The sequence below is a fragment of the Manacus candei genome, unplaced genomic scaffold (assembly GCF_025592945.1).
Source record: "Manacus candei isolate 608988 ecotype Guabito, Panama unplaced genomic scaffold, ASM2559294v1 h1tg000008l, whole genome shotgun sequence".
In the NCBI taxonomy this organism is placed as follows: domain Eukaryota; kingdom Metazoa; phylum Chordata; class Aves; order Passeriformes; family Pipridae; genus Manacus; species Manacus candei.
This window is the reverse complement of record NW_026138056.1, coordinates 18,275,555-18,347,643: the sequence shown is the minus strand read 5'-3', so window position 1 is coordinate 18,347,643 and position 72,089 is coordinate 18,275,555. Positions and strand designations below refer to the sequence as shown.

The 72,089-nt window shown below is 38.1% G+C and overlaps 1 protein-coding gene across 1 annotated transcript; it reads left to right on the top strand.

The window, feature by feature from the left end:
* The first annotated feature begins 15,277 nt into the window (after positions 1 to 15,277).
* OPRK1 (opioid receptor kappa 1) lies at positions 15,278 to 36,845 on the top strand. The gene is made up of 4 exons (XM_051771996.1): positions 15,278 to 15,659; positions 16,152 to 16,478; positions 30,305 to 30,657; positions 35,077 to 36,845. The coding sequence occupies exons 2-4, from the start codon at positions 16,219 to 16,221 to the stop codon at positions 35,607 to 35,609; spliced, it is 1,146 nt and encodes a 381-aa protein (XP_051627956.1). The 5' UTR covers positions 15,278 to 15,659; positions 16,152 to 16,218; the 3' UTR covers positions 35,610 to 36,845.
* Positions 36,846 to 72,089: the final 35,244 nt, after the last annotated feature.

The following is a 72,089-nucleotide window of genomic DNA, read 5'->3' as shown; positions in this document are numbered from 1 at the left end:
CCTGAGGCAGTGTGCTACTATGGCTGTAGAAGGTTCTCCATATCAGACTAGGGAACACCAGGTAACAAAGGAAGGTAACAAATGGAGCAACAAAATGACTTCACCAAGTAACAAGAACAGTACCAGTTGCAGTGCTGAGTACCTGCAGATATCAGGCAGTGAAATCACTGAGAAGCACAGGACTTCACAGGATCCTTTTTTCTTTTTTTTCCCTAGTTTACTGTCAATTTATTTGGGTGATTTACTTTAAAGCATTTTTTTAAAAATAAACTTATTAAATGCGATTTTAAAGGAGGTTAATTTTCTCATCCACCGTGCAATGAGATAGAAAATAAGTAATTTTGTGGTATTTCCCATGGACTCCTGAAGTAAAAAGGCAACGTTTGGGAAAGCATGAACATAATGATTGAATATTTTTGCTTGGGAGATGTCCTGCTGGGCATGGCTTGTAGAAGAAAAGATAGACTGTAAAATGGTGGTAGTAGTAGTAGTAATTCTCGTTGCTAGCAATTCCCTATAGTCTCACTGGGAGAGCCTTGAGCCTTATGTTTGCTGCAGGCCAGATGAATCAAAGCTTATGAAAGTTACTGTCCTGTGGCTGGATTTTGGAAAAACATGGAAAGATAATCAATGTTATTCAATTCTTTGTGTGCTGATGGGATATGCTGTGAAAGAAATGTTAAAGTGGAACAGGTAGAAAAAAGAATTCAAGTGCTCAGAACTATAATGTTTACTGTCTCTGTTCAGAAGCTAAAAAATAATCACAGGCTATTTTCCTAGACTAGACTCTCTATGGAGCTTATAATAAAAAATAAGTTTTCCCATGTAGTTTCTACAGTTATTATGTCTTAGTCCAAGTAAAGGCAGCAGGCAAACAGCCAGCTACTTTTGTTCTCCTCTTCCTCTTTCTTTGTCCAGTCTCCCCAACCTTATAATCGTCTTCTCCTTCTTTTCCATCCCTACACCTCTTTCTTTTGTTCTTTACCAATTTCTCTCAAAGTCACTATATGATTAAGGCCGAAAATTTGCATGAAGGAAAAAAAATATACAAACAGATGCAGTATAAAAAATTTGCCTAAATGCTGAAAAATAGTGTCTCACAGAGAACATCAGCTGAGCAACTCTACCTGCTGCAGCAGTAACTTAAAAGCCTGATTCTAAACCCTCTGGGAATAGTCCTCCACTGGGAGCTATGGGAACAGACAAGGTGAGTCTTTCTTTGCTGGTTGTAGAAGGAGGTCACTCATTTTTCTCCAGGGACTGCTGAAGATGCTTGTCTGTTTGCTACTGTGGGGCAAGACAAGTGGGGCCACAAACTTGTGCTTATTTTGCTGAACTTAGTGATTTGACAAAGTGGCTTAATACCAACAACTAATTGTAGCTATCAAAGCCATTGGGAACATTTTTTAAAGGAAGAACATTTTCTCAATGTTTATTCTGTTTTTTTCAGTTTTCAGGGGAAGCATATTTAGGAGAGGGTAGGTTAAGCACGCTTTTCAAATATTATTCATTCTGGAAGTTTTCTCCTTGCTAGTCAGGCATTACCTTTCTCTTTTGAGTCTGATGATTTTTGACTGCTGACAATTTGACTTTACATGAAAAGGGGAATGATGGTGTTGGTAAAACTATACAACTCCCAGAAGATGTTTAATATCACATACCAACTTCTTTTTTTTTATATATATATATATATATATATAACTGTATTTATACTGCTTAAATGAAATACTTGATGGGTGTAGAGCAAATATTTTTAATGAGGAAGAATCGTTACACTCATCAGATTAGGACAAATTTGGCACTTCAGAAAGTAAAAAAAAATCAACCAGGAATTTGAACCAGGAAAACTATCCTACCTTATCTCATATTACATCTTCTAAGCATGTCTATGTCCATACCTCAAAAGACAAATAGGTATATAGTGGAAATTAAGTTTGGATCTCATGGTGAAGAGATTAGTAGTTATACATTCAGAATCTAGTTGCAGCAGAATTGATTGAAAAGGAAATGTAGCTTTCCTGTTAAGTGAAAAATGATGAAAGACTAAAGAAAAAATTTTGTTAAAAACAAACACAGAAAAGGTTTAATACCTTAATGATGTGTCTGGGGGGATGTCCATGCATAGTGTTTTAGGAGCAAAAACATGTGTATCTTCTATGGTAGAAGGATAGTTATGGAGCCACTTATTTAACTGAATAAATTACTTCAGAGACATTTTTAAATTCTGTTTTAATATCTAATAGAATTTTAACCCCCCCAAAATTGAATCCCCCTCAAGAGGAGAAAAATTAAAATTTGGCAGATGTATTTCATATTTATGGTGGTTGCACTTGATAGATATATCCGTGTCAGAATTAAATGTGTCATTGGAACAAGCTGCCCAGGGAAGTGGTAGAGTCACCATCCCTGCAAGTGTTCAAAAAATGCATAGATGTGGTTCTTAGGGACATGGTTTAGTTTTGGACCTGACAGTGTTAGGTTAATGATTGGATTCAAAGGTCTTAGAGGTTTTTTCCAGTCTTAATGATATTATGATGCTATGATTCTATCCTTTCTTATTTTTTGTTTTTCTGATTTCTTGGTTGCACTGAAAAGATCATAACACTAAGCAAATTTGAAGATCCATATATCAACTCACACTTCCTAAGAGATCTTTTTCAAACCTCAAAGATGTACAAAATCTTACCCAAATGAAGGTTTGATAAAATCAAACCTTTATTTTACCTTCTGTAAAATAAAATGAAAACCAGAAAGGCAACTGGCTCTTTTTTTTTTTTTTAAGGTTGTAATTAATTGTTGCTTGTATTTTTCAAAGGAAAGTAGCAATGCAAGTGCTAGTTATCAATTTTATATGTATTGAGTATACTTTTATTTGTGGAAACATTTCTTTTTTAAGGTTGGTGGCTGAGGCATTATTTAGCTACTAGTACTGCTGTTGCTCATTATTCCTGTGCATATAGTGAGTAATTCTTTCTGTCATAAAGTTACAGCACCAATAGGATATGGATTTTATACCAGTAAAATTTCTGTTTGTCTAGAGCTGAATGTCTCACATAATCCCTTTCTTTTCCTGCATTGTAAAGAGCTGTATTCAGATTAAGAAAGCAACAGATTTCCTGAATTTCACCTGGTGATGTGAAATACTAAGGATAGAGGTTTCCACGGATCATGTTGTTAGGTGCACTTTAATTTTCTATTCTTCTTATTGATCTGGAATCGTAGAAAGGCCATGGAACTGTTAGAGCAAGTCCAGAGGAGGGCCATGAAGTTGGTAAGAGGACTGGAGCACCTCCCCTACGAAGACAGGCAGAGAAAGTTGGGGTTGTTCAGCCTGAAGAAAAGAAGGTGCCTACAGGGAAGCCATAGAGGAACTGTTCATCAGGAACTGTAGTGATAGGACAAGGACTAATGCATACAAACTGAAAGCAGGGAAATTTAGGCAGGATATTAGGAAGAAATTCTTTACTCTGAAGGAGGTGAGATGCTGGAACAGGTTTCTGAGGGATGCTGTGGATGCCCCTACCAGATGCCCCCATGCTGGCAATGTTCAAGGCCAGGCTGGATTAGGCCTTGAGCAACCTGGTCCAGTGGAAGGTGTCCCTGCCCATGGCAGGGGAGATGGGACTAGATGATCTTTAAGGTCCCTTCCAACCCTTAACATTCTGTGATTCTATGGAAAATAATCCATTGTTTCAAAAGGCATGTAGGATCTATCAGGATCCTGTAGGATCTTAAAAACAGGGCTTATTCAACCAAGTCCTGCCATACTGTAGTGCATAGTTTTTGATGCAGGTGGACTATTTGACTCAGAGAGGTCTGATGCATAATTAGGCAGTGATGTTAACACTGTGAAAAAGCTTTAGAAAGAGGAACGACAGGAAAGCTTAGAGAAAGGGCAGACGTATGATCTGGTATAGGAGAGAATAAGTAAAGGAAAAAAGAAGGCACTTTTGATTCTGCTTCTGGTCCTTTTATTGTCTTCCATATGTCTGGATGCACAGCACAATCTTTAAGTGTTTTCTCCATCATACAGGCGGTGAGCCTCTGTATTTGTCTCGCAGCAGTATTGTGGTTCTTAAGAAGTTTGTAAAATTTCTAGAATTAATTCAGAGGTAATGTTAGAATTAATCAGAATGTATAAAATGCAGAAAGTTCCAATCTACATTTTCCTTCTTTCACACAGGGCTGGTTCAGATAATTTGCTGGTAGAATTTATTTAATCATGTCCAGTTATGCACAAAATGAGGCCCACAGGGAAATAAAAGAAGGGTTGGGTAATTTAAAAATCTTCTGCCTGCCTGGACATATAATTATGATGAAAATTGTTTTAGTGGACTGTACCCCAAAAATCCATTGCTCTAAAGCAACATGGGGCAACCATAGAGAGAAAGCAATAGCTCTATGTATATATGGTACATAGGTTCAAAAATGCTGAACTTGGATCCTTTCCCAGAAGCACCTTCTCTCCAAGAGGAATTATTAATCTGGAAATGGTAAAGTCTTATTTATACTTTCAACTGACAAAATCTGTAAAAGAACAATATTCATGAACGTAGTCTGCAAAATAATAAATAAAACTGCCCTTCAATTTGTTGAAACAAGTTGCTGCAGAATGGTGTAGAAAGCTCACATGACATAGATATGGTTAGTACTTCACCTGATTATCGTTATCTTATTACCTTAGACATGCAGAAATGCTTGAATTACAACAGCTTATAGTTAAATATTTATTGTATTTCTTTACAATTTTTTTCCTTAAAATACAGTTTTTTTATTATAACGTACTAAGTCACGGGGTAAACTAGCAGCTACGAAGTAGGAATTAAAGGGGGAAAGGGTGACCAGAAAAACCAGCAGTTTGAATGGAGGGTTAACAAGCTAAGGTAAAACACAGGCACGTAATACCAGTGTCAGTTGAAACACAGCATGGATCTTCAGATCAATCACAGTGCCGAAGAACTGTAGGCTTTTTGAGCCAAACCACCAGCCGGTAGTTGCTCAGCAAATGCTTATCGGAGCTGAGTTTCTAAAAAGCTTCCATGGCAACACCCGTTAAAGAGGACCTTCACCTAAAACCTGGCATGCCTGCATGAAGCACTTTCAGGAATGATGGGACTGATCTTGTTCATGAGGGTTGGCTGAACAGCAGGGATGCCCATGAACTCTGAAGATCCCTCAGTTTGTTGCCATAGACATTCCAAAGAAGACAAAATTTAATTATAAGAACAGCTTATCAGCTTTTTTCCCCAAAAACATTTAAAGAGACACATGTGACTCTTTGCAGCGGCCTTGGGATTATTCCATTTACTTTTTTTTGGAGACAACAAAGGTACAAGAGCAAAGGCCTCAAATGGTTCATTCTTGCATTGTCCGGGCTACATACAAAATTTGGAGTGGCACTTTTGCTGTAAAAGAATAGCTCTTCTCTCTTCTTTCATTCTGTTCACTTCCTAGGAGCTGGTCCTGTATTTTTAATATTTCTAATAATCGAGGGAGACTTAATTGCAAGAAGTGTCCTTCATTGTTCCGAAAAGCATAAAGAAGAACATCTCATCATGATCCTTTTTACTCAGTGGACCTGTCTATATAACCAGAGCCTCATTTTCTTGGAATGAGGATTCATCCCTTAAAATGTCTAAGGTGACTTCTGAAACTCTCTACTGAAATTACATGTACTGTGTGATTTCTGAAACAAAATTGTGTGGGTCACGGACATGCAGCATGAGAAGGATTCAGAATTTGCAATTATGAAATAAATATTTTAATCCTGTTACATTCACTTGACTATTCCAGAACAGTAGGACATAATTTATCTTGAATGAGTTTTTCTTTATGACTCTTAGCCTCACACACAACAATTTTAACATCATAATTAATAGACTTGTCTTGCTAGAGGACCCATAATTGTGTCTGAATTTATTGCTGACTAGCTGACACAATAAATCTTATCTGAATAGTTTTTGATACTTTCCTAACTCTTCATTAATTTAAGGGGTGGATCAAGCATTCTACAATCATCATGTAACTTTAAACTATACAACATCCCATAAACACTTGGTAAAAACCAAGGTAAATAAAAATTTACTGTCAAAAGTTCAGATTTGAATGACTGAAGTGAGACACTCAGATTTACACCTAAAATATAGTGAGTTGATTTTGTAATTTACATTGAAATATTTAATTTTTTAACTAGAATTTACAGATTAAATTGTGATTGGCAATTTAAATGTGAATGTTCTGGATGACACCAAAGACATACTAGTGGAACAGGCTCAGTTGGTCCGCATGAGGGAGATTAAGACAATTACTGTATCTGGTTTGGAGTAAGGAGGTGAGCCTGGGCTATCCACATGTCTAGAAAGAGTTTTGGTTGTTAGACTAGAGCAGCAATCTGTCTTTGAGTATATTTTTCATCTACAATGTACCAGCTCCAAGAAGAAAGGTTACAGCCTAAAAACGCGTTGTTTCAGTAACCCTAGCCACCAACTCATTTGCCGGACTCAACTGCTGGAGCTCCCTCTTTTTCTCAATCTCCCTGTATGTGTGCATATGCATTCATTTTCCATCTTTGGTAGTAACAAAGCCATTGAAATAAATAGTTATTTTATTCCAGAAAGAGGTATTTGCAGATGTTAGAATCATAGAATACTTTGATACCAGTGTCTTCACTTAAAGCATGTTATTGAAACAATGGGCACTAAAGTACTTTCCATTCTTGATATTTCAAAGGATCTTTGCATTTACTAAAAAAATCTTTTGGTATGTAGAGCAATTAGCAACCTAAAGCAATTAGTAATCTTTTACCACAATTGAAAAGTACTTAGGAAAATTATCTGGTATGGGATTCTAATTCATTCAAATAAAAAGGAAGTGCCTTGGTGCCATTTACTTTATGAATATGTTGATAATTTGTAATAATAGGCAGTTATACTAACAGTAAAAGAGGTGAAATCAGAAAAAAGGTCAAGACAACCCAGTCATGGGGTATACTTCTGTTTAATGCCTAAGTCTTTGATGAGTTTCTTTGTTCCCCTGACAAATTCTTAATTCTCATTTGATATTCTTCTTGATGCCACTACATTGCAGAGATACTTTCCCCTTCTGTAGGTTTTTTGAACTTGGATTGCTCTTGCAATTTTCTCTTATGCTTCTATTGATTTTCTTTTCTTTCCCCTCCTCCTTGTCTTTTAGAAATGAAATTTTTAGCCTGGTATTTTTACTCCATTAGCAGCATTACTGAATTTAGTGGTTCTACACATAGTAAGTGATGGAAATAAAATTGGACTTTGGTATTTTATGTGTCCCACTAAATTCCTTTCTAAGAGAAGCATGAATTTATCAGTTTGATACTGAAATCGGATGTAAGCAATCGACAAATTGATCCCATATTCATTTTCTTCTTGAATTGCTTATTTAAACACCTCTCAAAAGGCTCACTTCCATATGCTGCAAAACATTGGTACAATTTTTCAGATTCATTTTCACACTTAGTAATCTATGGTTTAGTAACAGCATCAAACAAGACAGTGTAAAATGGTCGTTTGTCCTCTTTGCGACATTCTATATATGAGCTTAAATGTCTTTTTTCATGTCATCGTCTAACATGCTGAAGCAAATGACTTCAAAAGCCTTAAAATATGTGGCTTGCTGTTGCTTGACACTATCAAGTAGTTCTGGCTGGTCATTGCTTGGATGAGTGGACTCTTTGCTGGGTAAAATCTGGCTGGATGGCCAGGCTTAGGGTGGTGGTACATGGAGTTAAATCCAGCTGTTAACTGGTCACAGGGTTCAGTGTTGGGGACAGTCCTGTTTAATATCTTTATTGATGATCTGGACAAGGATATCGAGTCCACCCTCAGTCAGTTCACAACCAAGATGGACAAGAGTGTTGATCTGCTGGAGACCAGGAATGCTCTGCAGAGGGATCTGGACAGGCTGGATTGATGGGCCAAGGCCAATTGCATGATGTTCAACAAGGCAATCTGCCAGGTCCTGCACTTTGGACACAGTAACCCCATGGGGCACTACAGGTTTGAGGAAGAGCGTCTGGGAAGTTGTTCAGTGGAAAAGGAGCTGGTACTGCATGACAGCTGGCTGAACATGAGCCAGCAGTGTGCCCAGGTGGCCAAGAGGGTCAATGGCATCTGGGCTTGTATCAAAAATAGTGTGATCAGCAGGACCAGAGCAGTGATTGTTCCTCTCTACTTGGCTCTGGTGAGGCCACACCTCAAATCCTGTGTTCAGTTTTGGGCCCCTCACTCCAGGAAAGACATTGATGTGCTAGAGTATGTCCAGAGAAGGTCAATTAAGCTGGTGAAGGGTCTGGAGTACAAGTCTGATGAGGAGCATCTGAGGGAGCTGGGGTTGTTTAGCCTGGAGAAAACAAGGCTCAGGGAAGACCTTAACACTCTCTACAACTGCCTGAAGGGAGGTTTTAGCGAGATGAGTGTCAGTCTACTCCCATGTAACAAATGACAGGACCAGAGGAAACGGCCTCAAGTTGCACAAGGGGAGGTTTAGGGATGTTAGGAAAAATTTCTAAACGGTGGTCAAGCATTGGAACAGGCTGCCCAGGGAAGTGGTGGAGTCACCATCCCTGGAGGTATTTATAAGATGTGTAGATGTGGCACTTGGGGACACTGTTTAATGGTGGGCTTGACAGAACTGAGTTGACTGTTGGAATCGATGATCTCAGAGGCCTTTTTCGACCTTAGCAATTTTGTGATTCTATGAAATATAAGCAGGGAGAAAACCAAGCACGGCTACGCAAAAGTGCAGGTAGAGGGGTGAGGGAGGGGGCTGTGAAGGGGCTCACCCCCGCTGCCTGCTCCCCGCTCCCGGGCGGAGCTGGGGGGTCCCGGGCACTTCGACCCCGCAGCTGGGATGGGCGAGCGGTGCCGGTCCCGGCGGCTCCCGGGGCTTCGGCACCCTCTGCTGTTCCCGCTCGGCGGGACCGGCTGCTGTTCCCATGGGAGTTCGGCTCCCCTCGCGTAGGGGACACGTGTGTTCTTTCCGTGTGTGCCCCGGCTAAATGCTCTCTTTGTGCAGTTTGACAAATTTTGGGCTTCACCCTGACTCTTGTTCTCGAGTATTTGCTTGCCAGTTCTTAACCCTTTGTTCAGTGGGACTTAAATAAACTCAAATAACCTCAAACAATTGAGGGTTTATTTTTTGAGCATTACTGGTACACATGTGTTTAAGTAATCCCTCATTCACTTCCCTCCTGCTCCTCCACTGAGGAAAGCCATGTCCTCGCCACCTCGCTTTTCTTGATACTCCCCTCTCTTAGCATCGCTATTAATGCACTGTTCACTCCTGTAGCTTTAGGTTCTCTGTGGCGCTGACTGAATGACTAATAGGACTCGATTAGCTGGGAAAAGGAAAGGGGAAACAGCTAAGGGGGCTTTAGCCTTCCCCACTTCATCCTGGAGTCAGCAACCACTCTGTTCCGGAGAGACTGGTTTAGTCATCTGGTGCAGGCACAACCCCTTATTCAGAGAACTAAAGTCACCGCTCTTTTATCACAACACTGTTGTCTTTAAGCCATTCATTATGTATGAATGAAGGTGGGAAAAAGAGGAGGCAGAGAAGCTATAAGGGACAAGGTTTAGGGGTTGTGTGTGTAAAATTTTCTTTTCTGTAGCTTCAGCTGCATCATTTTTCTCTTACTTCTACCAGGCACTAGAATAAGTCAACAAGCATTCTAAATCTAAAGCAAAGACTAAGATTTAGGTATCATTGGCATATAATCAACACAGTTCTTACCCCTCCTGGAAATGAATCATCTTTCTTTTGGTGTCAAAAAGGTAAAGAGAAGTCTCTGCAGGAGCTTGAGCTCTTTGGGGAAAAGTCAGTACTTACCCCACACAATCCACTGGGATCACCCTAAAGTGAAACGACCAGGCTAATCTTAACGTGGCTTTTATTTATTCCCATAAAACTTATCAATGACATCAACATCATCTCCTGTCTCAGAACCAAAGTTGAGTGGACACTTGGGTGTGTTAGCAGATTCAAATTCCCTCCCTGGAGTACAACCACTTACCAGCAGAACTGTTCTTCCACATGCTGGGAAGTCAACTTGCTGTGAAAGATGATTAACTGATAATGCCCAGAGGAAAAGTAATTGTAAATAATAATTAGAGAGACTTAATTGTTTTGTTTTGTTGTTGGTTCTTTTTGTTTGTTTGTTTGTGTGATTAGTTTAGTTGAGTTTTTTTGGTAAAAAAAATGTCTGTATCAGAAGAACTGCTCTGTAGACCAGATACCTGTATGTGTTACAGATATCTGAGGAATACTACATTTTTCTCTTTTAAAGAGAAGTCTTAAAAGTTGGTCTTTAGCTCACATTCAGCTGCTCTAGGCATCTCCTCTGGAGTCACAGCTCTAGCCTGCTTCAGAAAAGTGAGAAATTCTAAAACTTCCAGCTGAGGACCTTGATGAGGTGAAATGAAATGCTGGGAAAATGGCAAAGTGGCGATGTGCTTTGATAATTCTACCTCTGCTTCAAGGTGCTGGCATGTGTGCCATGGCCTACTGCCGGGGAAGTGCTGCTGGGAGGAAGCAGGGTGACAGTGGAGCAAAGCATATGGCTTCCTGTTGGGATCTTCTGAACTCCTTAATCCCAACCACTGACTTCCTTGCTGCCAGTTCGCTCTTCTCTGTATGACACCCCGCATTTTTAAAGTCCTAAAGTCAGAAACTTTCCAACACTTGCCCCAGTCCCTCTCTGCAGTTGACAGCTTGAGGGTGACTGGTCTCTCCATACCCTCTCAAGGACTTTTCCGTGGAAGGTGGACATGTCTTGGGACAGGCCACAGAGGCTGTCCCAGTGTTCAGCATTTTATTGCGTTGGTTTCTGAAGGTGAAAATGGAGTTCTGTACCAGTACTTTTTTTTTAAATGTAGCACATTTTTTTTAAGTGTAACTTCTGCCATCTACAAGTAAAAAAAAAAAAAAGCACAAGTCTTATGCTGAATATTTAGTCTACTGTGACCAAAATATGTGTACAAAAGCTGTTTAGGTAGTATTACATATACTTTCCCATCTCTCTTTTCCCCCTCTCTCTCCCTTGCTGGTCTTTGAAGAGGACAAAAAACACACCATTTCCCAAAAGCTGTGTTCACACAGAGAGCTAACATTTCTAGATGCAGAGAGACAGGAGAACTTTGTTGCCCTGGCAACTGGAACCACCAGAAAGTATTTCTATTATCTCCTACCTTTACTCAGGTTCACTATTGTTGTAGCCCTTGGTCAATCAGGTAGTAAAACCAATTATGAGCTGAAAAAGGATCTTGATGGTGTGCTCCACTTAATTCATCTGGTCTTCCTCCCAGCCTCTAGAATAGGAGGTGACCTCTGCTAATGGTCCTGTATTGAAGTATTCTGTGTTACAGTTCATGGCTGAACTTCAAGATCTGCCCTATGCTGCATATTTGACTTAAACCCATAAAGTGTTGTGGTCTTTTGGGAAATGATGTTACCACCGTAGCAGCTTTCACTCAAAACCTGCATGTACTGAAGTGATGGAGCTGAGTCTCTGCTGCAGCACAGTGAGCGGGTGCTGCACAGAGTCGTGCCAGTGATTCAATGTGGTTCATTCTTACCCCTGAGTCAGGGCTGAATTAATGTCCCAGCACATTGTTCAAGTTTTGAAGCAGTGTGCTGATGCAGGCAGCTCTTTAGCTTTTGGTAAAAAAAAAGAAAAAAAAAGACAATGCTGAAGCCCTTCCTATCTGCTACTGTTAAATAACACATATCTCCCTTCCCCCATGTTCCTTATTCATTCAAAGAATTTCACTAGGATTGCAAAAGAAAACACTTTACAGATACAAAATTCCAAGTTTATGGTTGACCTTCCACCTAAATGTAACAATATTGTGTAGCTGATTTTTGACTGAGGTACAGAGCCCGGGGAAAATAAAGCCGTGTGTAAATGCATGTGTTGTAGTTCCCAGGTATCGGACAGCTGAATGTGTTTTTTTTTTTTACTTTTGAGGGCTGAAATTCACAACTTAAACAATCTTCCCTAAACATAGAATTTGGTATATAGTTTTGTTTTCTAAATTTGAAAAGTCCAAGCGATTTCTGTTGTGTTTTCCAAAGTCCAGTGAGGTCAACACTGGGTCTAAACTGTCATAGCAAAAAATTGGGGGGCATTCAAAGCCACATGTTTGTAAGAACAGTACTGGGGGGAAATTTCAGCTGAGTGGTGAGACTATGTTTTTATGATGTCTTCCTTCTCTAAATATTTCATTGCTTTCCTTTGAAATAACAAGACCTTCTGTTTGATGTCAGCCCTCAGAAGGAACAGGGACTTCTGGCATCAGTGTGTGGAAACAATCTGGATTAGGTCACCTGCAAACACTGCCTTTCTCTCCCCTTGTGACTTCAGGGGACTCCTGCCCTTTTCCACAGAACTGTTGGGAAGGACACAGAGGCACTTAGCTGCTGCTTGTTGAAGGAGAAGAAAATGGTGATGGAAAGCAGTTCTTCCTCTGCCCTTAGTTTTTCTTTCTATGTCATTGCAGGTGTTTCCAGTATCCCACTGATAATCCAGATATTCAGGTTTTCATCAAGAAAGCAATCACAAGAAAGGAAAAGATTTTTTTTACCGATGCATACAATTTTGATTTCACTTTCTGAAGAAACACATTTCCCTAGGCCAAGTACTTGTTTTCTACTGTATTGCAAAGACATACAGTAACCAAGAGCCAAAGCTGAGCCTCCAACATGGAACACACACACACAGTTGCACTAGGTAGCTTACATAATGCCTCTGGCTCACCTATAATTTGCAGTGCTGTTGTCAAACTCCACCTCATTCCAGTCTCATGTAGTTGCAATGCAAACTCCATTAAGGGTCAGTGACTGCAGTTGTGATCATATCTTTTTTGTGCTAACTTTAAGATTGGTGGACGGTTTCAGCACAGAATTTAGCTAGAGAATGAGCAGCTTACTCTCCAACCACTGGTGCTTGTAAAAACTTTAAGTCTACTGTTTATCTTGCTATTTTACATCATCTGTGCTGCTGATTTATGCAGAGTGATAATAGGTTTTTCTTACCCATATAAAAGTTTCTGATCCACCTGTAGCAATTGCAGAATGACAAAATGATTGCTCATAAGAGCTAAGTTATTAATGAGTGCTAACATATTGCTGTCTTAAAGCTCTTCTGTACATTTTAATTCCAGAATATGGAGAAGTCTGGGGAAGATGTTAACAAGAAGTTGAAAATTGTCAAGTAAATTATGTATGAGAGGATACAGCAGTAGTAGTTCCTTTCAGTACATGGTGTTATGAGCCACCCCAGAAAGTTGGGGGGTAACCCACATTGATAAATCCCTTAGGGTGGATTAGAATGAAATGACACTGAATAATTGATGTTTGAAAACATATATATGTAGATTTTATTTTAGAAAAATTTTGTTTCAAAGATAAACAGGTATGTTGCCATTTTGAGTGTTATCATCTGTATCTATCATCTATAGCAATATGATATAAAGATGACCTTTAGGGAATATGCATAAGGGAGAGAAAGTGAAAGACAGGATAAGGGAGAGTAAGGAAAAGATGAGAATGGAAAAATGTATATAGTCACCACCCATGGGGTCCAGAGATGAAACTTGGTAGCTGCAGCTTCCATGTCTGTTAGTTGAAGCGGTGGTCTTGATCTGTTAGGGGTGGGGAAGCCCCCACACTCAAAGAAATTACGAGTTATTATATCCATGGATAGTGTCATGGGCCATGCCACGAGCCTCCAAGTCTCCTGGGCCTGCTCAGAGTTTTTCCCTTTCAGAGTTAGTGGGGTATGGGCTTTGATGGACCATGCCATGAACCTCCAACCTCTCTGACAGCCCAGCAGAGAGTTCATGTGAAAGGCATGGTAAACACAGCTCTTCTTTCCTTTTCAGGACTCAGCACCTTCAGTAGCACTTGTGGTGGGGATGGGTCCAGCTGCCTCTTCCCAGCCTGCAATAGTCCCCTGGCAATCCCAGAATGTGTAAATCATTAACTGCTTCAGTCTCTGACACATAGGCAGGAACCAATGAATTGCAGAGGATAAAAACAGGATTGGAGTACATTTTCTGTTAGGATCTCGCTTCATGTTCAAAAAAATTACTATCCCAAGTCTGTGTCCCTGGCTCAGGGATGTTTTTGTCATATGCTTATTTTGCGTTTTTATCCATCTTCGTTAAGTGTGAAGCTTTTAGACAGCTCTATACAGATGATAGTGAGCAGTTGCTGATGTTCTGGAGAAAACAGTGACCATAGTCAAAAACATAATCACATTTGAACAAGTCTCTTCCTCTAACAGAGGGAATTCTGTACCTTTTAAACCTTCCACGTGACTTTTGACTCTGAGATGACATAATTTCTCATCTTAATTATAGGTTTAGAAAAAAATTGTTTTAGAATAGAAAACTCAGCCTGATCATAGACACTCAACATAGGAGCATGAAGTAAAGTTTCACGATTGGGAAAGGATGAAGAAAACCCAAAGCCCCTTTCCTAACTGTCTAGGCTTCATCAAATACCCACAGAAGCACATCAGTCTGCTATTCTCTTCAGAGACTGGTTTTCCTGCTGCATGCTTTGAGATGTAGCCAATCTGGCTGTTCTCAGCCTTTTCCAAAGGAGTAGGAACAACTCCGGGTCTTGCCTTTCTTTCCCCAGTTTGCCATTTAGAGAGACTCCTGGTGGGGATTTCAAGGTCTGTGTGCAAATTAAGGGATATCTTGAACACATATTAGTGCCTTACCAACTCCTGCTTGAGGGAGTATATTAGGGATAAGCTCTGAGGGATGTGATTTCTGCACATGCCTTCTCTCCATTTCTGGCTGCAGTTGGAGCCTAAGGAGAATGGAGCTCTGGCAATGCTACAGGGAATTCTTGGCTTCTCACATGGTGTGGGACAGCTTGAATAAATTAAGGACGGTAATCGCGATCCCCGTTTTTTCTGTCGTAGACAGCTTCTGACTTTCTTTCCAGTTGCAGGTGCAAAGGAACAGGGGCACAGACACCCAGTGAGAAATGTTTTGGATGCAGAATTGTGGAGCTGGGGCATGAAAAAGCAGATGGATCAGTCAAGGCATCTAAACTGAATATTCCTCTTTCAGTCAGCATCTACTAGTCTGAAATCCTTTGGGGTTCAATAGGACAGAAACGATCATTGCTTGAGGCCTGGGAATGCAGGGGGAATGAGGAAAGGCAACTTGGAAAAGTGTGTTAAAAATAAGCATTTATTCATTGCAGAACTTATTGCTTGCTTTTATTTTAATTTATCTGCCTCACTGTCTAGAAAGAAGTCATGTGAGCTTCTGAGCTGCAGGGACAGAGACAGAGGAGAACGTGTGCATCAGTGCAGAGTGCTACTGGAGCCCCGGCAGAGCGGGAGGGAGGCAGAGGGAGCGTGAGAGAGAAAAGGCGAAGTGGTAGGAGCTGGAACAGCAGCAATTGCTGCTGCTACACGTTTCAGCTCATGCCCGGCAACCAGCTCTGCTGCCAGCACGCCTCTCCGAGGGCACAGGTGCTTCAGGTTCAAAAGTCCTAGAAGGGCGGTGGTACTTTTAGGAGCCAAGCGCAGCTGCTTTATTCTTTTCTTTTCCTGCAAAGAACATCTGTTTGAGGACTCCGCTCCTTTTCCTGGACTGAAAGAGGTATTTTTTGTCATTAATGTGTCTCTTCTTTGAAAGCAGTTATGGGATCAGGAAAAAAAATAACCCAGGGCAGGATGTTAAAGCAGATGTACAGAGAGATGGTGGGTTTCTCTGTCTCCTTCCCCTTTATAGCAGAGCTTAGGCATTCAGGAGCCCTTGTTAGGATACACTTTGACATAAATATGGAGGATGGAAAAGACAGGGTTAAAGAGTGGGGGTGGATCTGAAGTGTTCCCATCTGGTTTGCTTCTCTGTGAAATCTCTGAAAGTGGAGGAAAACTTTCCTCGTGCACTTGGAGGAGCAGCATTACATAGCAAGATGTAAAACTTGCAATTATTCAATATGAATGTGATTTGCTTAAATCTCTGCTCGGCAAATTACAGTTCCCATCACAGCAGAGCTTCCCTTAACACATACAAGTCTCAGAGGTCTTAATGTTTGGTGGCTGTGATAGCACTTCTGTTTCTTTCTTTCTCTTCTCTCTTTTCCAGCTTAATTGCCTCCTGCTGTCTGCACACTCCTCCTGGTCTCCCCCTAGCCTGTGGGGACTGTACCCCTATGGATGCCCCTGTACAGATTTTCCGTGAAGAGCTGGACTCCACCTGCTCCCCGGGGCCCTGTCGACCCCCCAGCACCAGCAGCAGCTGGCTCCTCGGCTGGGCAGACTACGACAGCAATGCCACTGGGGCCCTTGGGGATGGCCAGCACAACCACACCAGCATCTCCCCCGCCATTCCCATCATCATCACTGCTGTCTACTCGGTGGTCTTCGTTGTTGGATTGGTGGGAAACTCCCTGGTCATGTTTGTCATCGTAAGGTAAGGGGCTTTGGGTACTGGTTAGAAGAGGTGCAGAAGACTGTCCCTAAATTTGGCAGGGTGGAGGAGGGGAGGTTTATGGCAGCTCTCTGGGTGAACATCCATGAAGAGCTGGAAAAAAGCAAGGGAAATGACCCAAACATTTCAGTCAAAGTGTTTTGCCTGGATGTGCAGTTAGAAACAGAAGACACAAGCTGGTTAAAAGTGATAAGTCGTGCAGCATGAGGGAAGGTGCTGTGTGTCCCGGAGCTGTGTTCATCGGCTGCCCTCTAGGGACGACAGGCTGCTGGCATACGAGGGAAAAAAGCTTGAGTGGAAGAAAGAAACTTCTACAAGGTACCTTTTTTTCCACTGTGAGGAGACCCCAAGGGACAGCTTATGCGTCCAGTCGTGCGGACACTGATACATTCCTGCCTTGGCGCCCAGTGGTTTGTTTAACAGGGTAGGGAAAAAAAGAAATTATAAAGATAGGAGGAAAAGCAAGGGTTGTTTTTTCTCTGTTTAGCAGTGTTTAAATTCAGTTATTGATGTTGGATTGAAGAAAAAAGAGACAGTACTAAAATACCTTTCCCACTGTTTTTCAGGAAAGAGGAGAAAGCTCTGTACCTGTGTCAGTGGGTTTTTCATATTAAACCACTTAGTGAAATGCACCACCACTTAACACTTTTGTATTGGTGTATATTTTAGCTTTCACTATGCTCTCTTCCCTCTTTTTGTCTCTTTCATTTACTATTTATAGGCATGTTTGGACAGTGCAGATCAGCAGGGCAAAAATGAACAACGAAGGGGAATGAAATCATGCAACTTTTTTGGGCTCTTGCTTCACAGTCTGTTTGAATCCTACTAAAAATTCTGAAAAAAAACCCCAAAAACTTCGGAGTATTCATTGCTCAGATGAAATCAGCTTGTTCACAGAAAAAATGGAGGTATTGGAAGGGATGTTGTCAGTAAAGCCTGCACAAAAAGGGTCAAATATTTGCAGGATGTTGAAATAACTGTCAGATGATATAAGGGGAAATTATTAGAGCAGTGAAGTTGTTGATAAGGTACTGTACAAAAGATGAGTTATAACCAGGTGAGTACTCCTGAGTAATGAAAATAAAATTTCCTTTAATAATGCAATAAAGAAATATACCTGTGATCAGTTCGAAAAAACTGGTTGACCCCAGCTTTGTGATGCTGTAATTTTTATAGTCCTGCATGCCCTTTTACCCTTCTTTCAGTGTAGAAATTTAATTTTTTTCTGTATTTCTGCAAGAAGAGAGGCTTCATCTTGACAGTCACACAGCTGCAAAGGCAGAGATTTTCTAAGCCATCAGTCACTAACAATGAGAGTTTATTAACTGGCCTAGGCAGTGGAAATACCCCCAAATTTAGCCCTTAAAGTTAGCATGTATGTATTATAATGGTGTATATGTGTTTGCTTTTTTCTTTCCTTTTGTTACCCTCCTAAGACTATTTTTGTGAGGTTCTAGATAGCTGCGGCTCACTTTCCTACTATTTCCTACATTAACCTGTCCTTCAATTTTCTCTTGGTCCATCTCTTGATTACATAATAAAAAAAAAAGAGCATGACAAAACACTTGTTGTTTTTTTTTCTTCTTTTTATTTATTTTCAGTATCTTTCTTTCCTATGTTTTCTCTGTGGCAAATATTTTAACCAATTCTAGAATCATTACCTAGAATGCAGGTTTACAGTTTTCAAACATTCCTTATGATTTTAAAATATTTCAAATGTTCGTGCAAGAGGTATATTTTTGTCCTTACCTCTCATCTTTCTCCCTTTTCCCTTCACATCCATTCTCTTCATGATTTTCTCTTAGGATGGATTTTAATGGCACATGAACAATGTAGCCAGTAGTGATGTCCTTTTGTGAGGAAAATCAAGGTCTATGGGAAGCTTTTGAGAGAAGATGGTAAGGGATAGGCAAATCATGTCCCCAAGACATCCCACATTACCTCTCCTCCTTTAGGTACCACAACTCTAAAGGAGAATGGGGACAGACTGTGTCTCTTCTTTACCTCCCAGCTGAATGTAGGGTTTGTGTGAGGCCCCTTGTTGAAATTTCTCAACTCTGAATTCCAGATCTGCTCTCCTCCTCCTCCTAAGCCCTGGACTGGCAGCCATGGCAAGCACTGCTCCTTCTCCCTTTGCTCTTTTAAACACAATCTAATATTATTAGAATAGCTCAGTTGTATCTACACTACAATGATCATCTAGTCCAACTATCCGGCCCCTTCAGGCCTGATATTGAAGTCACTTTTGAGTGACAAAAAAAGACCTCTTGTGTCCTGAGACTGTCAGTGACACTGTTGCAATGTCAATGCTGTGGTAGATTTAGGAGATTCCAGAGTCTTGAGGTGCCTCAGGAACAGGCTCAAATTCAGCCATAGCCTGTGGTATAGGCAGGCCTTGGCCAATTTGTTGCTTTGCTAGCACTACAGGACTGGTTTTACTACTTCTGCACAAGTGCTGCTAGAGAAGCTCATGGAGACCAGTGAGTCAGCATCTCAGCTGCTTGTACATAGAATGGTGGCTGTCCAAAATCTTTTATAGCTGTGGTGGGGTGTATTTCTGGTGAGAGGAAAAACCCTCTCAGAGTTTTCTCAGAGGGAAAAACAACGAGAATGACATTTCAACCACATGTACAAACTCCTGAACTCTGAAAAGTAGCAGAATTTGACACAGCTCCTGTGAGGAGAGATTTGTGTTGAAGTCTGAGTGGGAATGTTATTTTAATGTGGTGACAGCATGGTCTGTTAAACTATTTAGCAGGAGACCTAGATTCTTCTCTTGGTTTTGCTACTGGGCTTCAACACTTTTTCCTGTTTTGCAAGGTCACTTAATGGCCCTGTGAATTGGTTTCCTCACATGTAAAATGGAGATCTGGTAATCACTGTCTTTAAGCAAACAGCAACAGTTAGGTTTAAAAGCCAAAGTCTGATCATTAAGAACACTAATGAAGAAGATCAGGACTACTGTAAACACCCTGAACTCCTCAGACGCAGGAAGAGCGGTTATGTTTACTGTGCAGAAAAAGCTCTGTGTTGAGTATGCAGTGGTCTGGCAGCCTGGTCATGCCCATGGCAGTCAGCTCTCACTGTGGTGTGGGTGGGTGGTTTGCAGGAACTCTCCCTGTGTTTGGACCAGCTGTGTGCCACGTGTATCATCCCCAGGGGTCTGCTGTCAGCCAGCAGCCAGCTGGGTGGATGGACAGCGCCTCGTTCATGCCGAGCCATGGCCTGTGGGATGTAGTGTTCTCCTATTGCTACTGCTTTTCCTGGAGGGACAATAAGAGAGAAAGAGATCATTACGTTGCCTCTTACGCTGGTGGGAAATGCAGATACTGTGTGGGAAGAACAGTCGTCTCCTGTGGAGGAGAAGGGGAACCATGGAATGGGTTTCCAGGTACCAGGTGAAGTTATCAGACCTCACCTAAGTAAAGCCTTATAGCTACGTGGCTCTTGGCATAACTAGAGAGTCTAACTCAACCCCAAATGTCTTCAAAGGTCTTTGAAGATATTTCTGGTGGTGAAATAGTTGGCTGAAGATGATAAATAAAACTACTTGTCCTCAGAAGCAAAAAGTCTTTTCCCTGCATTTCTCCTCCCTCATGACTTTATTTTTCTAAAGTTCAGTGCTACCTTTAAACAAAATGGTAGTTTCTTGTGACAGCTGAAGGGGAAGAAAAATCTGCTGACTAAAGTTAAAACTTTAACTGTAGATTTGCCCTTATCAGAACCATAAACATACTCGATAAAAACTCTGGGAGGTGCTGTCTCCTACCCACTCCAGATGCGCTTTTTCTACATATGTGTTTAACCTTCATTATTCCTGAAGTTATCAACTGAGACCAACTGATATCAACAAGATCCTAAACAGCCAATCCTGTATTTCTTCTAAATCTATATTTCAAGCTTCCAGTGAACTGAATAATTTTCTACATTCAAAAAAAGTTTTAAGGCAAAGTTGTTTCATGGAAATATAGATTAATTCCTAAGGGAAAAGAGAAAGCTTATAATCCTCTGCTTAGTTGAAGACAAAATTTAACTACTTACACATTTTTTGTCTCGTATTCTTTGAACTGAATGGCATTTTATGCAACAGAAAGAGTGTATTAAGAAATGTCACATAAGATTGACTCCTTTCCAAATAGTTTTTAAAATTTCCCCATCGTTCATTCCAAACAAGAATGAAAATATTTTTTAAAAAAGTACACAAAAATGAAATAGATTCAATACATTGATTTAAATTAATAATAGATTTTGATAACAATAGAAGATTACTTGTTAATTTTCTCTAAATTATTGGTTTAATTTGATTAAATTATATTTGGAAAGAATATTGTTCTGAAATGAAAAATAAGCTCCAGAAGAGTCAAAATAACTGAATTACTTGTTCCCTATTGCTGGCAGTTTGGATGATTTCATTCTTTTGTGAAATCAAGGGTTTGGCTGCTAAAAGCAAAGGCTGAGCTGTACTATACTTCATGAAGTTTATTACTTTTAACCTGTTTTTTCCCTAATCAGACATCTGACACCTTACCAATAGAGACACATCAAATGGGATTGATAGCAATTCATCACAGGACTTCAAAGAGCATCTAGCCTTGCCTCACCGAATGGAGATAATTTTGATAAGTTCTGCAGTGTTTGTCCAAACTTGACATAATTTCTGTCACAACTCTGAAGACTGATCATTACCAAAAGCTTTAACAGATGGCACAAAGACCAAGACAGGAAACATGGAAGAGGACAATTTTATAACAGAATATTGATAGTCTGACAAGCACAGACCACTTAAACAAAATGTAAATTTTTCTAATACTTTTAAAACCCTAATAGGCAGTGATTAAGTGAGACCTGGAATTTATAGGCTGACAAGAAACTCATCTCATGCTGTTGCTGTGATAAGAATAGCTGATACTGAAAATAAGCAGGGAGAGTAGAGGAAAGGCTTTAAAGGAATATTTACTACAGGCAATATTAAAGAGAGGCTATAGCTTATAGTGAGTAATCTGTTTGGCTTCTGAAAAGTAATTTGGTATCCATCCAGACATTTCCGCTGGGCTAACAGCCAGGTAATCATTTATTTCAGAGAAAGGCATAACTGCAATCAGTGTCTGGAAGCAAGATGAATTACAGAGAGCCTTTTTGAACTGGCAGGGAGTGAAAACTTACAATAATTTTCTAGTTTGGCTGCTGGCAAGGCAGAAAGCTGGAGACAGCTTGCCTGTTTTCAGACAGGAGAGTGGTGGGAAGATCATGATCTTGGATGGAGCATGAGGAGGGTGCACAGTGGGGAGATGCCTTTGGGAAGGGCAGACTGGCTAAGCCCTTCTACTGAAGAGGACAAAATGAGGAAAGAATGAGCACCCTTCATTTAGTTTTTTTCTGAGAGGATTTTAAATCTGCTGAAAGGGTGTTGTGGCAGGAAATTCTTAACTGTGTGATTTGGATTGCCTGGGATGCATTAAGAAGAAGGGAGCATAATCTTCCTGTCCTGCCTACTGTCACTGTCTGTTCAAACTGTGATTAGTTTGTCCCTTAAGTTAAATTCTCTGAAATAGATGGATTCCTAAGAAGAGTTTTGATACCAGTTACATATTTCTTTCTAAAGAAAAAACATCCAGAAAAACTTAGATAACTCTACTTCCAGGAAGTTTACTTCATATCTCAGTTTTGATCCTCCCATCTGCAAATATCAGATAATTCTTGCAAAGTGTGGAATCTGTGCTTTTCTCCTCAAGGAAGACTTTGGGCTATATTTATTGTTATTTTCTTTTGTGAAGTTAGAGAGGCATGAGGAAAAGGCAGTAGGAGTGTCATTTTGTCTATAGACAAGCATGAGTACAAAAACTGGATTAGTTATGGGGAAGGGATGTGTACAGATGGAACAAGGATACTGGAAGAGGAATGTTTGACTGTGTCAGCATTCTACAAAATGTAAAAAGGATATAAATAAAGAATAGTTAAAATTACACAGCATTTCCATGGTTCTATTGGTAAGTTGGTATGCTAGCCTGTGTATTATCTTTGAAATATTTATTTCTCCTGAAGCCAGAGGGTTCAGCCCTCATTAGATTCATCTTCTAATCCTCATAGAAGTGAAAATTAACTCTAGGCAGTTTGCTATTTTCAGTTTTGAGACATTACGTGTGATGAAACTCTGTGGTCTCTGCGGAGAGTATGAAAACACAATTTTCTTCAGTGTATGAATTTCCTCAAATACCTGATAAGAAAGTGAATAGAAGCTTCTTTGCTTTTTCCATTTCTTATGTCAATCCACATGTGTAATACACAGTTGTTCATCTCTGCTCCAAAAGTCAGTACCATTCAGCAGTGCATTGAGTGACTATCTAGGTTTCCCAAACTTAGCAATGTTGCACATAGAAAACAGAAGGTTTTATAATTCCTCACTGACTACACAGCTAAATCCACTTTCCACTAGACTGTTGGTAGTCTAGCCATTGTGGTTACTGTAGGGTAACTGGTAAAAGCCTCCTTGAGTAGTAACAGACAAGAAGCTGCTTAGTAGGACTAGTTCAGACAATCTATAAAATATTCATTTAGTGTTCACACTCAGAAAAATATTTTTACCTTGCCACTGGATGATGCACTGCATCAAGACTTCCTGTTAGACGTGCCTTTCAGAATGACTGCTTTGTTAAAGGTCATGGAAGAAGAAGATTTCCACCATGGAAGATACCAGCTATGTTGTTCAGTTGACTGTGTCCTAAGGTTTTCTGAATTTCACTTGAATCATCTCATTTGGGAATGTGTGTGTTCAGTTGGTTTGTGCTGTGTGCTTCCCGGAGGCAGGTGAGGAAAACAGATAAATGGGTAGAATCCAGAGAAAGTCTCCCAGCTGCCTCCTAAGAGGGACTGATGACTTTACCTTCAGCTGGCTCACTACGAACATGTGTATTTGTTGTCTTACCACATGATTCTATACTTGTTATAAAGCAAAGTCCCTTGTCTCCTGTTCAACTTTATTACAGGAGTGTTGACCAGAGATTTGGGTCTCCACATATTCAAGTGCATAGTTGTCCTATAGAACACTCCCAGCAACGTCAGTTGTTATTCATCCCCGTGGCAAAATGGAAACTAGGTGCCTTGCTTTGGGAACAAGAGTGATTCCCGTATCCCAAGACCCCTGAGTGAGAGGTTTCTGAGTTCTTTCCTTGTTTCTGTCCAGCAGAAACATCTAGGGGAAGCAAACATTTTTAACATGTAGCTTCTTCCAACCAACTTCTGCATATATAGCTACATGTGGAGAGCAGGGTCTCTTCAAAGAATAGCAAGGAAAGTAAGACCCTTAGAAATCATTTCCTGGAGCTGCAATCTCTGTTGCCTTGAGCATGAGATTTATCCTCTTTGCCAGGCGATCTCTGTCCTACTCACTTTCCTCTCCCATAAACCCATGGGAAGCACCTTGCCGACAGAGATCACGTCCTTCATTAAAAAGAAAAAGTAAAAAAAATTCTTCTGAGAGATAAGAACAATGGGAAAGGGAGATGCTTCAGAGACATTGATTCAATACTCACTAGAGCAATATACCTGTGACAAGTAAGAAGGATAACGATGCTTTGTGTAACACCCTGGGAACTCCCCATAGCACGATTGATCAATGGAAAACATCTGCAGCAGCATAAAGTTTTTCAAGAGAAAGAGTCAGTTGCTTGAAAAGGTCACTATTCATCTCTACTTACCAAGAGAGATCAAAAAATCAGTTACACAGTGTAAGCTATTAGTCTAGACTCTTTAATAATATTAAACACAATGGTTTTAGATAAAGTACTAATTTTTTTGAAATTCTACATTCCCATTATTAATTTTAAGCCACAGTATAAATCACAGCACCTTAACCTCTGAGATCTCCTACCAAGATCATGGAAGCAAAAATTTCACAGTATTATTGTTTCCAACATATTAATATTTCTTCAAAAATAGGCTCTTAAGCTCACATAAAAATATTAAAAGCTTTTATCACAGAAGGAGGAAAAATAGTTAATTTTTGTTAAGTAGTGTGACTTTTTCTTGAATTGACCTGGATATATGTAGACTTGAACTTCCCTAATTCAGAAACTGGTTCTTCAGCTCAAGAAAAAAGATTCCCCATCTAATCTAAATCTGCAAGATCTTGTTCAGCCTCAGTTTATGACTACTTCAGAGGAATAATGGTAGTGGTATATTGTAAGGATTTTATGATACCTTTTGACATTCAAGTAGATTATGCTCCTTGAGGGGAGAATAAAAGACAAGACCATATTTTTTTTCTTTAAGCGGCTTAAAAATAGGTATTTTCAGATGCTTATTAATAAAGAGAATTCCACTTTAGGATAAAATTTTTTAGAGAGCAATTTTTTTCAGCTCCTAACAACTTTGATGTTAAAGACAGGCAAACTTTAAATATGTGCAGTGACAATATTTGCCTTTATTTAAAGTGTTTTCCAAGGTCCTGTGTACTGACAAATTCTGGTTGTTATTCAAAATGTGATACTAACATGTAACCCAATATGGACATGGAAACTGCAAGATATAAATTTTTATATTTTTAAAATTACCTCAGTCTTCATTTCATACTGGCATAAGCCTTTTATATTGAATTATGAAAATCCAAGAGGTAACTGAACCATCTGTTCAACATGGTATGGGTTTGCAGTAGATCCTCCTGAGCTGTTTTTTTTTTTCTTCCTGTCCTGATGCAGTATTATATTGAGAGTACTGTGATTATAGCCTGAGATTTAGAGTTTTCCTGACTAGGCTTTTCATCTGCTTGATCTCTATATAATTCATTCAGAGCAACCTAGTAGAACAGAACCTGCATCCTGCTGATAGACGTTTTTGCAATTTGTTTTTAGATGTGCTTAACTTTCGTTTTCATTCCCTGACCCAGGTATCTGCCAAAAATACGTGTTTGCTATACCTCATTGTATTTTATGCTTTTGTATTTTCACTCTTTTACTGGAGAATGTTGTAGTATATTTGTTAGTTTTGCCCCATCCCTCTTTTCATACTGCAGGGAACATTTCATCCTATTACAGTTACAGTAAAAAAGGTTGTCCAGGGCCTCCTTCTCAGCTTTTATTAGCTTTTCTAATGTTACAGTGTACTTTAGGGTCCCACTTCCGTCCTCTGCTTGGGATAATAACTTTAAGGGGCCTTACTAGCAGATTTTTTTCTGAAAGCATACCAGCTCCTCAATGCTTCTCTCTTCTGTTACCACAATGTCATCGATAGCTTATGCTAGAAGTGTGAATTCTTCTTATTTACTGTCTTAAAAAACATGAGCAAATTAAATTCTACTCCAGAAGGAAAAGAACAGTAATGATGAGGCAACTGAGAAACGGGGGAAATTTTCTGGGGGTCAGTCTAAAGGCAGTCTCAAGGAAATTTCCATTTTTGGAAAGTGAACTTAGCCTAAATTGTAGCAGTTCTGAGAATTTTATTTTTGAGAATTTTACTTTTGACATGTAAGTAATCATAATTTTAAACTTGCTTCTAAAAAGCTTTCATCGTATATCCATCAAAAAAACCCATCCAAATGAAAGTGTTCTGTTTCATCTTAACTATTTTTCTTTTGATATATCTTCCAGTTGCTTAAAGTCTACAGAGGCATGATGCCTGTTTATAGCTTAACAAACAACCTTGAGATCCACCAGCTTAAGTGATCAGAGGTTTTGCTGCCTCTTGAAATTAGATTCTAGTGTCTGACTTAAAAGAGGGACTTTCCCTTCCTATGTAATACTAAAAAAGTTATCATTCTGTTATGAAATCTCAGTATTTCACAAACCACTTTCTAGACAGGATTTCACATGAACAGTGTATACAGCAATACATATATTATAATAGTCTTTGAAACTTACCTCTCAAAGACACCAAGAAAATATCATTAATTGCTATCTATGCTGTAGTTATGTCCAGGTTTCCCCTATCTGTCCTGCTAAACTAATTAAAGCAGATAGCAGTATTTTTAACTTAAATGAAAGCAGGTATTGATACAATTTTAATTTGGCAATGGCAGACAAGATTTCCTTACATAACAGTTTTGACCTTGTTCAAGTGCAGATTTGGGTGAATGGAGGGTAGGGTGGGAAAATCCGAAATCACCTGAAATATTTCCTCCTATATTTTGGTACAATGAAATGAGTTGTAGAAAAGCATTTAAATCCTTCGCCTCGTGGACTCTATCAGGGTCCTCTTCAAAGTGTCTGACAGCAACAGCAGTCACTCCTTTACTTTAACTGGAGTTTTGATTAAACTTGCAAGCATATATCTTCAGAGGCATGTAGGCATTTAATGATTTTCAGGTGTTTAATTAAAAACACTGAAGGGCATTTAGATGATTGAGTCCAGATTCTCAAAGGCATTTCTGAATTTTATGAACTTCTAAATGAATTTATGATTTAATCTATACTAGTTTACGACTTTAAAGGCCAATATCTCATTTATACAGAGGCCAATGTTTTCAGGTGAAAGTAATCAAGCTCTTTATATTACCAGTGTGAGGTCAGTGGGTTTTGAGGTTGCATCAGTAAAACGTGCTTGTACTTAGAATTACTGGGGTTAACCAGTGCAGCCTTCATCCCTGAGTTAGGCATGCAAGATGCTTCTGCAGTGCTGGGAGAACAGATTGCCTAAATGTAATATTTGTTGGAGCAGAATTTATTGGTCTTCTGCCTTCTTGTTCAAAGTCTGTCAGAGAAGCGATCAGAATGAGCAGGGCAAGGAGGCATGTGGGAGATGTAAACTGGGGTGGATTAGGGCAAGGCCATCTAGTCATGAAACTGCCAGGCTGGTGAGCTGTGGGGAAGGATTAGATGCACACCAGGTAAGGTTATCAAAACAAGGATTTTTATGTGCATATGCACCCCTGAAATGAGTCAAATCTTTCACAAAGCTGTATGGGAGAAATAGCATACTGTGGGTTTTTCTTTTCCTCATTAAATTTTCATTCCCATATACAGCTTTGGTTTGGTTACATTGGAAGTTGTCTAAATGCTGATGCTGGGATGACTGTGTTTCTCTGTGCCTGTGAATGATCAAGACATCCTTCCTGTTGATCAATAGTAGTGGATAAAATTAATTTTCTTTTTTTTGTGCACGTGTTGCGTAGCCCAAAAAAATCAAACTTGCTCAATTTACATGTAAAACATAAGCAGGGCAGATAAAGACAACATGCTTTATGTTGCAGCTTCAAAACTTTGAATTTTGAAGATATGTAAAAAACTAGTCCTGTGTTGCAGCAGTTCTTTCCTATTCCACTGGAAGGCTAGGAATAAGGAAGAGGAGTACTGGGAAAATATTTTATACATGGTTGTATCACACACGAAAAAGAATTAAGGTTGCCAGGAATGGGAAATGACAGATATAAAGACTTTCAGATATTTGATTTTTCAAGTCTAATAAAATATTCTTAGATATTTTCCCTAGCTTTCTGCTTTTCTTAGAGGAAAAAAATGAAACTTTCCCTATATATCCCTAAGGAAATTTTTTGAAGATCTATAGAATTAATGATTCAGAAGAACGATTAGTAGTGTCACCTCTTATCAAAGATCATTGCATTTTATTTAAATATCCCTGTGTTGAGTCTAGTAACTTGTATTTGACTGAAGCAGACCCTTTGCAAAGCAACACATCTTGATTTGAAGACAACAAAACATGGAAAAATTACCCCTTTCTTGTGTAATTTTTTCCCAAGAGTAATCAACTTAGCTGTTAGGAAAAATCTGTCATTGTTTCTAAGCTGAGTTTGTCTGTTTTAGAGTTTTACATATTTGTCTTTGTTATGCTTTTCCTTGTAGTCTGAAAAACTCTTCAGTACCTGTTATCTTCTCCCTGTGAGGTCTTCAGACACTGTAATCAGGTCACCTCTTGGTGTTCTTTTTGATAGACTAAATGTGCTGAGCTCTTTAAGTTACTCACAGAAAGAATTTTCTCCACTTTCTCTTCTCTTATTTTTTGGTACTCTTTATGCAACCATTCCAACTTCCCATAGCTTTTTTTTTTGGCAGTAGGAACAAGACAACAGTTCTAAGCATCAAACAGTGATGTCCATAGAAGTAAAATCATCTTTCTACTACTACCTTTCAGACATTTATAAGAATTTAATCTATTTTAGCAGAGATTTGCAATTTGAGTGTTTAGTGAACTTTTGTTCAGTCGTACAACCAAGATACACTTGGAGATGATATTTCTTCTTCGTTTTTTTTTAACCAGTAAGAAAGTTCCTAGTTTGTTAATATGTCTTATATTTGTTTTCTAGCCATATACTCTCATGCTTGTGTTTGAACAGTACCTTAAGGGCTATAATTCAACTTACAGGACAGACTGCCTCCCTTCCTGGAAGGCCTGTTGAGGAGATTGATCTGGTGAGGGGGCAGAAGCCCAGCCCTGACTGATGGGTTGGTATGCGGGTGAGAAGGATTTACTCTCCTTTCCCTTGCAGTTTTCTTTTCTGTGCTTCAAGCCAGCATTTGGTATTATTTTCTCAATAAGTCTTAATTAGAGTATTTTAGGAAAAAAAATGCAATTTTAATATTTCACATTGATCATAAAATGACATTTCTGCCCATATTTTAATTAATACTTAATTTACATATCAGGCATATTTTGACAGCACTGCTCAACCTTTTTTTTTTAAATTATTTTTTATTTTATACATCAGAGTTTTAAAGGGAAACAGATACATTGCCCTATGTGTTCATAGGGATCACATTTTTTATTTCCACTGTAAATTATAGATGTCATATAGCAAAATATAGCTATATGTGTTTCTGTGTGTGTTACATGTGCACATTCTAGTTTGGGCACACACTCAACATATGGGACTGAAACAGTTTTAAGGAAGAAAATCTCTCACTGAATCCAATGATAAAATAACAGCAATGAGCAAACATGACTAGTTGGGGGGAAGAAGCTTTTCAGAAAGAAGTGTTAGGTATATTCCTGTTAAGGTTCTCCTTCATCCTTTGTGTCCATCTCAGACCTGGAAGCAGTCCTCCACTGGCTGCCCCCCAAAACAGTCATAGAGGCAGAACAAAGCAGGGTGCCACCTCAAAAAATAGATCTTATTCTTCTGTGTAGGCTGAGGTTCTCTACCATCTGGACAAAACAAGTGCTTCATTTTGATGAAATTAAAGGATGCAGGAAAAAAATATTACTATGACAATTTTTTCCCCATTATGGTATCATACTTAAATAGTCATCTTTTACATTAGCAGTCATAAAAGAGTGGACTGGGAAAAGCTGATGATAAGAAAGAGGGAAAATTGGCAAGGAAGGAACAAGGAAGGGAAATGACTAAAACTTGTATCAGTTGGCATTGTAGTGAATTCAAGGAAGAGAAACTATCATATAAGAAACAATCTGGCCCAGCAGACACCTCAATTAACACAGATTCTTACTTTAGAGTGGGATAACTGTTCCTTCCACAAAGCAAACCCAGAAAGCTCGCAATCACTGATAGTTAGCTATAAGAAAAGGAAATACAGAACATTTTGGTCACTTGCAAGTGTAACAATGATATTTTCTTGTAGAAGGATTTGAAAAAATAGAATTGAAACCAGGATTTGGCTAATTAGATTAAATACATTCATGTACCTGGTTTTGCCTGTGGTGAATAGCTCTAACTGCTAATGCAGGTGCTGAGAGACTAAGTAAAATTTGTTCACTATTATTCCAAAGGTCTTGCATTTGTGTGCACTTCTGTCATAGATGAGACAAGACATTACAAAAAAAACAACTCTAGCAAAGCCTGACTGATACATATCTGAATGAACATAATCATATTTTAAAATAATAAAGCCTTATTTTTTTGGCAGGTACACAAAGATGAAGACAGCAACCAACATCTACATTTTCAACCTGGCTATGGCAGATGCTCTAGTTACCACAACTATGCCTTTCCAAAGCACCGAGTACCTGATGAACTCTTGGCCCTTTGGTGATGTGCTGTGTAAAATAGTAATCTCTATTGACTATTATAACATGTTTACCAGCATATTCACGCTGACCATGATGAGTGTTGATCGATACATTGCCGTGTGTCACCCCGTGAAGGCTCTGGACTTCCGTACACCTCTCAAAGCAAAGATAATCAACATCTGTATCTGGCTCTTGTCCTCATCTGTTGGTATATCTGCAATAGTTCTTGGAGGTACCAAAATCAGAGAAGGTGAGTGTGAGCATTCGGAATTCAGTCTTTTTTTTCTCAGCTGACATAAAATATATGTTCAGATACTGATTAAACCTGGCTGATTCCTTCTTCAAAAAGTATATATAACTTCCTGACATTTTGAAATATATTGTGGAACTTTACACTATGACATATAAATAATTTAAGCTCAGATGCCCTGGCCAACTAAAGAACAAAATATCTGTTCTAGAATGAGACCATCAAGAACTACTAGTAGACAGTAGGGGAAAATAATCAGGAATTTATTCACAGTTGACGAATCTAAAATCAGTTAAGTTGAAACCTGAAATGTGGGCTCAAGGTACTTTTTTTGTAGGTGTGAGAGCAGTTCTGATGAATTTCTAAGAGCAGAAACAAGAATTTTTGGAAGCTTATTATCACCAGCCATTTCACAGAATTTGAAGGCATGGTGAAGAAAGGAAAAGTCAGTAGCTGGAGAGAGAAAGTCAAACTAAATTATGTATGACAATATCTCAAATTCTTGTTTAAGGAAGGATGGGGGTATATCTGGGGATGTGGAAAAGCTGAGAATTAGGATCAGTAGAGGAACTGGAAATTCAGACCATGGTAGGGAAGCAGCTACAAGAACATGGAATCAATGAGATATGTATGCAGACCATGTGTAGACTTTAGTTGAAATTTATAATCCATGAAGGACTGTGGATTTAGCCCCTATAGCTAATGACTCATTACAAAGCTGACTTGCTATGGGGTTAATTTGATTTTGAAATCCTCCTTGAGAAGGAAAGGGTAGAAGCATTTTCACACACATATACTTCATTCCCACCGGCATGACCGCAGTGCAGTAGTACCTCAGTGTTTGCAAAAGGCTAGAGACTCCTAATCATGTCCTTGGGTTGGGATCATCCTGTTAATGGATGATAAAACACAAGGCATGCATATTTATTTGGCTTGTTTGAGATGTAAACAATCTTTTGAAAAATTATTAATAATTTCCCGAATTAACATTTGCTATTTAGAAATGTTTCACTCCTATCAAGCCAAATGGCAAAGTTTGTGTAAGGACACTGTTTTATCTGGCAGAGACAATAATGTTAAGCTGTTTGACATAGATCAAAGCAAAAAGGCATTTCGGTAACAGCTGCTCAAGGGCTGATAGATTTGGTTGAAGATATATAGATTTTGTTCTTGTTGTTGGTCTTCTGGCATGTAAGTGACAGGAGAGTCCTCAGGAAACTCTTCTTTCAGTCCTTTGAGGGATCAAGTCTCCTCGTCTGCAGTAATGTAATTCTTCTCCCTAGTAAAGTTTTGACAGGCTCTATAAAACAGTGTCTAGCTCAGGAAACATTAACTTCCAGACATATTTGGGAAGAATGATCGTCTTGCTACACATGAGATCTCGAAGGCCATGGGACACTGACTCAGACAGGTGTTTTGTTGGAGCACACCTAACTAATAGAATGCTCCTGTCATTCACTGTCAACATCACATTTAGATCAAGGGTGTGCTCTGAGGCCTGCAATGATTAAATGCCTTTTCCACGCCACGTGGCAGACAGCCCTTTTTTTTACTTATGAAACAGAGACTGGTAATACAGAGCTTAGCTGGGCTAAACGAAGTTGGAAATATTGGCAAATGCTTGTCAGCCACTACTGTTCATCCCTGCTTGTCTGATCTAAGGTCTCTCTTGAGCATTCAGTGTCAATTACCTTGTCTGGTGTGTTCATTAATTGCTCTGATAAATGCTGAAGGGATCCTCCCTTTGTCTGACAGCTGGAGCTTAGGACTCAATCTTTATGTTATGTTGGCCAAAACAGTTGTGTTTATATGCTTCAGGGCCTCTTCTGGGTTCAGATTTAAGCAACAACTGAACATCAAATGAAAAGTGATTAAAGTTCCCTCACCGTGCTCAGTTAGTCCATTTTGTATCACAGTACGGAATTGCTCCCAGTTGTATCCTTTCAGATACATTTTTCCTGCAGAATAAATTTTACACATGTGTAAATTTTCTTCCCCTGTCCTTAATGGAGCCTTTCTTTCTGACAAATTGTTCATCTACAAAAAAAAAAAAAAAGAAAAAAAAAGATATAAAATTAGAGGTACTTTTAGTACTGCCAGTAAGGGTATGAAGCTCTGTTTCAGTACAGAGGAGTATGGATACCTGAAAGTGATACACTCAATGATATATCCAATACATATATTTCCTATGTCGAGATTAAGATTAATCTTAAATGGTAGCTTAGTAAACACATTAAAACATATATTTACACTAAAATACCATCTAGAATGCAGTATTTTTCCTTATATATCAATGTATTTGAAATATTGGGCTTTCAGAGTTGAAAAGGTCAGTATGAAATCTTAAGTACTTACTATGTGACACTATCTGTAGTTTTGCACTTTTCAGGCAGTAAAAATAAAATATAAATTTGATTTTATTCTATTCCAATGTTCCAGAAAACTATCATGATATTGTGACAATAATGACAAGAATGTGTATTGCACTTGATATATGTAATGCTATGAATTATATGGAATCCATGACCTTATAATTTTGATAAATATATGAAATTATGTCAGAAGATCTATAAAAGGTCATTTCCACTGGGAGTGGGTTTCAGTGAGTAGCTGGATGTGGTGCCCAGAGCAGTCATCCTTGATCACGCTTGCTTTTATCAGGACCTGCACATCTGGATGCAGCTTTACTAGATAATATAACTGCATCCTTGTATTATTGCTGCAGCTAAGCTGTGATCTACTACAAATAACAGTATTAATCAATGTGAAAACTTCTTTCGAGATGATTATTGACATTTCTAGAATAAAATTAAGTAAAAGCAACTATGCTTATGAAAACTTAGATCACAAAGGATTTAAACAAATTGACTCAATGTCAAGACCCTGTTAAGTCATATTTGTGTTGTCATCTTAGCATCCTGTATCAGGCTTGAAAAATATGTCTTTTCAGTTTTCATCTTTCAGAATCAACCATTAGTTATACTATTTAAAATAAAACCTCAAATATTTAGCTTTTAGCTGTAAACTATTTCTATTTGAATATTTTAGTACTTAATATCACACCATAACAACTTTCTGATATGTAATTGGGGAAATGTCTGTATGACACTACAATAATAATGTCTTCCCCTAGTTGTTTTTCAAAACAAATTCTCTGCAATATTGTTTTGATTTGTGAAACATTTCTATAGCGGGGAAATATGGCTTGATGGGTTTTCTTCTGACTAGTCCTGCTAGTGAGAGTCCTGTTATCTGCTTGAGACAGATATGAAAAAAGTGGTGTGCAAGAGTGTATTGAATCATTCCACCCTTAGATTTTATTCAATAAAAGTCAATACGTATTAATTTATAGAGGAATAACAAATTCAATAGGGAAAATGATAAAAAATCTAAAAAACAATGCAGTGCTTTAGAGGGTAAAATCTAAGCTACAATTCAGAGTGAAAAATCCCTGTGTTACCTTGACTTGTCTTCAGTAGAGTTTAACTACTGAGAGTAGTTGTAAATTTACCCCTTCTCCTGCTTTTTCATTTATCTTATTGCTTGGTTTTCCTTATGTTTTATATACTGGAAGGCTCCAATGAGATCAGCAAGTGAAACCTCAAATATTGCATTGCTTAGATGCTTCCTGTCAGATGAAATATTTCTGTAACATAAAATCAAGTGACAGCCTGTGACTTTGAATTCTGGCATGGACAATCAGAATGGGAGTGGGCTGGTCTCAGTGGCCCAGATCTTGTAGCCTCTGCACAGGTTGCATTTTCAATGGCATGATCTGTAAAAAGAGTAGCTTCCTTTTGACTTCATGTGTGCACATATTTTATTTGCTCCTATCTGGCAGAAAAGAAGCTGTTGCCAGGAAATAAGTTTTTCTGAATGCAAACACATGTACTCAATTTGTGCTGAAGAAGGCACATGGGAAAAGATTATTACACAATTATCATATATTGGCAAAATCTTCCTACAACCAAAACCTCCTTCAGCTTCCACCGTTCATGATACCGAAAATCTGTCTTCACTTACAGAAAAAAACATACGTAGTTTGATAATAATGGTGAGATTTCTACTCCACTGAACATGGTACTCATTCTGGCTTTAAATTTCAGTGAGATTCAAATGAAAACATCTTTACAAATTTTTGTTTTTGTGATCTGCTTTTTTAGATCCTCCCATGGGAAACAAATTTTATACAATGTTATGAATTTTAAAAAGCCCTAAACTCTCTCAGTAATTTCTAGAGACGGCTGCATAAAACCAGTTTCAATGGTAACTGAAAGCTTTCCTTAGAGTGATTTAAAGATAACTGCATTTATTAATATCACATTACATGATAATAACTTCCTAGCTTATGCTATGACAATTACACTGTTTAGAATATCTAATAATAACGTAATTTTCTTCTTGCTTTCTTCATCCCAGATACTGCTAGCACAGAATGCTCCTTGCAATTTCCAGACAAAGATTACGTGTGGTGGGACCTCTTCATGAAAATCTGTGTCTTTGTCTTTGCATTTGTTATTCCAGTTCTCATTATAATTGTTTGCTATACTCTGATGATTCTGCGTCTTAAAAGCGTACGACTCCTCTCGGGGTCTCGAGAAAAAGATCGAAACCTGCGTCGCATCACCAGGTTGGTTCTGGTGGTTGTGGCAGTTTTTATTATCTGTTGGACTCCTATTCACATTTTCGTACTGGTTGAAGCACTAGGGGATGTGTCCCACAGTACTGCTGCTATATCCAGCTATTACTTCTGTATTGCTTTGGGTTACACCAACAGCAGCCTCAATCCAATCCTTTACGCATTTTTGGATGAAAACTTCAAGAGATGTTTCAAGGACTTCTGCTTCCCTCTTAAGATGAAGATGGACAGGCAGAGCACCAGCAGAGTTAGAAACACTGTGCAGGACCCAGCTTATATGAGGGAAGCATGTGGGACAAACAAACCTGTATGACTAGTCGTGGAAATGTCATCTTACTGTCCTCAAGAGAGAGAGGAGTCCAACGACCTAGGACTGACGCAGATTACCACTGCAGTTTGAATTCAACTCATCCAGACATACATTTCTGGAATATTTCAGAAATCCTGCTAGTTGGAACTAAGGAAAGTTTATTATTGACAAATAAGAAACTCATGAAAATAAGCTCAAGTGAAAAGGGCCTGGCTGATGGTCTGATGGTCAGGTTTTGGCACCATGTTTGCTGTACTTGAGCCAGTACTAAAACACACTTCCATGGAGAGCAGAGATAGTGTTGTACCAGCTGATTCTGGATAAGAAAATTCTGGCTCTTCTCTTTACAATGCGTAACTTTATACTGAGCAACATTTAGTCATAAAACTGAGTTATGCCAGAAACTTCTGCCCCAACAGTTATTGATTCTAAAGTATGTAGTTTGACAACTTGACTTTTCATACTCTTTTACAGAGAAGAGTGTTTAGGTTTCTGCTGAACAATACCAGAGCTATAATCAATATTGTTCTCAGCTAAATGTCTGTAACCTTTGTCTGTGCTGTGGAAATCCAATTTAAGCATGATCTACCCACACACCAAAGTGATTTTATTGTGTCTGTGTACAGTAAAGAATTTTGGCATTTAAAAATATTGGGATTTAAGGAGAATTGTTAGCACATGTTTAATCACCTGTGTGTAATATTTTCTATGTGTGCTTTTCCAAAGTGATGGTTTCTTTACTGAGTCTGAATAATATAATATGCAATTTCGGAGTGTGTTTCAAACAAGAGGCCAGAAAACTTCAAATGTTTCACTTGTTATAAAACTGATGAAAAGCCGTGCTACATTCATTACATGGAAGAAACACTCTCATTCCATTTTCAGTAAAGAGGACAAACAGACATACTTAAAAATAGTGCTGTAACTTGTTTTCCTGGATAATTTGTGAGCAGACTGAAATAAACATTTGATGAATTAGAAACTAGTGAAGTAGTACATGAACTAACTGGATTGACACAAAGGAAATTAAATATGACTAAATGCTTTAATGGCATTTGACTAAAAATTTCCCGTTTTATTGATGCCGATACATTTTCTTTGATACAGTCCTATGAATTCAGTTTTTATCTCTGTTTTCCTGTGACAATGGAGATGTCAAGGCACAGCTACATAAGTTACTAGCTTGCTAAAGGTAAGCTTATGGTAAAATTGAGCCTAACTTTTATTATTCCTGTTTCTGCTGTTACTGAAGTTTGGAGCAATGCTCTCAATATCTTCAATGGAAGCAGATCTGGTCACCAGGCATTACCTTATTAACTTTGTTCTTTATATAAAATAATGAATAATTTGGGTGCCTTCATTCCATGGCAAATTTTCTGAGAAACACAATCTGATTTGCTTCTATCAGACAGAAAATACTTTATGCACACCAGTATAAATCATGAGGTTCTTTTTTTTTGTCTTGTAGCTGGCAGTTCAGTTCCCATAGAAGTACTGTAGAAATTCAACTTTCTGCAGAACTGTCGCATATTTTATTGTTAATACAGTCATATTGTTAATACAGTCGTGTTGTTAATACAGTTGATATCAGATTGATAAATGCAGTGCTCCTACATTCATCTTGCAGTACCAAACCAATGCTGAACAGTCAGTGGTGTTCAGATACTTCCAGTGGTGCTGCTGTTTGGAGCAGAGCTGTGAAATTCAGACTGTGGAATGCAGTACTTTAGAACCAGCCCCTCTAATGCAGTCATCTTTGTTATTGAAATATTCAAGATACCCCTTTATGGACAAATCTAGCACTTTCTAATTGTTTTTACACAAGGAATGAATATTTGACCTGCTGGATTTACCTGGGGAAATGAATGATGCTCACACAACTGATTGAGTGAGCCTAACCTCCCATTCTGTCCCTCTTTCTTTATGTTTTTTAACATGCATAGACTTTTCTAAATTAAGTTCTGACATTTAAGTGGCCAAAAAAAGAAGTTTTTAGGTAAAAATTGAAAAGCCAAGGTATTTATCAAGTTAAGAGCAAGTAAAATGGGAAAGAACTGGACTCTAATGAATTATTTTCATTCAAAATAACCCGTGTTCTTGCTCACGATTTACCATTTGCATATGCATATCTATGTTTCAATAGAGTTATTATTCTGCACATTATGTGCAGTGCTCTGCATTGTAATGAAAAATCAATGTTCTTAATTTGCAGAAAGAGGGTTTATAATAACATTTTTCCTGTGATTGTGTTTTAGTAAGGAGATCATTATCCCTATTATAGTGGGAGGAAAGTATGAGATCCTAGCAACTAGGCTTGAAAAGTTGTATAAGAATGTGTCCTAAAGGTTTATTTCTATCATCATAGAATCACAGAATCAACTAGGTTAGAAAAGACCTCTGAGATCATCAAGTTTGAGCCAATACTCAACCACCTTGTCAATTAGACCATGGCACTGAGCGCACATTCAGTCTTTTCTTAAACATCTCCAGGGACAGTGACTCCAACACCTTCCTGGACTGCCCATTCCAATGCCCAATCACTCTTTCTGCAAAGAACTTCTTCCTAATGTCTAATTTAATCATGGAACATTGACAGCCAAATTAGTCTGGCTGCAGCAGAAATGTGTCTTGGAAGTTTTCATGTCAAATTGAGAAGCTTACCACACTTCATTGAACAACAGAAGAAAATTGACCAAGATACTTTTAAGATCTGAGAAAGTACATTAAAAACAGTACTATGTCTTTGCTCACAGAATCTGCTTCCAGATGATTAAATTCCCATTGTTTGTTTAGCAGTTTCAGACTGGAATGACTAACAGGCAAACCCAATTATGGGTCAGAAGTACATGCATGGTGACTTTGGAAACCTGTATTTAAACCTTGCAAAGCACTTCACTTTCTATGTAATTCCAGACAATTGACTTGCCTTTGGTCTTGTGTAGGCACCTGTCTCTGGGAGGCAATGAGAGGTGAAGGCCAGGGTGGAGCTGCCTGGCCCGGTTGTTGTAGGGCTGGGTAGGGGACAGGGCAGCAGGGACAGACTGTGCTGCCTCAGGGGTCCCGGAGAAAGGCAACATGGGGCAGACACATGCAGGCAGCCTGGGAATCAGCTGTACTTGCTGCAGTCTCCCCTCCCTTTTGTTTTGGAGGTTCCAAAACTTCAATATTGAAAAAGTATGGTATGTGGTCATTTGATTTACTTGCAGGCTTAAATTCCAATCAGCTAGTGTGGATAATTAATGTGTGTGTTCCCTGTTTGTTTTAATTTAGAAATCTTTCATGTGGAAAATACACCAGGTGTTCTGGTTCAGTGTTTTTGTCTCTGCTTTCAGGAGTAGAGCAGAAGAGCATTACTACAGTTACTGAAGCTTGGAGATAAAGTTCTCCCCTGAAACCTCAGACTTCTGCAGTGCACAGGTTAAAAATTAATTAGGGAGTGGAGGGCTATTTCAGATTCACCTCTCTCTCCTTAACATTTAAATTCTCTACAGCTGCCACTGTGCAACCCCTACAGATTGCAAAAGAACAATTAGGTGTTAAAAAACAAGGAACGCTATTCAAACATCAGTTCCTGGAGATTTCGCTCACTCTACACATTTCTCTTGCACCAAAATAAATAGCAGTGGTTTTAGTTTTCTTTTTTTATTTTTCTTTTTAAAACGTTGTTGAAAACCCCCAATGAAATCTGTGTGCGTCAAATGTTCTTCACTTTCCTTAGTGCTAAATATCTTCTACACTTAATTGCATTGCACACTATCATAGAACTAAGACTAGTATAAGATAGTTAAGGTGTTTCAAGGAAATATCTGTGTCATGGGGGAAAAATGATGTCATACAAACATCGCGATTATTTATCCTCCTTATGCTCAGTAATAATTTAATAGGAAGTCTAAGGATGGATAAAGAATTTTTTCAAACAGATGTTTTTATTTGAATTTCATATTTTGCCAGGAAAAAGCAATGAGGCTCAGCTAGTAATTTCAGGATAGAGTATCACTCTTAACTTTTCAGCTGTGACATTCAAGAGGATGTCCTAAAGGGAAAAGAAACTGCTTTCAAAAGTGCAACAGTGCATACATTTTCTAGTAGATCTTGGATGTCTTATCTCACTTATGTCTTTAAGCATCTCCACACATCCATATAACTTCATTTTAAAGACTGGTTCTGTTAATGAATTCAAGGAAAGACGTAGATAGTTAATTTGTTAAAATGAATCTTAGAATTAAAAAATGCAGATGTCAATGAAGTGATGCTATTTTACTGCAGATGAAGAAGCAACCCATGAGGTGTTGCCTGATGCCCAAAACTGCTTTTCACGTTCAAAGAGCAAGTCCATTAAAAACGATCATCTCTTGGTAAATAGAACCTTCCCTAAAAACTAGACCTCCTTAGCTCTGTCAAAGTGTGGTCAGTGTAAACAGATCATTACTGAAATGATACATTTGCTTGTTAAAACAAGCTTGAAGGTCAGATTTCATACCAAAATGTTGAAATACCACTTTTTCTTCTTGAAACTGTTTTAATCAGCTAGAAAACTTCTACGTATATCAGCTTTTAGCACAACCTGTTGGTAGAAATTGGATTTCTCTTAAGCAGTCTTGATCTTATAATAGTAGTCACATATTTTTGAGATACTGTGAACTGATGAATCAATTCAAGGAAAAGAAGGAAGTTGACCAAAACCAATATATCTCACAGAATGATGAAGATCACTCAAAAAAAAAAAAAAGAAAAAGTAAGATACAGTTAATCTTTCTTTTTTATGTTCCTTTTGTGGAAGATTGCAGATTTTTTTTCTTTTTTTTCCTCCTTCTCCCACTCCCCTCCATGTGGGACATTTTCAATAACAAATTATTCTGAACCAAAGTGCTGTTTTGAAGGCTGATTAGTGTTGTTCACTGATAAGGTTTGATTACTCATTATAAACAGTAAGAACAGGCTCAATGGACACAGAAATTATCATCCATGAGCATACCCTTGTTTTCCCTGGTCCTCTCCTTGCAGAAATATGATATTTTTTTAATTGCTAGAATTTTGTTCCATCTTTAAATACTTGTGATGCTGCCTGAAAGACAGCTGAAATGTTTGAAAGGGTGAGACCAGCAGATGACAGAAAAATGATGCTCTAATGCTGAGAAACTTCCAGTTTAGTTAATGAGCAATATTTCAACATTCCCAGAAATTCAGAGGAAAATTGGGAAAAAAAAAATTTTATCCTGTGAAGGACAAAGGAAAGATTCACTGGAGTTTGTGTTTCTCTTGGTGCTGGTAAACTAGTGTAGTCCTTGTAAAGAAGACAGTCAGGATAATCATGCTTGGATTATTTTAATTGCTTATCAATTCTTAGTCAAACATAATAATTGTAAATCTGGTTGGGTTTTTTCCCCTGGGGTATTTTCTTCAGAAAAAATTTAGATCCAGCAAAATTGATTGAGTTTATGATAATCTACCTAATCTGTCAAATAGAATAATTTTTCCTGGTTAATATCAAATTGCTTCATTTTTAACTGTGTGTAGTACAATATAGTGAATACATCTATTCATTACCAGAGGGATAGACTGAAAGATATTTCAACTGACTGAATCAAAATATTATAGCTTGTTTTGTTTTTTGGAAAATCCTGGAAATTTGACTTCTTGTCTTGATTCAGAACTAAATGGAAACTTTCAGAATTTATCACAAATCAGTGAATTTTCTTGCTAAATATAGTCATTGTATTGCCTCTACCCCTCAGGAAAAGGATCTGGCTGCCAGGTGTGCAATAGCAGCAGCTGGAAGAAGAATATAGGGGAATGTGGGGAGGAGAAGACTTCTCTGAGTAGATAGTACCCTGCCTGCCTCTTTGGGCATAAAAACAGGGTGGCAGTGGCTGTATAATGCTGCCCAAAAAGCAGAGCTTACTGCACCGGTATCCCAGCTCTGTCAACCCAACTATGTTTTCAACTATCATTTCAGACATTAAGACAACACCAAACTTACCAGGAGAATAAAACAGATTCCGGGTATTTAGGACACAGCAGGAATTAACAAGGGAAGCTGGTGTCCAGCTTTGTTCCAAAGTCCTGCTCAGCACAGCAGGGCATTTTGGTGGATGATGATCTGGGAAAGATACCTAGAAATTTTAGGCTGAACTCCAGTCTCTGATAGGAAGAGAAATTCATTATAAGAAGTACTTCTTCCTTAGGACTGAGAAACTACAATTTTAGAACAGAATCTAAAATGAGAGCTATTGCTCAGGAAAAGAGTAGCTGATGATGTACTTTGGTGTATGTGCCAAGGCATTCTGCACCTGCAGAACAGTATAAAAAGGTTATTTTAAGAACTAAAAAAAGATGGACTTTTTCATAAAGTATGTTTGGGAGAATAAAGAAATGCAACAATATTTCACCAACAAACTAATTTCAATATCTAATAATGTTTTCCTTATATGTTTGTATTCTGAACTATATTCTGATCTATACACAACTTTAAAAAACTTTGTTACCATAATGACAATGCTTTATTATGTAGGAAAATATCTAATTGTGAAATATAACAGAGGTGAAAACCATGTTGTCCCCTTCAGTATCTACAACAGTGCTTTGCATATATGAATGGGGATAATTGATGAAATATTTTCAAAACGTACGTGTTTTGTCCATATCTTCAAAATCAATGTAAATATTGGTCACAAATTACTCATGTGACTGATAATAATGTAACTGCAAAAATAAACTCTTTCTTCCCTCCTTCTGCGTTCTTACCACATGCAGACAGCAGGATATATTGCTCAGCATTACTAGATATCATACTCGATGAAAGTATCTCAGAAGCTGAAGTTTTTTTATTGTGGTTGTAAGAAAAATGCTAAGGCTGAAGCTTTCTCAGAAAGCATGTGCTTAGTTTTTTTGTCTGTATGATTTACCATGTTTTCAGCCCTAATGAGAAGTTATGGAGATGTTCTACCTGATGCCTCCTAAATGGCAATTTCATGGCTTTGAGCATGTCCTTGGAGCAGACTAGGACTGAGAGACAACTTATAATTAGAAAGCTAAGATTTAGCACTAGTTTCAGAATCTTCTGTTCATGTTAACATTTGGGCTCTGAGTCTGTTGTGCTAGCAAAGAAGAAAATATTTTCTTTTTCTGAAGTGTAAAATTCTGAGCCAAGATGCAGTAGTTTTGATAATTCAGAGGTAAAATTGTATCTTTCTTCATAAATGATTGGCTGTGGTGGCAATGTTGTTTTGTAGCTGTCCAGAAACTAATGAGCTTTACCTGCCTCTTCAGATACCTGAGTGAGCTGCCTGATGGACAGCTTGGGAGTGTTTGCTGCATAAAGCACTGATGTGCAAGGCTGTAGTTATCTCAGACTGCAGATTTTCATCACTCAGTGAAAAGTGTTTTGACGTCCAAAAATCATCCAACTGTTTGGCTAATGCAAAAGAGATGGTGTGCAAGCACTGAGAGATGCTTGCTGGAGGGAAGGGGCTGAGCACAGGAGCTGCTTCACCTGCTGCCTTGGGTGAAACCTGTCACACTCTGTGTGCAAGGACTGCTCAGCTTTAGGTTACACCACTGATATTTAACACCAGCTGGCAACAAAGTACCGTGCAGTCATTCTCTCACTGCCCACTCCTGCCCCTCCAAGAAACTTGTGGGTGGAGATAAGAACAGTTTAATAAAGGAAACAAAGTAAAATATAATAATATTAATGCTAATACTAATCAAAATAAAAGAGGAGAGAGAGAAAAAAAAACAACCAAGACAGACAAGTGATGCCCAATACAATCGCTCACCACCTGCTGACTCATGTCCAGCCCATCCCATGCAGTGACTGGCTCCTCCTGGCAAACTCCCCCAGTTTATACACTGAGCATAACATTCTATGGTATGGAATATCCCTTTGGCCAGTTCAGATCAGCTGTCTTGGCTGTGCTCCCTCCTGGCTTCTTGTGCACCTGCCTGCTGGCGGAGCATGGGAAACTGAAAAGACCTTGACCTGATCACTACTGAGCAAAGACTAAAACACAAGTGTGTTATCAACATTATTCACATATTAAATCCAAAACACAGGACTGTACCAGCTTCCAGGAAGAAAATGAACTCTAACTCAACTGAAGCCAGGACAACCACTTCTGGAAGATAATCATAGAAGTAACCAGCCTGTTCATTCTGCTTTCCCTTCAATTCTGATTTTAACTTGGCAGCAAATACAAGGTCTCCTATTCAGTTCCCAAATTTGATTATACCTATGACAACATCTTAGATGGGCTTAGGAATCTTCAGAAGGGAAATACCCATCTCCTTCATAAGTAAACTAACCCTGGGGCAGACTCATGGGTGTAGGGATCTAGGTTGCTACTTCCCTAATAGAGGAATATCAAAATATCTGCTGCTTTGTAATCTACTGCAAAGTTGTAGCAAACTCTGTAATAAACTTTTTGGAGGTGTGTAGTGGGTTGACTCTGGCTGGATGTCATGTACCCACTAAAGCCACTCTCTCACTCTGCTTCTGCAACTGGACAGAGGACAGAAAAAAAACAGCTAAGGATTCATGAGCTGAGATAAGAGCTGAGAGAGGTCACTTAGAGATTACCTTCATGGGCAAAACAGACTCAAAGTGGGGATAGTACTTAAATTTATTACTAACACGATAAGAGCCAAAGAGTGAGAAATGAAAGAGTCTTAAAAACACCTTCCCCCCACCCCTCCTCCCTTCCATGTTCTCCCTCCTCCACCCCAGCGGTGCAGGGGGACAGGGAATGGGGGTGACAGTTGGTTGTTGTTTCTGCCACTGCTCAGGGAGAGGAGTCCTTCCCCTGCTCCTGTGGGGTCCCTCCCACGGGAGACAGTCCTTGATGGATCTCTCCAGCGTGAGTCTATCCCTCGGGCAGCAGTTCTTCCCAAACTGCTGTCCCGTGGGTCACTCCTCCATGGGGTTCAGTCCTTCACAAATGAGCTGTACCGACGTGGGCCCCCCCACAGGGGCCACAAGTCCTACCCAGGAAAATCCTGCTCCAGCGTGGGCTTCCCTCTCCATGGGCTGCAGGTCTCCAGCAGGACCCTGCTCCATCTTGGGCCTCCCACGGGGTCACAACCTCCTTCATGCACCCACCTGCTCCAGCATGGGCTCCTCCATGGGCTGCAGGTGGGTCTCTGTACCCTGATGGTCCTCCATGGGCTGCAGGGGCACAGCTGCTCCACCATGGTCTGCACCACGGGCTGCAGGGGCTTCAGCTCCAGTGCCTGGAGCACCTTCCGCCCCTCCTTCTGCACTTCCTTGGTGTCTACATTGTTGTTCCTGTGTTCTCACTCCGCTCTTCCCTGGCTGGAATTCTTTCTGCGCAACAGCCTTCTGGTCTTAAATATGTTATCACAGAGGCGTTACCATTACTCCTGATCAGCTTGGTCTTGGCCAGCAGCAGGAAGGCCGTCCTGGAGCTGGCAGGCATTGCCTCCACCAGACAGCGGAAGCTTCTAGCAGCTTCCAACAGAAGCCACCCCTGTAGCCTCCCTGCTACCAAAACCCAGTCATGGAAACCCATTACAAGGTGCTAATGTCTGTTAGTGATTTAATGGTGGGAAGACTTGATAGTGGGTACACGGCATGAGAAAATGGTATTGATAGTGACAGCAGTTGCTTAGGAAAAGCGTATAAGTGCTAGGAGGTCTGAGAAATAGGAGGTGTGAGTATCTGTTCACAAAATCTCTTATTGCTTTTAATTTATAAAACCCAGTTGTATATACATATTATAAAGCAATCTGTCTCTCTTTACATTAGCTGAAATATGTTCTAAAAGGTTCGAAAACAAACAATTTAGAGGGCCTCAGTGTATGGAGATAAAGTAGACAAAATTTGGTATGGTGGGAAAAAGGTGCAAGGTAAAAAGGGAGTTTGGAAACTTCTCTGAAATACTGCAGACTTTCTTGGTAGAGGCCATCTTGAAGAAGAGTATTTATTACTGCTGATGCATTTCTTTTCAGACTGTCTCTCATCAAGGCAAATACTTAGCTGTCTGTCTCCAAAACAGCCATTACCATTTTTAAAATACTTTACTGTACAGGAAGATTTTCAAAAAGCAACACCAGAAAGCAGTCATGAAGGCAGTCTGATGATAGACCTGTAACTAAATCTTGCTCTTTAGTTAATGCTTAGTATGGGTAGAAAATCTGTTGACTGTATTTATCTTCTATTTCTAAAAATCTTAAACACAGCTTTTAAAGTCTGCGTCTGTTGGACAATTATTTGATTCATTTGTGAAAATAACCTTGTACTGTGAAGTTTTAATGTACTTGGCAAAAACACTGTTAATTAGCCCAGGAAATGGCAGGATGCATTTTAGGGATACATAGCTACCTCTGTCTTCCCTTTCTTCTAGAAAAAGACATTTTTACGGCCAAAAATGCCCTAATTCAAAAATGCCTTTATTCAATTGAAAATTAGCATTAATATGCTGCCATTTGTGGTAGATGAGCTGATATTTTGTGCTCTCAGAGAACTTTTTTCCTCAGTCTGGTGATATTTCTTATCTCTGGTTTGTGTCACAGTGAAAGAAGTGTCTGGAGCGGGACAGCTCCTGCATAGAAAGTAGGCTTACCTAGTGTATCATCCCCTCCTCTTCTTACCACTCTTGCTTGAAAAAATAAGACTTAGAAATTAGATAGTCATAAAGCTGTTATCTGTAAGTCTGTAAATCCATACAACTTTTTTCTTATTTTTTTTCTTATATGTGTCTAAAACTCAGGAATTACCTTCAGCTACATGAATCCTGTTAAAATATAGTGCTTTGGCCTTATGAGAGTTGTCAGGTGTTACAATTCTGCCCCATATGTAAGTGTACACATACAGTACTCCCTGGCAAATGCTTCTTGATATGGAATTTCTCTTTTCTTGTCTAACAGGGCAAAGTGAAATTTAGCCACTCTATTGCACCTTGTAGGTTGTTCTTAATTGTGTTTGTGCATTTTAAAAATGTTTTGCTGCTGATTGTGCCGCAGCCCCGAGGTACATACAAATTGATTCCTCAGTGTGGCCACCATAAAAGTGAGGAGTAATAATAATAATAGGATCATCAAGAATGTTATGAAATGGGACATTTGAGACATTTTGTTCATTTAATGAAAAAAAACATGTACTGTCTCTGGGATCAGGGAGAGAACAGAAGCTTTTCACATCCCAAGAGAGCACTTCAGTTACGGTCAAGGGCGTTATTTGTTTTTATAGAGTGGAAAATGAAAGCTTTTCCACATAAAACTGCAACTTCCACATTCGACAAACCTTCAACAGAGAGGAGTTTCCATGTGCATTTTCAGGGTGTTTTCAGCTGAGCAAGGGATATAAATTTAAACCTTATAGAGTTGGGTTTGCATCGTGGTTCCAGCCTGCACAGGCTTAATTTTTACAGTAGCCAGGAGGAGGCATGGCCAGGACCTGGAGGTTGTTCTATCCCACCTCATATCATTTTGGGGGGGCAGGGGAAAGGGAGTCTCTTCCAGGAAGAAGTTCCTTCCAGTTGAGGAAACATGGCTAAGGAACTTGTTCAGTATTGTCTATTATGAGGGAGTTCTTCGTTTCTTGTACCTTTTCTTCTTAATATTGTTGGTGCTCCTGTTCATTTTCTTTTCTCATTGCTGTTTCCAGTAAATTGTTCTTACTTGACCCATGATCTTTGCCTTTTGTGCCTCCAGTTGGAGGGGGAAGGGGAGGGCGCATGATTTGAGTGGGAGAACTAAATTGGAGAATACCTGTTTGGCACAGGCTTAGCATAAAAAGAGCAAAAATTTGGACATGTCCAAAACTTCAGGAACAAGTATATGCCTATAGGTTTCTGTAGTGTTAATGGCAGGTGGGCAAGACATAAAAAGTATGTTGTTGGTGTAGAAAATTCTGTTTTATTCTGCCTATTCTTTAAAGATCAGCAGATCTTCCTCTCTACAGGCTTTGTACTGAAAGTAATTGCTCTGTGTGTGACAGAAACAGCATTTCTGATTTCACTGTGATAAACGAATTTTAAACAGAAAATAAAATGCAGTTAAGTCACATAGACCTAATGATAACCTCATGAACATCACAGCTGCAACTCAAATCCCATTAACATCAGATGACTAATACAGAACTCTTTTTATGAACTTACGTGATTAACTCTTCATACCAGTTCTGGCCAGGGGCACATAAATTTTGAATTCTACCTATTTGAGTAATATTAACTGGTGACATATATGTAATGTGTTACATTTTTATTCATTTCTTAATTGGCCTAGGAAAAGGTAGAAAGTTTTATAAAATGGTATTTCTCATTTATATGGCTTAAAAATATTGGACAAGCATCATGCTGTTCTGTAGAAAGCATTTTGTCTCACCAAAGAGCACAAAACTTGGAAATAAATAAAAATAATAAAACTATATCTTTTTATAGCCCTTTTCATTTGGATGGATCCCAAGGTAGTTTACAAAATGCATACAATGAGTAGAAATGTTTTTGCTGAAGAAATGCAGCAAGATATTCAGTTATTGAGAGAAGTAAAAAGAACATATGAGTGTAAAGCCGAAGAATTTAATGTAGATGAATTTTAAGAAATTTTAGCTCCTTTCAGACAAAGCACTGATATTGATGAGGATATGTATTGGCTTTGTGTGGCCAAGTTTTGGCAGTGGGGGTCTACAAGGGTGGCTTCTGCGAGAAGCTTCCCCTGCGACCGATAGAGCCAATGCCAGCCAGCTCCAAGATGGACCTGCTGCTGGCCAAGGCCGAGCCCATCAGCAACAGTGGCAGCACCTCTGAAATAATGTGTTTAAGAAGGGGAAAAAGAAAAATGCATAACTGGAGCTGGAGAAAGGAGTGAGAATATGTGAGAGAGACAACTCTGCAAGCACCAAAGTCAGTGAAGAAGGAGGCAGAGGAGGTGCTCCAGTTACCAGAGCAGAGATTTCCTTGAAGCCTGTGGAGAAGCCTACGGTGAGACAGGTTGCCCCCCTGCAGCCTATAGGGATCCATGGTGAAGCACAAATCCACCTGCAGCCCATGGAGTACCCCACACTGGAGCAGGTGCATGCCTGAAGGAGGCTGTGACCCTATGGGAAACTCACACTGGAACTGTTTGTGAAAAACTACAGTCTATGGGAAGGAATTATGTTGGGAAAGTTCATGAAGGACTGTCTCCTGTGGGAAGGACCAAGTGCTGGAACAGGGGAAGAGTGTGAGGAATCTTCCCCCAGAGGAGGAAGGCACAGCATGTACAACATGTGATGAACTGACCAGAGCCCCTATTCCCTGTCCCCTCATGCCATTGTGGGGGAGGAGGTAGAGAAAACTGGGACTGATGTTGAGCCCTGGAAGAAGGGAAGGGTGGGAAAAGGTATTCTAAGATTTGGGTTTATTTCTTATTGCCCTGTTCTGATTAGATTGGTAATATATTCAACTAATTTCCCTGAGTCGAATCTGTTTTGCCCATGGTGATAATTGCTGAGTGATCCTCCCTGTCCTTGTCTTGACACACAAGCCTTTTTAATATTTTCTCTACCCTACCCACCTGAGGAGAGGAATGATAGAGAGGTTTTGGTGGGCATCCGGTGTCCAGCCAGGGTCAACCCACCACAGGACACTTGGCTGTTTGCCAGCTATGACACTACATGTTTAGGAGCATATGCCATGCTGGAAGATGCCATAGGACAGATTAGGGCAGGCCACAGACTTTTCATATCTCTTCTGTTGATGCATATTCGCTATTTGCTGGAATTTTTTTCCAGAATAAAACACAAAATATGTCTAATTTTAGCTCTACCACCTACTTTTTTTGCACTTAAAGGCTTGGAAAAAACTCAGGCGTGGCCTTGGAAGTCATATTTTTAAAGTGATTTCTTGGGGACAGAGGTCTTCAAGAGATGAGCATGGTGGAATGAGTTTCCTTCCCCCCATAAACACAAACAGGAGCCAAACTCCGTCAGTGAGAAAAATATTTATGGATTAGCAGCTTTTTTTGAATTTGTGAGCTGTCTTATGTCTTAGTTTGATACGAACATTTCAAACATTCTGGGTGTTCCAGCTTTACAATAACCTTCTGAGATATAAAATGAGTCATTGCTTTAATAAATGGAGGAAAGAAATGGAAATTTGCTACTTAGCAGGGAAGGAGTTGGTAGCTGGGGTAAGTTGCCTTGTTTATTAATAGAGCTGATCTGAATATGGAATTTCTTTCAGAAAAACCTTATGATGGATGGAGGAGAAAAAAGAGCACAGGAAAACAATCTTTTTTTCTTATTTTCTAAGGGAAAATAGTGTCTTGCTGGTGGCCTTCACAGCCTCTGAGAAGGGGAGTCTGTCCTTGATGTGCCTTTGGAAATCTCAGTATTGCTTGTATCTTTAAAGTTAAATCTGAAAAGCCATTCAATCTAGCCTCTGAGGAATAGCAGTATTATTTGGAAAGTCAGAGAAGAGCACATATATTAGCAGTGTGAGATAATTGGTCTTTTCCCTGTTGATGCTTTCCACACCTAACACCCAGACTGCAAACTAAATTCACTACTTAGGAAATTTCTGCTTTATGGTGTTAATCTGGCATGAGTTTGCCAGATGGTTCCCTCCTTACTTTGGACATGTGTGCTCACGGCCCAGACAGCCAACTGTATCCAGAGCTGCATCAAAAGGAGTGTGGCCAAGGGAGGTGTTTCTCCCCCTCTGCTCTGCTTTTGTGAGACCCCAGCTGGAGTACTGCGTCCATCTCTGGGGCCCCCAAAATAAGAAGGATATGGACTTGTTGGAAAGAGTCCAGAGGGTCAAGGTCATGTAGTGACAGGGCAAGAGGCAATGACTCTAAGCTGAAAGAGGGTAGGTTTAGATCACATATTAGGAAGAAATTCACTGTGAGGGTTGTGAGGTACTTGAACAGGTTGCCCGGAGAAGTTGTGGATACCCCAACCCTCAAAGTGTTCAAGGCCAGGTTGGATGGCACTTTGAGCAACCTGGTCTAGTAGCATGTGTCCCTGTCCCTGGTAGGGGAATTGGAATTAATGATCTTTAAGGTTCCTTCCAATCCAAACCATTCTGTGATTCAATGTTTCTATGACATCGAAGAAGGATTTATATGGGAATAAAGAGGGATTTTTTCTCTAAATGGTCTTAGATTGCTTTCATCTGGATTTTTATTTGTAAACCTTGCATATATTCCTAACACGCTGCATACTCTCGGTGTGAAGGCTCTTTATATCTGTTTTCCTCAGTAACATGTCCTTGTGGTATTTACATATGCATTGTACATATGTACTTACAATCTGCATTCAGAAACGTGGTGCTTTTCCTTCTGAAAAGTGATTTGTCACTGCCTCTGTGGTGGAGAGACACTGATCTTGCTAGAGCAACACTCCAGTTTTGACATGGTGCATTCTACAAACTTTTGTGGGTTTTGCTTAAATCTTTTCTAGTTCAGCATTCTTCATTGTCCTCAGTGGAGACAAACACACTTATGTAGCAAGTGTGATGAGAGTTTCCTTGTAGATATGCAAAAAAGGGATGATATAAAAGGGCTTCTACTGGGAGTTATATCCAGAATTTTCAAACTTAATAAACAAGTTTAACTGGATGCTTTATTTAGACTGTCCTGAAAATTCCCACAGCACTTTCTCCCTTGTCAGTTAATCTCTTCCCTTCCTTCTTTCTCTGTTTGTTTCCTCTCCACATGGATGAGCTGTATGCAGTGAAACCAAGACTTGCATTAAGCATACTTAAATGCTACACTTGTTTTTCTAGTCTGATAAATGTTCTGTTTCTGATTTTCGATTTTCTGGTTGACAGTTTGCCAGAAACTTTCTTCAGTGAACACTAGCTTATTGCTAATTATGACAGCTGACAGATAGAGTTCCTGCCTATGCTTTCATTTTTGTAAACAGTGCACAAAGCTCACCACATCCTAGTAATTAGCATACATTGATGCCCTAGGATGCAACCACAAGAGCTGTACTCATCACTGGGAAGTGTTTTTTTTGTCAGAACTGAAATTCTTTGTAAATGTCTTTGATAAAACTTTTCTTGGGGAGATTTCTTAGGGAAAGGTATAATTTTTAGTGAAAACAAACACAACAACCTCCAGAAGGGCTGCAGTTCAGGTGCCCTGTGCTTACTGGGGATGAGCAACATGAGGAGTCGATGTTTAGTACAGCTGAAAAGGGGTGTTCAGGGACTGTAACATGGATCTTCCATGTCCTAGATGGTGGCTTCACCCCTGACTGAAATGAAATCTCTTGGCAGTCACTTTCCAGTGGTACAGACCTCACTTCTGGATAGATGTAAGACCCAGGAAAGGCACAGTAGAGATGACCTGTGCTGAGGGCTTCAGGCAAGCTACGTTATTGCAAGAGGCCGTGAAGCACGGCCTTTTAGAGCTGGGCTTATCAGAAAGTGGGCCCTGCTCAGGCAGTGTCAGACCTATTGTGTTAGACTCTGATACACAAGGCCGCATCTGGCATGAAGCAGGAGCGAGGCTGTCACATAGCACTGCAAACAAAAGTGGGATACAGCTCTGCTGGAAGAGGAACTCAAGAAGTGAACCCGTTGCATGAGTGTCCCTCCAAGTGTGGGAAGCTTGTCAGGTCTGTATTTGAGGATACTTCTATCCCTCTCTGAGTACACTGAAGTGGTCTCGGTTTTGTTGCTACAAATTGAATTCTTGTTTTTTCAGACAGCCTGGGCAGCTACTTTCAGTTGAAGAGGTATCCTCTCTTTACAGTTCTTTATTTCCTTACTTTCTGTTTCTTTAATAAGAGCTCATGTAGACAAAGCTTTGATTGATCTGAGGTTTGATCATGTAAGAATTCACGTTTCAATGTATCGTATGCCAAAGCACAGGGTGTTCAGCATAAGTGAATGTGCAAATGCACTCTGTTCCACCCATATTGTTAATTTGCTTTTAGTAATAAAGATAAATAGTATCCATGGGAAGCTTGCATTGATGGAAACTGGCTGTGAATTTCAAATTTCCTTTTAACAGAAGCTATTAGTACATTTGTGACACTTTCAAGAAAAAAAAAAGAATGTTTTCTCCCTTACAAAGCTTACAGTCTAACTCTTCAATTAACAACTCCAAGAGTAGAAAGATGGTCCTGCACGTACCCTGAACCAGCATTTGGAAAACTGGATCTTGCTCCCAGACATTGACACAGGTACTTGTTAGAAGATCAAAGAAATTAGGTGGGCAAAATTTGCAAGGTAGTTTTAAGCAAGATTAATGCTGATTCCCTGAAGGAGCTGGGTGCCAGTATGTTTTAAAAATAACACTGGAGGTGTATCTGCATTTTCAGATGCCTTTATAAAGGTATTCTATAGGATTTAAGTAATTTCACAACTGTAATGGTAACACCTCTTGCTGGTTGAAGAAACTGTCTTGCTTTAGGTCTGACTGTGATGAACAGGAGCCTTTTACCTGGGCTATGGGGTAACTGGTTGGAAATGTGAACCAAGACCTAGTATGAGAGACGCACAGAGAAAATCCGTGAAAAAGCCCGTTTCTACACACGACAATCATGTGTGACTTAGGTACTGCAGTGGTGGGGTGGGGGTAAGTGGCTTCCTAGAAAATAGATCTGATGATTTAGAATCTGGGTTTTACTTAAGTAATCCAATTAGTACTAGAAGTGAGTGTGGGGATATATCTAGCATACGATGGGAGAAAAAATTGGTTAGTGGTGTATTTGCATGATCTTAATTCTGCTCAGAAAACTTATGGAGCATAAATTCCCTATGATGGACAAGCTGTGGTTCAAGACACTGAGACTAGCTCAGTTGGTTACAGCATGGGGTTAATAACACCAAAATTTTGGGTTTGATCCCTGTATGGACCATTCACTTAAGAGCTGGACTTGATGATCTTTGTAGGCCCCTTCCAACTCAGAATATTCTGTGAAATACAAATGAAATTCTCTTCTGTAATTCATGCTTGAGACTGAAATGGTGCTTGAACATAACATGGCAACTTATGTAATTTTGGTAGTTGCTTGAGATAAACAGATATACTTTTGTTACTTTTAAGAAATGACTGAAATTAAATGACAATGTATTTATCATGTAAATTATCTATCTTGATATTTGTTTAAAAGGCAGTAAAACACACATCTTCTTGAGGGCTCCTTCTGGTGTTTGTTCCTCCAAATGCTGATGAGTTATTTATTTTGCCATAGCCCCTTTTTTTTTATTTACAGAGCTTGAAAGCAGCATAATTTTTTTGAAATTTTTGGTTTCCTTGGAAGCATTTCTGCCATATGCATGCAACAGTTCAGATGGGCCATATGTGTAAACTTTGACGTTTCCAAGCACTGAGGTGGCTGTAGGTATATGTTGGGTAACCATGAAGTCTTCTGTTGGCATGCTATGAACCTTCATTGTTTAGTTTTATATCATCTCTCACATGTGGCTTACTCTTTATATGGTATATGAGAATTTTGAGGTAGCCATTAGAAATTGGTCAGTTTTTTTGAGAAACCTTAAGACTGCAGGATTTAAAAAACCTCTTGTACCCCTTACCTCACTGTCAAGATGGGCAGATGCAAATGTAAAGATAAGGATATAGATAAGCTGGTGAAAATCATACGATTTTGGCACATTGTAGACAACTGAACATCAGAGAAACACCTGTATTTGCAGCTCGACATCTTATTTTCATTAAAAAAATCATTCTTTCTAGGCTCTGTAGACTCTACTGAACTTTTACTGAGAATATAGGGATGAATGCTCTTTAAAAGTGGGAAATACACTCTTTTGAACCAGAATATTGAGACTGTATTGAGAATACTGAGACTTATAATGAGCAGTTTCCAAGTATGTCATACAGAAGCTACTCTATTTTACCATCTTTTTATTGATTATTTGATTTAAAAAAGTTACCTGATTGGTGAACCAAAAGATTATCAAACAATGATTGGCAAACTCTCAGGAGCTAAGCAGAGGAAAGACAACAGCTGGTAAGAAACAGCTGCTAACACCTTAAACACAAACCTATGGTTCAGTACCAGAACATAGATATTGAAACTGAGGATCTTCAATTTTTTTCTGTACCAGCCTAAACCATCATGAGCCTCCAGTCGTGAAACTGATGTTAAAGTAATATGTGGCATGTTAGTAAACCTAATTCAAAACCACATTTAATCCACTTGCCAATATTTGTGCTGGTTTTTATGGATTTTTGAAATGTACCGAAGTTAGAGGCACATCAAAAGTGACCTCCAGGAACTGATATTTAGTAGTAAAATGACTGTTTATTTATTCAGTTTTGCCACCCCGATTTTACATTTATCAATAACTTATCTAGAACACTAGAAAAAAAAATATCCTGGCAATTTTTTCTCAGACTTATGTCTTTGAAATGATATTTTATGCTGAATTATATATATTATGTCTGTAATGACATTGACTCATTTCTTTATTCAGCTTCTATTCCAGAAAGTTTTTCATTTTTATCCTTTATTATAATTTGTATCTCCTGACAAGTATTTCTTGCTCAAACATTTATTTATACTTTGATGTAGGATTTTTTTTTTGCTAAAGCTTGCTACTCTTGGCTACAACCTTCCCTGTCTAATCCTTATTCTTATCTTGGGCACTGTTTCATCCATCTACACCACTGATGTTCTTGCGATGCTGATCTGATGGAGGGAAAAGGGAAAGGAATTTTTCTCTTCACCTTTTCATACTTTTTAGTTATAAATTTACCACTCTTCAAAAGGACAAATGTAAAACCTCACCAAAGCCAAAATGAGGCCTCTAAATAGGCAAAGAGAGTGAAATATGAGAGAGCAATATGATTAACATAAATTTATTTCAAAAACTTGGGCTGAAAAAAGCAACCCATGGACATGTGAGAACATTGCCAATGTAATTCAGGGTCTAAACCTTTTGTTCAGGATTTGAGAATTTTGCTGAATTTTTTTGCAATAAAATATGGAATCAAGTTGAATTTATGATCTCTAAGATTAACTGAATTACATTCTCTGTTCTACAGGACAATTCATCTTAGATTGATGTAATTTAGTACTGTAACTTGCTTATTCTGATTTATGTGGGGTTTATCTTGACTGTGGGTAATGAATGTTAATGTGAAAATGCAAATATAACCACTTACACCTGGAGTTTATTTTCAACAGTAGACTACAACCACAGTAAATATTTGGGTGTTGTTTGTCTATTTGCTATGATTTGCACGCTCATCTCTTGCTTTTGTTAATATAACTCTGAAAATAAATTGTTTGAAAGCTACTTTTCTTTCTGGAAAAAAATTCTAAATACATAATTGTGCTACATTCTTACTGAAAAATTGTTATAATTGTGCAATCAAAAAAGTAAGAGACTTTGTAGGTTAATGCCACACTGAAGACCAAGATGTGTCATGGTTAAACTTTGTACCATGGTGCAGTAAATTAGCCACAGCTCAAATCTTCCCCCACCTGACCCCACAACTGTGGTCTTTACCTCAACTTGATTCGGCTTGCTTGGGTGGCTATTTGCTATAGGCACCCTCATGATTATTGGGTGGATACACTTTTAGAATAGAATTTAAACTTTTATTAAAGATGAAATGGAAAGAAATCAAGTTGACTTGTTGTTGGCTACATATAGGGTTAAAAATCAGAGGAACTTTACTTGCCAACTAAGCTCACTAATATGAAAAATATCGCATGACAGTGCTATCAGTTTTCAGAAAGAAACCTGTAATTTAAGGTTATACAAACACACCTGTTGGTTTTCTTATCAGCAGTTGCTTGACAGTGAACTTTCGGGAAGTAATAAATATGGCTTTAAAAGGAAAGCTTTAAAAAGAAAGCTTTAAAATAATTTTCCTATGTTTAACAAGCCGTTGAAGTAGGAAACTGGAATGTATTCACAAAGGTTAACTTCAGTCTGTTTGGGCTCACTGGCTCAGGTTTCCTCAAGAGGCAACAGAAGTAGAGCCACTCTCAGCCATCTGTGGGAGGAACATATCTCCCTCCTTTGCCTGTATGAGCAATATAAAGAGACAGCTCATAAGGCTAGCACTCACCTTGCCTGGATTGTGTACACAGACTGAAGGGCAGGGCAGAGCTGCCCTCTCTAGAGCAGGCAGTGTACCACACAGATAAAAGGCTCCCTGCTGCTCATGCCTGAAAAAGAAAGTGATTATATGCAAGCTGTCAGAGCCAGAATGGCTGGAGGACTTCTCATGTCTTGTGTAGTTTCGCAGGTTGCCCAGGCAATTTTCAACTATTATATATGTAAGAACACCTGGCACTTTGATGAAATAAAATGTTTAATTTTAAATTATGTGGTTCCTTTTATTATTACCAAGACAAAATGGGTGAGAAAACATGCATTTATGGAGGTTGAAGTAAAAATGTGATCTTGGGAAAAAATGAGAGGGGAAAAATCTGAGCATACCTCTCCCAGCCATGTGGTTTAGTAATATGTTTTTGTGTGTTTTGTAATGAAGATCTCTCAAGAGGAGGTCATGACAAGGCAAGAAGGCTTTCCTCTCTTAAGGATTATGTAGATCCAAGTACCAGATAATTCTGACAACTTCCAGCTGTCAGGTGGTTAAAATACCATGGTTTAACTTCTAGGACTAATATATGCTACTGCAGATATGTTAAGAGAGGGACATGATTAAAAGGCCTTAATGATGCCATTAATACTAGCAATGATGATATCAGTGTTACTGTGACTGGACTGCTGAAGTGCTTCTTCACTCTTTATGATAGAGCACAATGCAACCTGGGAAATTTGACTTTCGTATTAGAAATTTGTTCACCAAAATCAAATATAAATGAATGCTGTAAATTTTGCTGGGAGGATATATTAGATTTCTCAATTTAACAATTGTCTCCTATGAAGACAGGCTGAAAGAATTAGGGTTGTTCAGCTTGGAGAAGAGAAGACTCAGGAGAGACCTTACAGGAGAGCTGGAGGGGGACTTTTGACTAGGATATGTAGTGATAGGAGAAGGGGGAACGGCTGTAAAGTTAAAGGAGCAGGTTTAGATTAGATATTAGGAAGAAATTCTTCACTGTGAGGGTGGTGGGGCACTGGAGCAGGTTGCACAGAAAAGCTGAGAATACACTATCCCTGGAAGTGTTCTAGGTAAGGTTGGATGGCACTTTGAGTAACCTGGTCTAGTAGGAGGTGTCCCTGCCTGTGGTGGGGGGCTTGGAACTAGATGGTTCCGATTCTATGATATCTATCCTTTCTGTTGTAATAGAAAATTTTTTTTCATGTGACAGTGTGGTTAGAAATAAGCTCATACTCTGCCTGCAGAAAAAACCCGGAGAGTTAAATTTTCAGAACCATTGTAATTTTATTCATACAGTATTCAAATATGGAGAGACTTTACATAAGAAAAAAAATACATACTTTAAACATAATTTTTCCAAGGTTGTGTACCAAAATGAAACACATATGTAAGCATTTCCTACATCTAAGTACACATCATTAATGAAAACAACTGGAAAACAACTGCCTAAGCACATGCTCTGGAGAAAGTTCTAGGGTTATTACGTATTTCACTGAGTGGTGTGAGAAAGTCCAGGGAATATTTCTAAGGAGGAGTTCTACAAAATGAAATTATTAAATGAATTTGTTTTCCCCACATTAGACAAGAAACACTGAGCAATGTAGGAGTCATTATTTGTGTGAGTACACTTGAAGAAGAATATAAAAAATTTTATGTGAGTTTTGTAACCATACAGGGAGTTTACAAGCTACCGTGGGATGTCTGGGAAGGACACAGTACAGTTTTTAATTAAACTATCTTCATACTGAATTCGCTGAAAGGCTGGGAGTATCCTTAGCTTTTAGGAAATGGATGAACATTAGAGCAGTATAGAATTCCATGAGGAAAGGACTTAAAGAATTTTTCTTTAAAAGCATGAATTAATATTTAATATTATTATTTTTTATAAGAAATTGATTAAGCAGTGTGAGAGTTGAACAAATAGTGAATTTGCAACGTTTGGCAGAGATGCTCTCTGCTCTGTTCACCACCTATTCTTGACACACAGGAAATTTCACTGATGTTAAATCTATTTACAAGTTAACTTTGAAAATTTTCTCTCAACTACCATCTGAGGGACTCATTTGTGAGTATATTTACTGTTTATTTAAAAATTCTTGACTTACAACAGAGTGCTTGTTACTTTACTTACAAATCAGTCTGATTCTGATCTCACATAAAGTGCTGTAAATAGGCATTTTTAACTACACTAATGTAATAGAAATAAAAATCAATCTCCCTTAAAAAGGTCAGCTGGATTGCTTTGTGTATTGATGAGCCTATTAAAGTACCTGTTTTGAAAGAAAGAAGTAAAAAAAGGTAAGATGAAGCTCTCTAGAGAAAGGAGTTAATCTGTTTTTTCCAAGGAATTGCAAAGAAAAAAATGCATAACCAATAAATAAAATATGAAATAAAAGATATATTGAAATAAAAGATACATTGTTCTCCAAACACAATTTCATGGGCAAGTTCAGATGAAGGACCAGGGTAGAACAACTCATAAAAGAAAAAATGGACATCCCACTTAGTTTTAACCAATAATATATAAATGTATATTTGCCAGAACTCTTGTCTTCATAAAACTCAGACTTCTACTTCTCAATCAGTAAATTTTTTGTTAGTTAATAATCTTTCTTTTATTTGTTAATTTGAGGAGTTGTTGCTAACTTTGTTATTCTGTTGAAAAGGAATGTCATAAGTCAAATATCCCTTATTATTTTTGTTGTGATTTATTAAGTTTATGGGAATTTGCCTTGCATAAAAAATACTGGATCTGACTTGAGATTTTTCATACATTATTAAAATTTTTTCTAGGTTAATTCCAGGAAGCCCAGAAAACAACCTACATAACTCTAAGAAAGAGACTTTTGAAAATGACTGTTTAGATTACAGTGAACATCTACAGGAATTTCTTTTCTTAGTACTAAGACAGTCTTAATATAACTTTGCTTAATTCACTTTGAAAATTAATTATGTCATACCATATTGATGTTACTTTAATTTTGGATGAAACTGACCACCTAGAAATCTAATTCAGTTTAATTAATGTATTTAAATTTGTAGCTAATTTATCTGATTAAAATTAAATTTCCTGAGTAGTAATATGTAGTCCATTTCTCTTTGAGAGCTAACTGTGGAAAGTCAGAAATAGTTTCTGCAGAAATTACTATGTATAATGCATATTCATATAAGCTCTTAGATGACTTTGGAAATACTTTGTTATCTCTGTCACATACTGTGATATTTGCAAACTGCAATTTGTCAGCTTTTATCCTTTTTCCTACTATGAATAAAATTATCCTTGACAGGAATGCGAATTATAAACTTTATTGCAGATGTAATACTATATTATAAAATGTACAAATGCATTTTCCATAGTCCTCTACCTGCTTTGTGGATGCAATGACTTGTAGGAAGATCAACATCCGTCTGTTTCTACAGTCTGTTAGTCTTCTATGAATTTCTTTTTTCAAAGTTACCTTCATTGTTAGTTCCTGTAGACACATTTTCTTCCTGCTGTTTATCACTTTATATTAAACCAAGAAGAATACCACGCACTCAGAACTCCATCTTTATTTTACCATCTTTACTGTCATGTAAAGATGCTAACTCCAGGAGGAGTTAGGCCTCATGACTCCAAAATGTCCTCTGCATAAACTGATTAAGTGTGGTGCCATTAACTTCCAGTCTGAGTTATTTATATTTACATTGGTATTGATGTAAAGAGAACAGGATCTTACTGTAACAGCTCTGTTAGAATTGTCATTCACTTATGAGTTCACCTCTTTATATTTTCAAATCCTTTCAAACTTCAATGCTTGCACATGAGCTTGCCCTAAATATTATCAGTTTTGTTTCCTCCATGATCCCCAGAAGTCTTATCTTAGTCCCCAGAAGTCTTCACCATTTTCTGATCATTTTGGCATCTCTTTCTAACTTGGCACTCAGCTTTCCCTGCCTGCCCTGGGCAGAGTCCCCAGCCGACCTGGGCAGAAAGGTTTTCTTTGGGCTTGCACTCACCACTTCAAGGTGAAGGAAGGGGCTAGAGGAAACAGGCCTTATGATCATTCTCTATCACATTTCCCATCATGTGCAGTGGGAATAGAGGGGCTCAGTGATACTTCCTTAGCACTCTATACTGAGCTAAAAAAAATGTTACACTGTTTGTAACGTTCACTTCTAAATTCCTTTAGTACAGACATTTTAAAAAATAACAATATGTTAACTCAGAAAAGTAAGTTTTCATGATGGGAAAAAATGATCTGTTGTGAGCACACAAAAATATTATGCAATATACTTTTGACTATAGTGCTAAGCTAGAATCTAGAAGGGTAAAAAGTTTGCTGTGGTAAAGCTGTTAATTTCTCATATAATTTAAATTTTTGTTAATGCTAGATCTGGCATGACTATAAATTATTTGATTAATTTAGAGTTAATTCCAGGATATCTATATACTAAAGCATGGAAAGTTTGTTACAAACACCAGTTAGTTTAGTTCAAAACTGTTTATGGAAAAGGATTTTTCTCATTGACAGTTCTTTATTTTTGAGCCATGAAATTATTATCATATTTTATTATAATATTTTTAAAAACAAAATAAATTTGGGCATCAAATGGCTTATTATTATGAAATATAGGCCTTGGTTCACCTTTTTTAGTTGTATTTATTTAAATATTACTTTTCTGATCTAAATTGTACTTCTAAGATCCTCCAGTAGACAGTGGAGTAGACCTTCAGGTAATTTATTCTACCCTACAATCACTGTTTGAGAACTCCGGGATAAATCACCAGCTCAAGCACTCATTTCTGAAAAAAGTCTATATTTTATGTTGTTAAAAATAAATTATTTGAGTCTTACTCTCTATTTCTAACATATAGAAAAAAACCCCACCAAACTGTCCCACAGAAACGTCCTTAACCAAAGATGAAATATTTTATTTAGATAATTTCAAATGTAAATAAAAAATGAGTAAAAGTATTTTAAAGTACCTGAATAGCATAGTTGATTTATTAAATTTTAAAGATTTTTGATAGATTTTCAGGATCATAGGGATTCTTTTAATATGAGACAAGAAATTCTTCCACATCTGGCTCTACAGCTAGCTATGCCTGCATTAGCAAGTAGTGGGGCTCAGTACCAGTTGATTTACAGAGTGAAACAACTGCTGCTGAGAACCCAGTATTCATAACATACACAGTTCACTAGCCCTCCTTTTTCAAAACTTGGTTCCATGTCACATTTCTATGGCAAAGGCAAGTTAGAAAATTGTTAGTTTTAAGAGACAAGGTTGGTGTGTGTTCTTCTGGGACATAAAACTCATTGAATGATTGGGGGAATGGGTTCTGAAAAGCTGTCAGATTCTTATTTTGAGAAAAGAGATTTGTTTTGACCTGGAGTCTGAAGCATGAGGATGAGGGAGCTGCTAGATCCTGTTCCTAACTCCAGTAGTCAGCTCTACTGTGCAATCTTGTGTTCACCAAATCTGTGTTCACTGCTGACTGATTTCAAAGGGAGTTTCTCACTGCATAAGAAACCCTCTCAATCCATCTGTTCCTCAGTTTCTCTATCTGCAGAGCTGGAATAAAAACTCTTTGAGATTCTGGCCCTTGTTTTAAAATATCTGAATTCTTTGAAATTGGCAAGATTTCCTTCCCTCTTTGCCATGAATTTTCCAAATGTAGGAGGTAAATTAATTCAACAAATTAAACAACTACTCTTTGCGAAAATTTGGGAAAAAACTTTGCTTCACAAAAGAACCGAGATGTCTGTGTGTTTGCTATTCAACCATCTGTCATGTCTCCTGGTTATCAAATTCTCAAAGATCTGGATGATGTTCAGTTAATTTGTTGATTTCTCATGCCTCTCCATATTGTGTTATGACTATGGTGGGGCTTGGGGGTGTTGGCTTCTTGTAAAAATTTAGTTGTGGTGATTTTTAGCAGTATCGTTGCATTAATTCAATTTAATTCAAATTAATTCAATTTCTACCTTACTTTGACATAATTTATATGGTTCAATTTAATTTTTATCATCAATCTTCCAAGAAACATGAATTTGCAAGCACATATTTGTGCTTTTCTTTTTTATCTTTCCTAGCCTTTCTCCTGCTGAGTAAAGTTTCTGAAGTTTTTAAAATGATTTATGCACTTTTACTTACTTTCTGTGCTGAAATTTTAAGTTTCTGTAATAGTAAAATGACTATTTCCTCAGAATATGCTTTAACACCTGACTAAACAACATATGAAAGAGTATGTTTCAAAACTCTTTAAAATCAATGGGAGTCTTCCCATAGGTTTAGATTCCTTGTTGATCACCTTTTTCCAAGTACATATTGATTTTCCAAGTGCATCTCTGGTATAAAAATGTAAGTATGGCATCTGATTGGTCAGTCCTGACTATCTGCATTTATAGACATGCATGCACTTTTTTCAGTACAGTCTAAAATGCTTTGTCATCAAATAAAAATGTAGGCTTGATTGTACCCAGAGTTAAAAATAACTGTAAACCAGAAGTACAACTGGGAGGTGGAAGAACAAGACGGTGAAAGAAGAAATGCTCTACTGACTCTTGCAGATCAACTTCATCACTGGAGAGAAGCAGGGCTTGTGGAAGGGCTTGTGGAATGGAGCAGAAGCATAATAGAGCAATGTAGGAAAATTTTAAAAAGGCTTGCCAAAGACAGGGGCAAGGTAAATAAACAGTAACCTGTCAAAAAACTTGATATAGCTAAATGGACAATATTGTGACTCAGTATACAGATTTATGTCTTTTTATTTTTTTCAGTCTGATATTTTTTGGTATTGTTAAGATTGTAACATTTCATTAGAGACCCTCAGCTATTCTATGTATGTATTGATGTTGTTTGCACTACAGTGGGATTCCTTCTTACTCAGTTGTTAAAGTTGTCAGAAGATTGTAGATTATTTAGAATTTGTTGAACACTGTGGATCTGTGATAGGAAATAAGAGTCTCTTCACTACTTTCTTTCCAAGGGAAACATATCTTTAAACACCAAGTCCAAAAACATTTTGCATTTCTCTCCTGGGAAACCTCTTGGAAAAGCGAAGTGCATTTCTGCTTGAAACTTTGTGAGTGTCATTATTTGTTTCTGTGGGCTTTGAACCAGGCAACTCAGGGACTTTTGGGAGTTACATTCAGTTGTCAAAACCCAACATTGGCCTTGCAGCACCAGTTCTGAGGCACTGGATGCCATGCTTGAGAGGCTTCTGCTGACTGTCATCTGGGGTTGAGGGCATCCGGGTTTTATGCACATTGCCTGAAAACATGTAAGTGGATTAGTATATTGTCAGTGCTATACAAACCCATTATGAACAATTTGGGGGAAATAAATAGAAAAGTAAGTCCTCTGCTCTACATCTAGTGTTTAGTACACTGTGTTCTCAGAAGTGTTAAAAGCTTCCTGTCATTCTCAAATGCTGTTCTTCAGTGCTGGAACAGAGTCTGAGGGTCTTAAACAATTGTCCATGATGTTTTTTTTCTCAGATGACATATGACCAGGCTGAACTGGGAGGTGTTGAAAAAATTGAGTTAAAAACTGAAAATATTAGGACAGCTGTTGGTGGATTTAAGACAGTGGTCCTAAAGAAGTATATATTTCTATTTCTGTGTGCATTTACATCCATCCTCTGCTCTCTGTGAGATCTAATGTTTCATGGTTTGCTAAACTAAGTTAAAACACTATCTGGTCATTAGGACTTCTTCATTAAGCTGCATTCTGGATTGAACCTTTACAATAGCATGACAGTACACCTTACCAAGCCTAAATTGTGATCTCACCATTAAAACTGACTCTGGGAAAGGTTTCAAACATACTTATCAACTCTTTTTAGGAGAAGATCCTTTAAATAAATTTACTGCATGGTACCTTTGCTCATTCTTGGGAAAAGGCAGTACAGACCCCTGACCTATCACATCGGATTTACAATCTAGTTGAGGTTGGGGGATTTTGTCAAGTCATCTCACAGTCATCTAAAAAAAGGCTCAGGCATTGCAAGGCTTATCCTTCAACCCATTATTCTTAGGTACTTACCTTGCACAGTGAAATTGAAGTCCTATGGCAAGCACTTACATGTTATATCGTGTATGGGGAGTAGGGAAAACCAGCCGTGAGAAAACCCTATGATGTTGGGAATAAGTATCTAAACCTTGGCTCCATGGAGTTGTGTCCCTCTTCAGTAAACCTTCAGTAAAAGTTCACGTCAATTCATTTTAAGGAAGGACTTGAAATGGTTCATCTCTCTTCTACATAGAATGTAGGACACTCTATTTTTTACTTAGCCTGAGGGGTCTGAAGCTCTGAAGGTCAAGGCAATAAACAGCAAACTATTCACTGGAGATGCTTTAGCTATGTTTTTACTCCAAGGACTGCATGTTACCTAATGAGTGAGTAACACAAGGCCAGAAACAGACTTTAAAAGTATGAGTGGAAAATGGGATTTACCCTATCCCAAGAGAGCTACCTAATCACTGCTAATAATCATGCTGCTTTTCTTTTGTTCTTACTGGCTCTTCCTGACTGAATCTTTAATAGATTTTAGTTCTCTTGGGGTGGAAGGAAGTCCAAGTGCATCCGGAGTTCTCTGATTGGAAGGTATCAAAGAAAAATTGTGGGAAGAGAGTACTATTCTATGTGAAAACAGATATTAATACTGTCTTTGAAGACAATGGTCATGATCTGTTTTTTAGAAGAACTTCTTGTCTTGTCTGTAGCTTGGACACTTTACTGTAGAAGGCTCAATTGAAGGCATGAACTGCTGAACAACTAAATCTGGAAATCTTCTGTACATGTGTGCCATCAGAGCTTACATGCTTAAGTGACTTAGTGATAACATAGGTGTTATGAATCAAGGTGGAAGCTCTCAGGATCATGGTGGCTCATACTTTAGTGTCGGAATCCTTCTGTGAATCTTAGAGCTCATCTACTAGGAGAACCTTGGTGAAGTAAAGCGATATAAACACTAATAAACTCAAGATAGAGGTTGTCTTTTCATGATTTTTCTCTCCTCTAACAAGTTGCCTCACAAAATTGGTGGGAAGTTCAAAATTTTGAGAAACCAACCCTTCTGTCATATTTGATCCTTGTTTGATCACCAGATTTGAACCACTGGGAAGAAATGACCTTCAGATGTATGTGTACATACACAATAATTTCATCCCTTTTCTTGAGACATACTGACCTCTCTTGTAACAAACTAACCATGGCACACCATTGAGTTTTGCAAAGTTACCAAAAGTCTTTCAACAGCAGGTGCAAAGCTGAGCATAGGAAACCTTCATAAATTTGGAAGATGCTGTGTTATAAAGACATTCATGACCATCAAACACACCTTTCTTCAGATTCAGTTCTTTTGTTACAAAAAAAAATAATATTAAGATATTTCAGCTAAATGCAATTGAATCTTCCAGTTGAGGTACTCAGAGACTAGTTGTGCTAATTTTGGCATTTAAGACTGTCGAGGCTTCACATGCAACAGGATGACTGGCAGTTAATGAAAAGAAGACAGTAAGATAAGACTACACAGCCTAAAAATAATGGAGGACTGAAATGGGCAATGCATGACAGTAATTAAAAAAGTAATGTTGCTCACCTAATAAGTACACAAAAGAGTGACTTCAGATCTGGAAGAAATTATTTCAGCTACATTCCAAACTTGGCCTCATATCTTTTGTTTTGAAAATATCTTCATGTGAGAATAGATGTGATAGTAATGAGAAAGGTTCTGGGCAAGGAGAAAATAGTTGCTTGTACATTAATAAAAAGACAAAATTACAGTTAATGACTAGAAACATGGGCCTCTTAAATTTAATTAAAAATTGTTATCTTGCAAGTTTCCAAGCTTTGGTCTCACTCAAAAAAGCAGTTGCACTTCTGCTATGATTATTCTTAGCAATTACAATTTTGTATAGATGACTCCTGTTGAAATGGGTTGTCTGTAACTACTTAACAATTTACATAAAGCAAAGACAGAACGTGATTATCAAGAACTTTTTCAAAACTGTTAACATATGATGCTGTCATTTTCCAAAAACTCATTAGAGAAGTGCAGGCAAAAGAGAAATTAAAAAAAAATATTTTGCTACTTGTATGTTGAAAGACACTATTAATCCATTGCACAAAACTTAGTTAAAATAATTGTAATGATTTTTTCAGTTTTTATTTGCTGTTGTGATTGGTACTTAACATCCCCTAAAGATTACCCCAGACAAAAAGGCCTTGAGGTGGATGAGCTGTCCAAGCGACACTCTAGAGAACAATACTCATTCAAGTTTGTCATAATTTTGCATATACCCTTATATTATATGACTTCTATTATGCAGTCTGGTCGGCTTCAAGGTCCTTTTCTTCCTGCAAATGAGTCAATGGGAGTGCAGCTGAGCCTGGAGCTGATCCAAGAACATGGGGTTTTGTGGGCACCAACATGAACTTTTTCTACATGTGGTGGTGGGAATGAACGTGGCAGGTCCCTAATAGCATGTCCCAGATCTTTTGGGCTTTAGAGGTTTGCTAAAGTTCTATGTACAAAAATGTGCCTGTTAAACTTTCACAAAGAATCAAAACTTGCTTTATGGCCATATTTTGATTTTTATTTGCTTCACAGTTTAGTGCCATCATGAACAAACTACAGTGTTAGAGTATTCATAATATGCTGAAAGCAGCCACAGCTGGCTCTCCTTCCATCTTGGGGTAGGAGTGAGGAGCAGATGATCAGGGTCACAGCAGTTCCAGGAGATTACTGTAAAGAGAACAAAGCGCTGAGCGGTGGTGGAAGCCCAGAAGCAGCTTTGTGGCTCAGTACAGATCCCACAGGTTTTCTCACTGCCATTTCTACCCTCCTGCTTGGAGCCATTCAGGCCTACCCACACATTCTTGGCTACAATTAAATATATATATCAGGCATGACAAATAGACAGGATTTGTCACACAATGTGAGAAACAGATTTTGTGTTCTCTCTTCCAGTGACTGAATTACTCGAGGCACAATAAGCTATGGAATAGTGTAGTCTGATGTAAATGAATAAAAATTCTCCCGCAGAGCAATAAAGATGAGGGCAAGTTTTATATCAGTTAATCCCACAGCCTATGATAAATGGAGTCCTGGCATGAAGCATGTCACAGATTAGGAATGAAAAACTGAATTTCTGATGTGTTTCATAAAAATCATGATTTTCCAAGTTTTCAGGCTTAGGCCTTCCTCCAAATGTAGTTGAGTATCTGCTGAGCATCTGAGGAGGTTGGAAATTGCATGATTTTGTCACTTCGAGAAACCAGGCTGTTAAGAAAAATAGTTGACATCCTTTTCACTTAATGCCAGCTTGGTGAAATCATGTTAAGAAACCAAATTTAGACTCCATCTTTTCATAAGTTATGTTGAATTAAAAAAAAAAAGGCAAACAAGCAGTCTAGATAGAATTTGTTTCTATAACCTCCCTGCTTTTGGAGTGAGATATTTAAAGGAGGTTCTAAAACTCTGGGGAAACCAAACAATTAACTATTGCTGTGAGATAAATGAATAGTTCAGTCACAAGTCCAAAAGCTGCTGTCTTTTACTGCCTGAAGCGAAGCCAAAACAGATGCAGAAGCAGAGGCAAAAGTTTTTTTAAATTGATTCAAAGGTGTCAAACTCTTGTTTCTGGAATGAGACTAAAAAAAGTATCTTGCCATGTAGCAGAAAAATATGACCAAAAAAAAGTCCTGCTTGTTGCAAAAAGATCTGCAGCAAGAGGACATGGAGGATAAGAAGCTATTTCCTTTCATTTTTTTTCAGTTATTATTTACTTCTTTATTATTTATTCAGTAATGAGAATTAAAAAAATGAAAAAATGAACTGAGTGAATTTTATAAACATTTAATAAAAACGGTTGTGTGCCATCATCTTCTGTAAGGAAAAACTATATAGCATTCAATTCAAAGGACAAACATAACAGCAAGTTATGTTAGCAATTTGAAGAGATAAAGTTGATATGATATTCTACTAAGGGCTTCAAAGGAGGAAATAAAAAATATTTCCTACAGATGTTCTGCTTTTCTTTTGGCAAATAAATTCTACTATGCGAAATCTTACACTGCATACCTTCTCTTTCCAGTGATTTAAAGAGGCTCTCTCAGAAGCATATTTTTCTATGAATTGTAATTGCTTTAGGGTTTGTTTATAGTTTTGGTTTTAGTTTTGGGGTTTTTTTCTTTTTTTTCTTTCCTTTTTTTTATTTTTTTATTTATTTTGTTTGTTTGTTTTGTTTGGGGTTTTTTTTGTGCACTTTTTTTTGGTTTTGGGTTGATTTTTTCTTGGGGGGGAGGGGGGGATTTGGGTTCTTTGTGATGATCATGCACCACAGAATAAGTTGTTTTCAATTGATTGAAAGATGACTAAACCAGAAGAGTCACCCTGAGTAATCCTGGACAAGTTGTCTATGTGTAATGAAGAAAATTATATCTATTGATATGGACTGTCTTGTAATTTTTCTTGCTGTCCTTTAAGTTGGTGAAGTAAATAACATGTTATTGTTTTCTATACTGGTAATGTGATTTTATTTTTTTTTAATTAGATAGATCTCCATTCACACATTCATCCACCAAACAGGAAGAAGAGGATGTTTTTAAACTCTAAGGTATCACAAATGTACTGAAATCAAAACAATAAATCTTCCTTGGGCTTAGGTAAAGTGAAATATTTTATTTTTCCCTTATTATTTATCTACTTTTCAGAAGACAGCAGGCATTTGTAACAGGTTCCTAAAGATACCAGAAAGAAAAAGTAATTGATTGAATTATAAATGATACTTTTCTAAAGTATAAAGTGCTCATAAGATGTAGAGATATGACAGAGAAAGAAGAGAAAAAAAGCAGAAGCACGAAGAAATGAAATGGTTACTCTGAAAGCTGTAGTGAAAAAAACCAAAACAAAATAAAAAACCCAACAAACAAAACCTAAAATTTTAAGGCAGCATTGCCAGGAAAAAGCAATTTAGATGAACAGAAGAGGAATATCTTGGTATGTTGTACAACTATAAAATTAAATACTGTTAAAATTAAAACCAGCCAAACAAGTGTGACAGCATAACATGATATTGAGATATCTTTTTGCTGAAATATGAAAATATATTTCAAAGGGAATCGCAGAAGGAAAAGGCTTGGAAGGCAATCCTTAATTCTCTGCATGGGAATTATTAGAGGAATCTTACTGATAGTGAAGGGGTACCCAATGGGCCATGAAATTATTAATGGAAAATTATTAAAAAAATGAATAGTTTATGTCTCATATTGACTGAAATCTTCTGTATGTCTTTCTGCTTTTTATTCTGTTATTAAGTAGAAAATCTTCATTTTCTTGCATTTCATTGTAAAGAGTGCTGCATACAGCTAACTAACTTTGAATGAAAAATACTCATCTGTAGAAACATTCTTAATATTTAGTTATCTGACAACAGGTCTTCTGTAAATTGAACATCTTGTTTGCTAATACAGGGATAACATGAAAATGAAATGGTTTTCCATCCCAAAATCTAGTATTTTTTTTGTGCCTGGAAGCAGTCAGCAAGTTCTGTCAAAGGTTCATCTTCTACAATTGTAGGAAAAAAATCTTGTGCTGAAGTTCAAGAGAGCTTGTAAGGATCAAATGATACTACTGCTAGAGGAACCATATGCTTTAGGTCCACTTCCATTAATTCTTAGTCTGTCCTACTTCTCACTTATTTTAGAAAAAAATTCAACTCCTGCTATCTTTTAAACCTGGCTAACTTGTTTCCCCTTCAAAAGTTCATCTTCTTTACTCTCTTTTTCTTGTATTTTTCCCAAGTCTTTTCGGCTTCCACTGGTTTCTCTCTTATCAGGTAGATGGTTTATTGACATTAATAACAATGTTTACTCTCCCAAGAGGAATGCCTCCTCCTGGACATATTTCTCTCTTCCCTTCAGGATCTCTATGTCCTGTGGGTGTTGGAACATTATTTTTCTTCTAACTACTGTTCTCCATGTTTCAGGAAGAAGAGTTGATACTGCTTTGGATAATTAAAGTCTGCCATTATCTAACCACTTCCAATGTTGTAATCCCAGAGCCTTACCCCAAAAAGACATTTGCTGCAGTGAAAACTTTCCATAACTGAATAAAAACTGCTGAGTAGGGAGTGGAAGAATATAAGCATACTGCAGATCTCTGAAAAAATTTTGTTCAAATGCAGAGAGAACATCCGTGCCCTTTGATAATGGAGAGTCATTTTTAGACCTGTGTTCCTCTGATTTGGAATAGTACTTTCATTTTCAAAACCTCAGGATGTTCTCTGCTACATTTTTATTGCAAGGGCAGCTGAGGTAGTCTGAAGCTAATACAGGTGATATAGGTGACAGATTTACCTAATGTTGTAGATAGAAAAATCCATTCAGCAAATTCAGGATCACAGTTTATTAACCTTGCTTTTGGCACGCTGAGACGGCACTCTGCAATATGCCATTCATTTCAAAAGAAGTGAGTTGAATCCATGGTTTGCTGAAGTCTGGAAAACCATCACTTATCAGAAAGAAGATAATTTTTTTTGGTAAGGAATTATTTATTATTATATTAACTATCAGGAGTTGAGAAATAATTATTTAAAAATCGCATTATTAGGCCACATAAATCTTCAGTGTAATTTTGTTATACCAATGGAAGGATATCTGAAACACATTTGGCTATAATGTTCAATATTTCAATATATTTGCAGAAAAAGTTTAGTTTTACACAGTTTTAAAATAAGTAATTTTAAATAAATATTTTTCTTAGTTTCTGTATAGTCTTTTAAATTAGATGCTTAAATTAGGAATCTAATTTTTTATAATGAAGGGGTAGATTTGAGCTCTGGATTGAGATATTCTGAATCACCTTTGGAACCTTATAGACCATATTAGTTCAACTATTGAAATTAGTCTGATAGTCTCATCCCTCCTTCTACTTATTTTCCCTTTCCTCCTGTTGCATAAAAATGCCTCTATCTTCCTTCAGCTCTTGCCTTTACACTTTACTCTCAGTATAATTCACCTATTCTACCAAAACTTTCTTTATAACCATTTTAATTAAAGGTAGGTAAAGATTAAAGAGTATATATCTTTTTAATATACATCTTTTGATAGTCATTCAGTTTGGTTAATACTGCAGTGACACTTCGTGGGCAGAAAGAAGAATAAAAGAATACAATGTTTAAAAGCAAGTAGTAAATCACAAACTTTGTCAGTATCTGTCAAATAATTATTCACTTGTTGACTCCTTTGGAGGTCATAGTGGTTTTCAGACAAGGTAGTGACTCTTTGAGGAGGTGTGTATTAATACCTTCTGGGAGTGTTGATGCCCATTCCATTTCAGACTGTCCGTTACAAAGTCTTACTTCCTAGATAAGAAAAGAGAAAACAAGTCAGCTTTTCTGCTCAGGATACTTGAGACTAAAGAATTACCAGGGTCTGATATGGCAAAAATAAGCTTAGTAAAAAAGACACAGTGTTAAAAAGAAAAAG

Excerpts from the sequence above, each read along its gene's own strand:
- OPRK1 (XM_051771996.1), top strand. The coding sequence starts at position 16,219 with ATGGATGCCCCTGTACAGATTTTCCGTGAAGAGCTGGACTCCACCTGC. Across the intron at positions 16,479-30,304 it reads GTCATGTTTGTCATCGTAAG|GTACACAAAGATGAAGACAG; the intron begins GTAAGGGGCTTT and ends TTTTTTTGGCAG. Across the intron at positions 30,658-35,076 it reads AGGTACCAAAATCAGAGAAG|ATACTGCTAGCACAGAATGC; the intron begins GTGAGTGTGAGC and ends TCTTCATCCCAG.